A 72,089-nucleotide genomic window follows, 5' to 3' on the forward strand; every position below is an offset into this window, starting at 1 on the left:
TTTTCTTTTAACCAGAGACATAGTGGTTGTGCACTACTGTTCGCGCTTTCCGGAGGTAGGTTTGTTACAGTAATTGAATTCTACTGCTGTTATAATGCAGGTGATTTTTTTGCCAGGCATGGCATAGCGGAAACATTCGTGACTGATAATGGCAGCCAGTTTTCGGCGCAAGAGTTCAAGGAATTTCCAAAGGCATACGTGTTTAGACATGTCACGTCAAGCCCCAGATATCCGAATCAAATAGTGCAACAGAGCGCACTGTTCAAACCATCAAACCATAGAAAAGTAGGCTGATCCGTACTTGGCGCTGTTGGCATACAGGAACACCAAAGGTCCTTTGGCAAAAGCCCTGCCGAACTCCTCGTGAACAGAAGATTGCGTTCAACAATACCGCTGCATCCCAGCCGGCTGAGACCTTCGAAGTCGAGAATCCTAAGGGTCTCTGTCTGCAGAGACGAAGCTGTCAGCGAAAATGCAGCGGTGCAACTTTGACAGCCATCATGCGGATAGACAGCTTCAACGTAATCGGCTGTGGGTCAAAGACAGTTGGGTCAGTGCTACGGATTTAAGACGGGATTTTCTACCGCGTTCCTACGTCGTCAGGAGAGTAGCAGGCCTGGAACTGGAAATAAACCGGAGTGCACAGGTCAAAACCAGAAAACTACAACCCCTCTGGTGAAATCTCAAGGATTCCAGGACCACTGCAATCTGTAGAGCCTCCGGAACAAACCAGTATCGGCGAACACTTCCGGGACGGAAAATTCAGTCCCTAGTCCTTATCCCTCCCCTTCTACCGCTGGTCCAGCTGCACCAGAGCCAGACAATAGTACAAATTCCGGTGCTTATGTCACCCGTTATGGCCGCGAAGTAAAGAAGCCGCAACGTTATGGCTTCACTTAACCGGCGACCAAACCTGCTGTCTATCCATCGAACGTGGCAGCCTAGCTGCGATCTACTATAGTGCATTTTGGGATAGGGATTGCATTGTTTGTCTTTCAATTTTCACCTAGCTGTTAATTTATATTCGTTATTGTTCTTTGTCATTTATTTCAATTGTTGTTTTTCACCTCTTCTTGCTCATATGGTGTTTGTTCGTTTTTTCTTCAATTTTACTTTTCGTCTCTTCTTGTTCATGTTTGGTTTCGTGTTTTTTAGTTCGCTATTGCTTTTGGAAAAAAAGAACTGGAGATATGGTGTCATATAAACTTGTGCTCTGACGGTCATGCGCAAACATGATAAGCCGGCGCACGTCGGAGGCTTATCATTGTGCGCAACTATATAAGGAGCCTATAAATAATGACGGCGGTTCTTTTGCCCCTCAACTGATACTCCAATTATCAGGACAAGTTTACGATAATCAAAGATGCCTGAACTGACACAGCAATCAGAAACTTAAAGTTTGGACATATCTGGCCTCAGCTTAACAATAGCCTATTATCTCACGAACCCAAGAGCGAAGAGAGGAGGAGGAGGAGGAGGAGGAGGAGGAGGAGGAGGAGGAGGAGGAGGAGGAGGAGGAGGAGGAGGAGGAGGAGGAGGAGGAGGAGGAGGAGGAGGAGGAGGAGGAGGAGGAGGAGGAAACAACTTTATTCAACGCACTATTAAGCGTCGAGAATGTCCTGGGCCAGAGTCACCAAGGCCAACTGGTCCTTCAGCTGGTCAGAGGCTAACCAAGCCGCCAGGTTGGGGTAGGAGGGCGTGGAAAGTGAGGTGACTGTATTGCAACAGGGCAAGAAAACATGCAGTGTACTAAGTTTGCATAATATTCAGAACAATTTCGGCATGTGGGGGATTTTCTGATTCGGTATAGAAATGATCGCGCAGGAGTAAGGATTGTATTTAGTTCTATGCATCCAAGAATGCGTAGTGGTAGTGAGGGATTTATCAGAAAGAGGAAGTGTATAAATAGTTTCCTTAATGTTGTCATAGTAAGTGTTGATTTTTTTGAAGTGAAGAGTAGCATCCCACGTGGGTGGATAAGGCCAGGGAATCTCAGGGCGAAGCGATGGACTACGTCATTGCCTGGGATTCCAGCGTGGCGAGGAATCCACATCAGTGGGACAGTGTTGGCACGTAGTTTGGTGAGAGCTCTGTGTAGATTATCTTGCAGTTCTTCAGGAATGCGACCCGTGTGAGTGACGCGTATAGCCTGCATTGAATCAGTGTATATTGTATATCGTACTGGTTAGGGGTGCTTGTGCTAGGTTTGAATACTGCTGACTATAGGTAGGGTCTCGAGAGTCGGTGTAGGAGAAGGATCTATGTAACGACCGAGGGTATGCGTCACTACCTCGCTGAAGCTCTCAATTAAGTAAGCAGCTGCTCCGACGTCAGTTCGTGATACATCTATGTAGACGATCGTGGAATCAGTGGAATGAACATGATTGGAAACGCGAGTGGAACGTCTGCCTGGGTTAGTAGCGGGTGCAACGTTTTTTGGAATGGGTGTTACTCTTAAGTTATCTGGGAGCGGGGAAGGAGAGGTGATAATAATGAGGTCGATAGGTTTGAGTGCAACTTGTTGAAGTATCCAATGTCCTTGTTTGGTGCTTGAAAGACGTGTCATTTGGCTGTCTCTATGTTGCTGTATGAGGTCTCCCAAGGGCAAGAAAAGATCTGTTGAATATAGGCGCTCCGTGGACGTATGCAGGGACGCTAAGGGCAGCCATATACAATATATGAAGTGCAACCTCAATATGATGTCTTTGGCGACAAGTTAGAGTAAGTTATTTAACTGTATATAGAATTTTGCTCAGTGTTAATGCGTGAACAAGCTGCCTTACTTGACCTTCGCGTAGTCCAGCGTACTTATTGACAATGCGGCGAACTAGATGCGTAAGCTGATTGCAATTTTTAACGGTTGTAGAAACATTGGCCTGATTAGTTGACTCATGGATATGTAGTCCAAGCATCCGGCAGGACGATACGCGTGGGATGGGCTGACCTGCCATTGTGAGATTGATTAGATGGTTATGCTGTCGTTGACAGCGACTTTTTGCAATCAGCAGCAATTCGAATTTTTCAGGTGCGGGACGTATCCCTATTTTGTCTAGATATCTAGCGACTGCATCGATGCCTTGCTTTAAGGTCTCCTCTTACTGCTCCAGGAAACCCAGAAGTGGACCAAAGAGTAAGGTCGTCTGCATAGAATTCATATTTTAGGTTTGGGATAGACGCTAGAAAACGAGATAAGGGAGCCATTCCAAGGTTTAAAAATAGGCTGTGGATTAGCTTGGTTAAGCCTGGTGATTGCGAAGCAATACGTGGTACAACTATTGTACCGCTTGTGGTGATGCTTGGCTGTACTATATTCACCATGGTGATGCTCCGGTTATGTTTGCTGTTATGGCTATGGTGACGCTTGACTGTGCTATGTTTAGCTATGGTTTGAGTGTCCACGAGTAATTCCGCCTAGCTGCTTCTTGCGCTCGTCGCTCGGAAAGCCGTTCTTCTCGCTCTTCTGTCTCTTTGGCTCGCTTTTGCTTCCTCTTTGCAGCCTGCCTAAGCGCTTTGACTAGGCGGCATCTAATGGCTTGAAGAGAAGAGCGGCGTCAGGCCGTAACTGCCACCGCGCAAGGCGACGGTGAGCCCCCGCTCTTACACAGATGGTATGACGTCACACAGCGCGCAGCGCCACTGGTGAGAGGAGCAGAAGTCAGGCGGTAACTGCCACTGCGCAAGCCGACGGCGCGAGTTGAGCCCCGCTCTTACACAGATGGTATGACGTCACGCAGCGCGCAGCGCCACTAGTTAGAGGAACATCCCCCCCCCCACCAATTATCATAAGCCCGTCGTGTTTTTACACACGTTTCCTTCCTATTACTTTTTACTTTGGTTCCCCCTTGAATCATCTTTTTTCTGCTAATGTCCCGCTTGGCAGGTATGGGGTATTCTGATTTATTATTTTTCAAATTTTTATAATTGTCGTCATCTCACCTGTAGTTTATGCGATTTCTTAACCATTTTCGCACCTATTGCACTGAATCTGTGTTGCTTATCAGGTCCCTCTCGAATGCCTGCCCCTCTTCGGGAATCACCTGCCAGCATTCAACTTGCTTATCATACTGACAGATCTATCTCGGTAATGCTACCGCATTTTTATTTCCGTTTTCAGATGACGCGCTCACCGCTTCCAGGCTCAGATTCATACTCAAGGCAACATTTTCCTCATTACCCTGCTGCTGCTTTCCCTGCCCCGTTTTTCTTTTTCAGAGACAAAAGCGTTTATACACCCTGCCCAGACAAAGACAAGACCCCTTTCTGAAACTTTGGCTCGAGTTTAGAACTACGGCTCAAATCAACCCTTGTTTATTTATCGTTCATATAGCCTAATTCGACAAGGAATGTGAATTGTGACATTCTTCGTTTGCCTGTACGGCACAACTTTCCTTATTACTATTCATTCTGAACTTCTATGAGTAGAGGAGGCTAACATCATAACCTGGAGGATATATATATATATATATATATATATATATATATATATATATATATATATATATATATATATATATATATATATATATATATATATCGTCACATATCAATATAAATATACAGAAAACAGGAAAACTACATTGTAAGGGTAACTGCAGGAGGCCAGCTTCGTATGGAGAATGGATCCATCTGACAGAACAATGGTTCCAAGGCTTCATTCAACCAGAGCCAGTCAATGAAAGCCATGAAAACACCTAACAGATTCTTTAAAACACAAAATTTGCTTCCATACACAAAAAAAAATCATAAAAATTTGCAGTTAATATAATAGAAAGTACACCTCAAACATAAAAAAAAACTTTCTTATTTATCGGGCAGTGCTTTTTGTGAATGTTCTCTGAACATTTTCAAGATAAATGCTACACTTTTTCCTCAGAATCTACGGCTAAAAAAAGCTATCTAAAGGTCATCGCACAATTATGTACTGGCCTATTCATTCTCCTGTCGCGGTTGGGGGATATCGCCCTTCTTTGACCGACTTCCTTGTTCGCCGGCACGCCCTCTTGTCGTGAGACATGATCGTGCCTCAGACGCCATAGAGCGCCGAGATTGGACCGATGGGCTGCGAGTACCGAGACGCCCATGATGCTGGGGATCTTCCGAGGCGATTTTCTCATCTGGAGCTTTAGAAATGGGCTGGGCGTCCGCGGGCCGCTGCTGCTTGATAGATGGCGGAGGGCGTGATGTGGACCCTGCATCTTCCTTCTTGCTGGCCACTGCTCCCGGAAGCGGGGCTACCGTTGCGTCCTCTTTAGACTTTCTCTTCCTTACAGCCTGTGCACCGATAAAAAAGCACAGATTTGCTTCCAAATAAAATTTGTTACAAACTGGCATCACAGGGGTCACTATTACGCAGCATGTGGAGAAAAATGCTTCGTCAAGACCTAGCGTAATCTTTTATTGGTTCATATTAAGTTCTCACTGAGCAACAACCGGGTAGAAAAGGACCAATTGAACAATGATTTCACCTGTGAACGGTTAGTCAGTGCACCCTTTTGCCAGGGCTACAGGCTAAGCGTGGCGGCCGAGTCCGTTAGCGTGAGTTTAACGGTGCGTCATAATAGGGGCCGATGTTTGTGGTATGTGGCATATTTAATTGTTTCTGTCCTATAGTGTAACTACTCACACACACAGTACGTTGATATATATGAACTGCGGCGAAGCGTGTGCGTCTACCAGATGCATAAGCACAGAGATGCCAAAGCGAGTTATTAAATTTCTGAAAGTTGTATCACACATTCTTGAAGTATAAGGGACTGGCGTAATGCCCTCGGCTATATTACACGCAATTTCAGTTTTTTTGGACACCGGGTTTCACTGCGATGCAATTACGCAATATTGCAAGACACATTCGCACGCATGTATGCACTCACATACTCCAGATGTTTATCAAAATTTTGTTTCTATATTTCTCCTTGCACTTGCAGCCAGTAGTTAAAAGTCGCGTGGAAAAACATTGTTCACTGCTTTTAAAAAAACTGTGGCGAGACACCGAAATGTCGTAAGTACATTTAAAAACATATTGAGAGAAAATTTATTTATTTTACTGATTTCGTCTTACCCGTGCAGGTATTCCGCAGTCTCTCTTGCACTCACTACGAGCAAATAATGCCAAACCCGGCTCTTTTCATTTGCATCAAACGTGGTTTCTATAATGTATATATAAAAAACATGTGCAGACCAGCTATCATCATCAACAACCGAAATATACCCAATGAAGGCCGAAGGCCTCTCCCAGCTTTCTCTAATTAACCCGGTCCTGTGCTAGAGGCATCCACTTGATCCCTGCGAATTTCTTAATCGCATCCACAACATGCCATCATGTCACGTTTCCTAAATTAATGGTACAACCTCCAAGTCCTCAGAGCCATTACTTTCGAATATAGTGAGAATTTATATAGGGCAATTTGCCAATGTGCAATTTAAACAGGTTCAAAACCTCTTTTGTATGGTTTATTCATAATTTACTGGTATGAACGCAAATAAGGATGCGCAATATGTACATTCTTAAATACAGAGCTTAAACGAATGAGCATTCTGCAAGCTTTGCAGAAACATTCAGCTGACATTTTCATTGTACATGCTGAGTACGCCGAATTATGGCATGGCCTGCAAACACGTGTAGCAGACAGCTCCTTAAAAGTTAGATGTTAGTCGCGGAATCACTCGTTAACGGTAAATAGCAGACAAAGCTGAGAAAACAGAATTTTTCGGAGGTAGGTTTACAGGTGTTGCAATGTGAAAGTCATACTGGCTGTTGTTAAGCGGACTCATGTTGCCCACCTCACTACTACCTCGAGAATAGCATCCCAAGCTTGTACACTTTCTTGATAAACCTATAGTAACTGTACAATGAAATAACTTTTCTCGCTGTTAATAATTCCTTCGTACCCTATCATAGCAGGCATGCGTTTCCCTCTAATAGCCGTAGGCGAATGCGATTGCGTCAAAGAACAATGAGCGCCAGCTTTATTCTGAATGTTTACGCGGGAGCGTATACAGCTACTCCGCTCCAAAGCGCATCTCTGCACAACAGTTTCGGCTCGCGCTCTGTCGCATTTTTTGTGCGAAGAACAATTGAGGCCTATATATGCTGAGGCGGCGTCCCTTTGGTGTGGTCCAGGTGTTTACAGAGCACTGAAATAGTGCGCTATTCCTTTACGACAGAACAAACTGGTTTATGGGAAGAGGAAGGCGTAGTATTTTACACATGTCTCCTAGAACCCCAGAGCCGACATGTAGAGTTTTGTTATTTCAGTTCAGTTCAGTCGTTCAGTCGAGTCCGACTCTTCGTGACCCTATGGACCATATCACGCCACGCTTTCCGGTCTCTCACTATCTTCATAACATCACATAACTTCATCTGCAGTGCCTCGAGGATGCCATCTAACCATCGCGTTCGCTGCCTACCCCTTCTCCGGCGACCCTCAACCTTTCCCAACATCAAATCTTCCTCCAGCGACTCCTCTCTTCTCATCAGATGACCAAAGTAGCTGAGCTTTAACTTTAGAATTTGACCCTCCAATGAGCAGTCAGGGTTTATGGTCGACAATATCGACTGATTTGATCTGGCAGTCCAAGGAACTCTCAAGAGTCTTCGCCAGCACCACAATTCAAACGAGTCAATTCTTCAGTGGTCAGCCTTTTTCGCAGTCCAACTCTCGCATCCATACATCAGAACTGGAAAGACCATAGCACGAGTTATACGGATCTTGGTTGGCAGACTAATGTCTCGGCTCTTTACTAGGCGGTCAGGGCTAACCATTGCTCTTTCCCAGAAGCAGGCGTATCCTAATTTCATGGTTGCAGTCTCCTTCCGAGGTAATCTTGGAGCCCAAGAAGGGAAAATCTGTCACAGCTTCCACTTCTTGTCCATGGATGCTCCAGGACTTGATAGGGCAAGACGCCATGGTCTTTGTCTTTTCAATGTTCAGTTTAAGCCCAAACTTCTTACTCTCTTCTCGTACGCGCATCAGAAGTCTCTTGAGTTCCACTTCTCTTTCTGCCATTAAAGTGGTATCATCCGCATATCTAAGGTTGTTGGTTGGTTGGTTCATAGGAAGGGAAAGGCGCAGTATCTGTCACACTTGCTCTGTGGACACCTGAACCGCGCCGCAAGGGAAGGGATGAAGGTGGGAGTGAAAGTGGATAGAGAGAAAGGGGAACCGTAGTGGAGGGCTACGGAGTAATTTCGACCACCTGGGGATCTTTAACGTGCGCTGACATCGCACAGCACACGGACGCCACTTCGTTTCGCCTCCATCGAAACGCAGCCGCCGAGGCCGGGATTCGATCCCGGGAACTCCGGCACAGTAGTCGGGCGTCTTACCACTGCACCACCCCGGCGGGGCATATCTAAGGTTGTTGATACGTTTTCCAGCAATCTTCACTCCAGCTGAAGACTCGTCCAGACCGGCCTTCCTCATGATGCACTCTGCATATAGGTTAGATAGGCAGGGCGACAGTATGCAGCCTTGCCTCACTCTTTTCTCAATTGGAAACCAATCAGTAAGACCATGCCCAGTTCTGACTGTGGCCTCTTGTCCTTCATACAGGTTCCTGAGGAGACAGATGAGGTGAATTGGAACGCCCATCTCAGTTTGTTATTTAGGGTTCAACATTCCAAACAGTCTCAAACTATAAGAGACGCCGTCGTGGAGGACTCAGGAAATTATGACCCCACCTGGGGTTTGTTAACGTCCACTGGCATCACAGCACACGGAGACCACTCCGTTACGCCCCTACCATACGGCAGTCGCCGTTGTCGGGTTCGAACCCAGCAATTGTTTCGCGACTAAAAAAAGAAGGAAAAAAATGCACGGGCCTGCTAATGGCTCTGTAGCTAAGCCACCTCCGCTGCCTCGTGTGGACAGAAGAGGAGGTGGCGTAGCTACAGAGCCATTAGCAGGCCCGTGCATTTTCTTTTCCTTCTTCCTACAGCCACAACTGATTGATTTATAGGAAGGGAAAGGCGCGGTAACTGTCTCACTTATTTTCTGTGGACCCCTCAACCGCGCCGTAAGGGAAGGGAGGAAGGTGCGCCCTACCAGTACCAGCCCCCTAAGGCCAAGAGCAACCACCGTCCAATGCCACCACAGCAGTCGGATATCGTAAGCACTGAGCCACAAGGGAAGGATGAAACAGTTGTTTGGTTTTGGTGGTTTAACTTCCCAAAGCGATCAGTCTAAGGGAGACGCCAGTGCCGAGCTCCGATACTTTTCAACTCCTTGGGTTTTTTAACGTGCACTGGCATGAGTAGAGGTGGCTGCTTCTGGCCCTACGGATCTGGGAATGGTAGATCTACGCCATTTCCGGCGGCTAGCCTGCCACCTGTGGTTGTACCTGTTGTAGGCCAACATCGCACCCGCCACCGCATCGGTGGCGGACGACTATTGTTGCGGCGCGCCTCTTTATTTCCTTCTTCGTTTTCTTTCTTCTCTATTTTCTCTTCTGTCTGCACAAGACAGCGGAGGAGGCTCAGCTACAGAGCCAGTAGCAGGCCCGTGCATTTTCTTTTCCGTATTCCTACAGCCACAACAACAACAACAGAGAGCGAGACCTACACGAGCGTTCGTCGAGTGCCGTGCCGCTCGCAAGGCGAGGACGCGTCATAGCCGTAGTCCTCGGCCCACGTCCCGATTTGCTGTAAAAATGCCCTGTACATATTGTTACTTGCTTAGTACGCACAGGGGCTTTTATCTAAATAGGGATCAATCGAAGCAGGACCGCGACTACTAACTTCCTTTCGACCCTCGTTCTTCTTCCTCTCACGATCGACAGATAGTTTTGCTTCTTCTTCTGCCGATGTGTTATGGTGCGTGGCATTTCCCTCTTCGCAGACGAAGCCCGTCGGGCGGGTTATATAGATTGCTCGGGATATTCTTCACCACCTGAGACTGGCGTGATCGTCGTCCACTTGCGGTTAGGCGCGCTATAACGCACTTCAAGTCACTGATGCACTCTTAGATCTTTCGGGATGCGGTCCTTCACCACCTGAGACCGGCGTGATTGTCGTCCACTTACAGTTAGGCGCGCTATAACGCACTTCAAGTCACTGATGCACTCGTACATAGATCGTTCGGGATGCGGTCCTTCACCACCTGAGACCGGCGTGATTGTCGTCCACTTACAGTTAGGCGCGCTATAACGCACTTCAAGTCACTGATGCACTCGTACACAAACCGTTCGGGATGCGGTCCTTCACCACCTGAGACCGGCGTGATTGTCGTCCACTTACAGTTAGGCGCGCTATAACGCACTTCAAGTCACTGATGCACTCGTACATAGATCGTTCGGGATGCGGTCCTTCACCACCTGAGACCGGCGTGATTGTCGTCCACTTACAGTTAGGCGCGCTATAACGCACTTCAAGTCACTGATGCACTCGTACATAGATCGTTCGGGATGCGGTCCTTCACCACCTGAGACTGGCGTGATTGTCGTCCACTTACAGTTAGGCGCGCTATAACGCACTTCAAGTCACTGATGCACTCGTACATAGATCGTTCGGGATGCGGTCCTTCACCACCTGAGACCGGCGTGATTGTCGTCCACTTACAGTTAGGCGCGCTATAACGCACTTCAAGTCACTGATGCACTCTTAGATCTTTCGGGATGCGGTCCTTCACCACCTGAGACCGGCGTGATTGTCGTCCACTTACAGTTAGGCGCGCTATAACGCACTTCAAGTCACTGATGCACTCGTACATAGATCGTTCGGGATGCGGTCCTTCACCACCTGAGACCGGCGTGATTGTCGTCCACTTACAGTTAGGCGCGCTATAACGCACTTCAAGTCACTGATGCACTCGTACACAAACCGTTCGGGATGCGGTCCTTCACCACCTGAGACCGGCGTGATTGTCGTCCACTTACAGTTAGGCGCGCTATAACGCACTTCAAGTCACTGATGCACTCGTACATAGATCGTTCGGGATGCGGTCCTTCACCACCTGAGACCGGCGTGATTGTCGTCCACTTACAGTTAGGCGCGCTATAACGCACTTCAAGTCACTGATGCACTCGTACATAGATCGTTCGGGATGCGGTCCTTCACCACCTGAGACTGGCGTGATTGTCGTCCACTTACAGTTAGGCGCGCTATAACGCACTTCAAGTCACTGATGCACTCGTACATAGATCGTTCGGGATGCGCTCCTTCACCACCTGAGACCGGCGTGATTGTCGTCCACTTACAGTTAGGCGCGCTATAACGCACTTCAAGTCACTGATGCACTCGTACATAGATCGTTCGGGATGCGGTCCTTCACCACCTGAGACCGGCGTGATCGTCGTCCACCTGCAGTTAGGCGCGCTATAACGCACTTCAAGTCACCGATGCACTCACACTTCACTAGTGCATCAGTGACTTGAAGTGCGTTATAGCGCGCATAACTGCAAGTGGACGACGCTAACGCCAGTCTCAGCTGGTGAAGGACCGCATCCCGAAAGCTCCTCACCACCTGCGACTGGCGTAATCGTCGTCCACTTGCAGTTAGGCGCGCAATAACGCACTTCAATTGACTGATGCACTCACACAACACAGTCCAGTGTAGTATGGCAGCAGTGCTTCTTCAGCTCTATTGCCAGCAAGAGAAGGTTCATGAGGAGAGTGAGCATAGAGAAGGTAGATGAGGTAGTAGCCTGTTGCATCATGTTACGCCGCTTTATGCATGAGTAATGAACAGACGAAGCCCGTCGGGCAAGTTACATATATCGTTCTGGATGCGGTTCTGCACCACCTGAGACTGGCGTATTCGTCGTACACTTGCAGTTAGGTGGGCTATAACGCACTTCATGTCACTGGTGCACTCACACAACATAGTCCAGTGTAGTGTGGCAGCAGTGCTTTTTCAGCTCTGCAGAGCTTGCCAGCAAGACAAGGTTCATGAGAGCGAGCATAAAGAAGGTAGATGGGGTAGTAGCCTGTTTTATTATGTTGCGCTATTTTATGCATGAGTAATGAACGGTAGACCGCCATCCCAATCCTTATGATCTACCGTGACGCACATCGCCAACATGGCGGTAAGCCTCCGATTAGTGAGTTCTACTACACCCTTCGTTTGGGGATGATATGGTGTGGAGTGGTGACAACTGCAGGCGCTGAGGAGAAGTTCTTCGGTAATGTCCGCTGTGAATTGACGTCGACGTCACTAATGAAGACTGCAGGAGGGCCGTGCCGAAGATGACGACTTGAAGTAAGAAATCAGATACTACAGTCGCTGTAGCGGATAGTATCGCGGCTGTCTCTTAATAGCGGGTTAAATAATCTACAAACACAAGAATCTATCGGTTTCTTTTAGAGGACCATGGGAAAGGTCCAAGAAGGTCAGTGCCGCCTTCCTCACCAGGTGGTCGAAATTACTCCGAAGCCCTCCACTACGGCTCCTCTTTCTCTCCGCTTTCACTGTCACCTTGCTTCCTTCCCTTGCGGCGCGGTTGAGGTGTCCACACGAAAAACGTGAGACAGTTACCGCGCCTTACCCTTCCTATAAATCAATCAACAGCAACATGCGCCACCCCTGCGGGGCAAGTTCTTGTTGAGACTGTCCGAAGAAGGAAAAGAAACCGACCTCGCCGGTTGCGTTTCGATGGAGGCGAAACGAAGAGGCGTCCGTGTGCTGTGCGACGTAAGCGCACAGTAAAGATCCCCAGATGGTCGAAATTACTCCGTAGCCCTCCACTACGGCTCCTCTTTCTCTCTTTCCACTTTCACTCTCACATTCCTCCCTTCCTTACGGCGCGGTTGACGTGTCCACAGAAAACCAGTGTGTGTGTGTGTGTGTGTGTGTGTGTGTGTGTGTGTGTGTGTGTGTGTGTGTGTGTGTGTGTGTGTGTGTGTGTGTGTGTGTGTGTGTGTGTGTGTGTGTGTGTGTGTGTGTGTGTGTGTGTGTGTGTGTGTGTGTGTGTGTGTGTGTGTGTGTGTGTGTGTGTGTGTGTGTGTGTGTGTGTGTGTGTGTGTGTGTGTGAGAGAGAGAGAGAGAGAGAGACTTACCAAGCCTTTCCCTTCCTACAAATGAATCAACAGTCCCATGCTGACTGAGTATTGGTTTAATGGAAAGGAAAGGCACAAATATCATGTCACATTTTATGGCGAAAGCCTTTCTTGCTCAGCTCTTCAAAAGCTTGGTCAAAATATTGCGTGCGCGAATTCTCTTCGCGAGATTTCGCGAGACGTGTTGTCCTTGCCGAGCGTTCGTGCCATCTGCAATGCCACACTTGAAAGCCGCCACACGATCGGAGCGACGGTGTACCGTACAAGAACACTTGCCAAAGAGTGTCACTGATAATGCGCATTTCCTTGTGTACAGAAATTATAATTATATATATCACTGCAACGAACTGGTGGCAAGGAAAGGGTAATAATAATAATAATAATAATTATAATAATTGGTTGACAGGAAGGGAACGGCGCAGTATCTGTCACACTTGCTCTGTGGACACCTGAACCGCGCCGTAAGGGAAGGGAAGAAGGTGGGAGTTGAAGTGGATAGAAAGGTGAGCCGTAGGGGACGGCTACGGAGCAATTTCGACCCCCAGGAGATCTTTAACGTGCGCTGACATCGCTCAGTACACGGACGCCACTTCGTTTCGCCTCCATCAAAACGCAGCCTCCGTGGTCGGGTTCAAACCCGGGAACACCGGCACAGTAGTCATGCCCCGCCGGGGTGGTGCAGTGGTAAGACGCCTGACTACTGTGCCGGAGTACCCGGGTTCGATCCCGACCTCGGCGGCTGCGTTTCGATGGAGGCGAAACGAAGAGGCGTCCGTGTGCTGTGCGATGTCAGCGCACGTTAAAGATCCCCAGGTGGTCGAAATTACTCCGTAGCCCTCCACTACGGCTCCTCTTTCTCTCTATCCACTTTCTCTCCCACCTTCCTCCCTTCCCTTACGGCGCGGTTCATGTGTCCACAGCTACAAGTGTGACAGATACTGCGCCTTTCCTTTCCTGTGAACCAATCAACCAATCAACCGGCACAGTAGTCGAGAGTTTTACCACTGCACCACCCCGGCGGGGCTCAAGGAACGGTTCAGCCCAAATGGCCATCACGTTAAAGAAAAGTTCCACTCTGCGGTATGAGCCCCGGTCTTGCTAGAAAACGCTTGACAGGGACGCGTGACGTATCATGTGCAGCCGTAGTACTCAGGGGTTAGAATGTTTCCAGTGGAGATTCTGCAGTGCTGTCTGAACGTTTTTAAGGCGAGATCAATACTACGCCACCTGTAACCGTTCGTCGCTGCGTGCCATATTCGTGTACGTGTTCCCTGAACGGGCGTGGCGCCTAACAGGCGGTGTGACGTCAGCTCTCTCTGTTGCTATGACGACGTGTGACGTGAGCTTGCTCCCCGCCGTAACTCAAAGGAAGCCGCTCATCGTTGTGGGCCGTGTCTGTGTCGTTTGCGCTCGTTCCGTGGCGGCTTTACTGAGACATTGTTGTGCCCTACGCGTTGCTTGATCAGTCTCATCAAGAAGTTACCGACGAAGAGTTATGTCTGAATCTAGTTGCTCTATTGCTTCGGAACAGTTAAATTCTAAGGCGAAAGTTTTCGCAAGCCCTTGCTTTAACCAGAATTAAATCATGGACTATTCTGTATCTTCTTTGTGGTGTTAGCTGCCATTGAATTTTCTTAACTCGATCTGCGGAAAGACATTTCAGCCTTGAATTTCATTACATTACATATTAGCATAAGAATAGATTGGTTAAAATTCATCTACACTGTAAACAATCTCTTCAGAAATTATGTTGTGGGGTCCGAATCTGCCCCACATATGACTGAAACATGCTTTATTGTCAACGGCAGGGAAAAGTGTTTAGGCTTTTTTAAAATCACTGTATGGGCGCACACAACAAAGCTCTTTAATGAGCTCAAGCTAGCTTTCTCTCCGATACCTTCTCTGCTTTGAGCATCAGGATCCCTTCGATGGAAAGGTTGGCCGTCTCCGGGAGAAATGCGAAGATCAGCGCGCCTCCAGTGATGGTCATGCCGCTGTACACCAGAAGGGACTCGACCAGAACCATCGTCGTGCCGGTGGAGGCGAAAATGTTGGCCGTCACGAAGGAGCCAGCCCAGTTCGCGGCGCATACAGTGCCGAACTCGAGTCCAGAGCCCCGAAGCGGAGTGAGCTCAGCTGCCAATATCCACGGTACTGGACCCAAACCAGCCGAGAAGCCGGCCACAAAGATGGCCTGCGCAATTCAGCCATGCAGAGCAGCTAATAATGGCCTTTGTGAAAACTCTGGAAAATAGTTCGTTTTTGGCACATGGACGTTACTGTTTGCACGCTGAACGCTACAAATCTACTTAATAAGATAGACACTAAGTGTTTAGAAATGCAAGATTGTCCAGATATAAGGCTTGGGCCTGAAACTTTTCGGCTGAAAACGTTTGAAAACGCTGTCATGAACAATTGAAAACGTTAGCGGAAATATCTCAAAAATGTCATGTTGCGATAGATGATAACGGCTTTCTGGAATCATTCTCTTAGAGGTTTAAAAGCAAAGAAACTACATGTCACACAACACACAAGGAACATGCATTAAAGTACAGGTAACTATTACTCGGCAAATATACTTCTATGAGGCGTCTTTAATGCCCCGAACACACTATGAGGTTATCCGCAAACCTTTCGTGCCGGCCACCTACTCCACTCCATAGCCTAGCAAGCTCACCTCACTCCCCTCGACACCCCCGGAGCACCTACTAGGGCGGGCACATACTCCCAGTGCCAAACAACCCCTGATGTCACTTAATGTTCTGGTCCTTTATCACCTCAGTCGTCAGCCACCGTCGATACCCTTCTTGGTGCCCACTATATTATTTTCATCTCCGTCCCTCTTCGGATACCCACCCGCACGCAGCGCATTCGACATACTGGCTGGCAGTCTTTTCGCTGTCTCTTCTCTGCCTCCTTCACGTCCTAGGAGGAGTGTACTAATGCCCTTCTCCAAGCGGCTTCATTTTCTACTCGCAAGGAAACAGCTGCATATCCCACTTCTGACCCCGACCCCCATCACATCAGGCTATGGAAGCGTCGCAATTAGCTTCTCCGAACAGTCAGACTGCAACCCCGCAACCTACAACTGGAGAGACGATATCGTGACATATGGACACATGCCATTCATAGACGACGAAGATTTGAACGGGCGATTCGGAAAAGACGACGAAGCAATACGGTGCTCCGCTTTTGTGCTGCCTTGACTGGCTGTTGGTGTTCTTCGGTGCCAGAGTGCCAGAGCGCCTTCTCTGTAACGTTACGTTACAAATCTGGTGGAGGAATAGCCAGGTATCGATCCAGTCCTGCATAATTAACCTGTCAATACGGAGCTTACCCCTGTACATCAACGCCTCGGCCGCCGCCTATGTGGAGAGCCCCCTGAATTCGGACCTCTTCCGGCCGCTACCAGGACGACGCACCCTCAGACGGCCGTAGAACCTGCTGCAATGACATCTGAGAGCAGGCTTCCCACCCACATTCTGTGTCATCAGCCGCGAACACCCCCCTCTTTTCATGGCGACGTGTTCGAGGACGCCGAAGACTGGCTTGAGAACTACGAGCGAGTTGCTCGTTACAACGGGTGGACTGATGAGCGTAAGCTCCATAACGTGTACTTCGCTCTTGAAGAGTCTGCACGGACATGGTTTGAAAACCATGAGGCTTCCTTCCCATCCTGGGCAGCCTTCTGTCGTGATTTTAAAGCCACTTTTCCTAGCGCCGACCGCCGGGAGCGAGCAGAAGCTGCGCTACACTCGGGCAATCAGCGCCCGAACGAGAGCGTACGTATGTTCTTTGAGGACATGACACGCCTTTTCAAGCGTGCAGACCCACAAATGCCAGAAGATAAGAAGCTGCGTCACCTGATGAGGGGCGTTAAACAAGACCTTTTCGCGGGACTGGTGCGCAGTACACCGCGCACTGCGGTGGAGTTTCTTGGCGAGGCAGCGACCATGGAGACAACGCTGCAACACCGAGCCCGTCAGGATAACCGTGATGTGAACATCATTGGGTCCGACGCACCCCCTGTGCAGGTCGGCAGCGACATGGACGCATTACGAAATCTCATCCGTTCTGTCGTGCGGGATGAACTGCAAGCGCCCCGGATGCCTTGCAACACAACAGCTTTTCCTTCACTGGCTGAAGTCATCCGGGACGAGGCGCGTATGGCAGCTGAGCAAGTTGCTGACGTTCCCCAGCAGCGCGTTTCCCACCAGACGTTCGACATGGGGCCAACCTACGTGTCCGTCCTACGTACGGCTCCCCCGCCGGACCATAGTATCAACGCCGCAGCTCCAGCAATGGAGCCGCAGGCTCCTCGCATAGAGCACCTCGCATGGAGTCGCATGGAGCCTCGCTACTCCCCTCCGCCAATCTACCAGCGACTCCGTAAAAGTCAAGTATGGCAGCCCCGGGATCGTCGGCCCCTGCGCTATCATTGCGGTAAAGCCAGTCACCTTTACCGGGAGTGCCCGTAGCTCTCCCAGCCCTGGCCGGGAAAACTAATACCAGCGGCCTTCGGAGGCAGGGTCGCTGATGTCGGGAAATGTGAAGATCCTCCGTCATCGTCAGGCCGACCCGACGAGATTTCACTTGTGTCAGGTAGCGACAGCAGCCAGCATACTACCTCTGATTTGTGTGTAACGATTGATGGAGTGGATGTCACCGCGTTACTCGACACTGGTGCCGATTATTCTGTAATGAGCCGTGGTCTCGCCCGAGAATTGAAGAAAGTTTTGACAGATTGGTCCGGCCCGAAAATTCGTACGGCGGGAAGTCACTTGATTGAACCTGCAGGCAAGTGCACAGCGCGGGTCGGCATCTGTGGTTGTGTGTATGTCGGAGAATATCGTGCTTCCTGAGTGTTCGAAAGACTTGATCCTTGGTCTAGACTTCCTGCAGACCAACGGCGCTGTCAATGACCTGAAAGAAGCGCGTGTTTCCTTTTCGACGAAACGAGCCGTGGCGCGCATTGAAAACGAAGATCCGGGTCTGAACGTTTTGCGTATAGTCGACGATGGCGTTAGGGTTACGGCACGTTCTATGTGCTGGTTCTTGTAAAACATGATTTGTTCCCCGATTACGAGGGCATCGCGGATGGACACCTTCCGCTACCACTCGAGAAGGAATTAGCCGTTGCTCGAGGACTCGTACAACTCCAGAACAGTTGTGCTACTGTCCACCTGACAAATTTTGCTAAGGAGATGCGGCATCTCGCCAAAGACACGGCTGTTGCCGTCCTTCACGATGTTACTGCCTTACCTCATTTATGCACCACCGGAGCGAACCCTAAAGAAGAGGCCGCACCTTGTCATGCTCTGCAAACCATTAAAATTATCCCCGACTTGAGGCCCGATCAAAGGAATCTTCTCTCGGCTCTTCTGAGCGATTTCGCAGACTGCTTCGCCACAGGCTCGAAGGTCGGTCGTACTCCTGTCGCCAAGCACCGCATCATCACCGATGAAACCACGTTACCGGTATGCCAGCGCCCATACCGGGTTTCTCCTAAGGAACGTGACGCCATTAAAACGCACGTGGATGAAATGCTTGCGGACGACGTGATCCAGCCTTCGACGAGCCCATGGGCGTCGCCAGTGGTCCTTGTCAAAAAGAAAGATTGCACCTTGAGATTCTGTGTCGATTACCGAAAGTTAAATAACGTGACTAAAAAGGACGTCTATCCGTTGCGCAGGATTGATGATGCCCTCGACCGACTACGCGATGCCAGGTACTTCTCCTCATTAGACCTCAAAAGCGGATACTGGCAAATCGAAGTGGATCAGAGAGACAGAGAGAAGACTGCATTTGTGACGCCCGACGGCCTATACGAGTTTAAGGTGCTTCCGTTTGGTCTTTGCTCTGCACCGGCCACGTTCCAACGTATTATGGACACGGTTTTATCAGGTCTCAAGTGGCAGTCGTGCTTGGTGTACTTAGATGATGTTATTTTCTCGCCTACTCTCGAGCAACACTTGGACAGGCTGCGCATAGTGCTTCAAGCACTCAAAGGCGCGCAACTAACGATCAAGCCTGAGAAATGCCACTTTGCTTTCAAAGAACTACGCTACCTCGGCCATGTTGTCAGTGTACAGGGCGTTCTCTCTGATCCCGAAAAGACTACCGCAGTGTCAAATTTTCCACGTCCCACCGACAAAAAGGCAGTTCGACGATTTCTAGGTCTTTGTTCGTACTATCGACGCTTCGTCCAAGATTTTTCTAAGATAGCTGAACCACTGACAGCACTAACCCGAGATGACAAACCCTCCCTGTGGGGAGACTATCAAGAGCAAGTCTTCCAGGCGCTTAGAAGCCGCCTACACAAGCCCCCAATACTCGCCCATTTCGATGAAGACACCGCAACAGACGTACATACTGCTGCCAGCAACGTTGGCCTCGGCGCGGTACTCATTCAGTAGCAAGGCGGAGTAGAACGGGCTATCGCCTACGCGAGCCGAACACTCTCACGATCAGAGGCGAACTATTCGACAACGGAGAAGGAGTGCCTTGCGGTAATCTGGGCAATCAGCAAGTTTCGACCATATTTGTACGGACGACCCTTCCGTATTGTCAGCGACCATCATTCCTTGTGCTGGCTGGCAAGCCTTAAAGACCCGTCTGGACGCTTAGCTCGTTGGAGCCTCCATCTTCAAGAGTATGACGTTACTGTTGTCTATAAGTCGGGACATAAACACCAAGATGCGGATTGCTTGTCACGCGCGCCATTGGACTCCAGTGCAGTAGAAAACGCTGACGAGTTTCCCTTTATTGTGGCCATTACTCAATCCCATATGGCTGACCTTCAACGCAAGGACCCGGAGTTGGCGCCGCTCATCGATTATCTGGAAGGACGCGGTAAGTGCCGCTTGTTTTTTGTCGTGGCTTGCAGCCATACGCTTTACGAAGTGGAGTTCTCTACAAGCGCAATTTTGAAAGATCAAGACAGACATCTCTACTCGTAGTACCAACGCACCTACGGCCTGACATCTTGAGCGCTTGTCACGACGAACCGTCCGCCGGCCACTTGGGAGTTAGTCGTACGCTTGCAAGAATTCGGGAGAAATACTATTGGCCGAAATTATTACCTTCAGTACGATCCTACGTTATAACCTGCCGTGACTGTCAACGCCGAAAGACTCCACCCGTGAAACCAGCTGTATTTCTTCAGCCGATCGCTCCACCACAAACTCCATTCCAACAAGTGGGAATGGATCTTCTTGGTCCTTTCCCGAAGTCAACTAAAACCTTACACATACTAGCCATAGACGGGCCACGGCATACCACCCGCAAACTAACGGCTTGGTGGAACGGCTAAACAGAACTCTGGCCGACATGCTGTCTATGTACGTGGATATAGAGCATAAGACCTTGGATCAAATCCTCCCATATGCCACGTTCGCATATAATACGGCACTTCAGGAGACGACACGGCTCACACCCTTCGAGCTTGTCTTCGGCCGTCGAGTGACCACTCCACTGGATACAATGCTGCCCGTATACACCGACGACGAACATGAGCTTGACCTGGACATTGCTAGTTTTACTCAGCGTGCGGAAGAAGCGCGGCAGCTGGCAAGACAGCGCATATACCTACAACAGCAACTAGACGCTGACAATTACAACAAGGGACGGCGCTTCGCTGCCTACGAGCCTGGAGACTATGTCTGGATTTGGACGCCCGTTCGTCATCGTGGGCTCTCTGAAAAATTGCTGCGTCGGTACTTCGGCTCATACCGTGTCCTCCGCCGCCTCAGCGACGTTACTTATGAAGTTGAATCCGCGACCCAAGATCCCTTAAGCCGCAGACGACGCAAGTTCACTGATGTTGTGCGCGTCGTCCGGATGAAACCCTACCACGATCGCCCCGCTGACTAATCTTGAGACTGATGGCGCCCCGTTTTGTGCTGTGGTATCCCGTACCAACCTAGCATACTATCTGTCAGCTCATCGCATCAAGCAGCATTTGCAGCATCGAGGCGATGCTGCCCAGAAGGGGGGCAATGACACATGCCATTTATAGACGACGAAGATTTGAACGGGCGATTCGGAAAAGACGACGAAGCAATACGGTGCTCCGCTTTTGTGCTGCCTTGACTGGCTGTTGGTGTTCTTCGGTGCCAGAGTGCCAGAGCGCCTTCTCTGTAACGTTACGTTACAATATTGTGCTACGCTTGAGGACTCTCGTTGGAATACCCTATGCAACAATCTTGACACGGCGCTCCATAAAAAATTAACCTGGACTATTTTTCGAACCCTCCTTGGCGCCACCCCTGCCCTTGCCCCGACTCTTGCTAAAGGCCTAGCCAAAAAAGTATCCCGATGAGGTTTTCGCAACCCTTGCAGATCTGTATCTCCCACCCCCTTTGTCTCCCTTTTACTTTGAATGCATAGGCTGTGCAAGCAATGACCTCAATGCCCCTTTTATACTGCGCGATCTTGAAGCTGCACTTCTTGCTAACGCCACTCGGTCGGCTCCCGGTGAAAATGGAATTACTTATATCCGCTCTTCGCAATCGTCCCGAAAATGCAAAAAGCACCTTCTCAAACAATATAACACCGCCTGGGACGAAATATCTCTGCCATTGTCCTTAACTTCCTCACTTAATTTTCTCATTCCTAAACCTGGTAAGCCTCCAGCCCATTAAAATCTTCGGACCATTTCTCTGACCTCCTGTGTCGGCAAAACGATGGAAGGAATGGCGCTCACTAGGTTTAGCAGGCATTTGGAGGTTTCGAACTCGTTCTCGCATACCCTCATTGGTTTTCGTTCTCGCGTATCTGCACAGGACCGTTTCCTCATACTTCAGCACGCTTTCTTCACCTGTGGTAACTCTCAGCTTCATGCCATGGTTACAGTCGATGTCGGCAAAGCATTCTATTGCGTCTCCCATGACCATATTCTTCCCTGCTTTTCCAGCCCCGATTGCGGCTCCTATGTGTATAACGACATTCGAGCTTTTCTTTCTAATCGCGAGGCCCGTTTCCGAGCTTTAAACTTCTCTTCTACACCCCACCGTCGCACCCGCGGAACCCCGCAAGGTACCATCCTTTCACCCACCCTTTCTAATATCACCATGGCTCCTCTCGTGGTTCAGTTATCGTCTATTTCCGATCTTCAACACTTTTGAACGCCGACGACTTACTGTTTTTTTAAGTTTTCGCGCGGATCTCCTGGTCACGTTCAAGACACCATTCAGCAGGGTTGGATATCATTTCTTGCTTTCTTGACCATGCAGGCCTGTCTCCCGCGCCCGAGGAGTCAGAACTCCTACTTTTGACTCACTCTGCTTATCAACGAGCTCAAAACTCACTGATCTCCCTTACCTTAGGCGGCTCCCCAATCGCCAACGTTTCTCAATGTCGCGTTCTTGGCATGCCTCTGCATGCTGCCAACAATGTCCACGCTCTCCATGCGGCTGTTGCTACCTGTCAGCTTGTCACAAATTTACTTCGCCGAGTTGTAAAACGGTCTTCTGGCCTGATGGAAGCTCAACGCCTGTCGACTGGCTCACAAGCTGGCTCTTAACAAATTCCTTTACATTATACCATATGTTTCATTCACCCAGGCCCAGCTAGACACACTTGCAAAAGCTCTTCACAGCCTTTATAAAGCTGCTCTTTGTCTTCTCATAACCACTTCCACCGATAAGCTTTATGCCACCGGGCGTTCTCATCCTTTTCGCAGTCTCCTCTCCCTTACCATAAACGACAGATAGCTCGCCTCTCAGGCACAACTCATGGACGCTGGCTTCTCAACCAGGCTAACATTTCCCATCCAGTCACTCCCTATGCAAACTCCTTGCCCTCCAGAGGCCACTAACCTCCGTATACTTGCTCTTCCAGCCAATATGTCGCCGGTCCTGCATGCGGGCCGCCGACATGCTGCTGCCTCTCATCATAGTCCGCCCTTCAATAACCATGGAGTCGCTTACACGGATGCCTCTTATGTGGCTCCTCGCGGGTCCGCAAGCCAGGTCCTCTTTCATCCTCGTCTAACCCTGTCACACACACTAACGGCCCCTTTCTCCACTCTCCGGATATTATCTCGCTTGAGATCCTCTCCATCATTCATGCCATTCAAAGTTTCCATCCTCTGCCACCTGTGCCTCAGTATATTACATACACTGAATCCCAGGCTGCTACGGGCCATTCAATCTAAAATTGCAACGCATCAACTGTCCACGGAGCTTGAGGCTGTACTTGTTGCGCTGCAGCTATGCCCTGTCTTCCTTCGATGGATCCCTGGACACTCGGGGATTCACGGCAATGAGCTGGTGAACCAGCTCGGCCGTGAAACTCGTAACCGGGCACCGTTCATCCCCTCGCCAAGATCCTTGGAGGGCGGGTCGAAACTGTCTCTTCGCGCCACCATAAGCGAATATTACAATGCTGCTCGCTTAGACCGCCAGCTCTAACCCGACCCTCATCTTAATCTTTCCGTTCGGGAGGCTCATATCCTTCGGCAAATACAGTTGAATACACTCATAACCCCTGCACGGCTATATCTCTACGAATTCCATCGGGATTCATCATCCCCAACTGCCCTTCCCCTTATGCCAACATTTCACACTGCCTATTTCCATGTCCGGTTGCCTTGCAATCGGGACTCTTTCCCACCTCCTATCATACTACCTGGACCTGGTGGACTGGCTTGGTGCTGAGGGTGAAGAGGAACAGCGTCTGCTCCTCCAGCAGGACATTGATGTGCTAGGCGCCTAAGTGTTTCGCCTCAATAAAGTTTTTTTACTACTACTACTAGCTTTCACTCAGCAGAAGCAGGTACCTCTTCATTAGAAACTGGTGTCACTGCACCCTCCCCTTCCTAACTTACATGCGGTCGAGCATATGATTATATCCATCTACGGCGAACACGAAGGAAGGTGTGCTAATACGCATCTCGGCTGTCTTCTGACTGAAATGTTTATCAATATATTTTTGTGTTTTATGTCGCTGTCATGTGCATCATAAACGTAGCGTTATATACTGGAAACATTCTTTTCAACTCTGGCAATGCTTTAGCAATTCCACTCCATTGGTTAGTGATTTGTTTGTTTTGAGCGATGGTTCCCGCACCTTCCAATATTGTCGATATATATTTGATACAGGAAGTTGTAATAGAATTGGACTGAAACTCCCGCTCTGGATGCCACAAACCTATTTTGGCGCTATTTGATGTAGCATGACTTTTGCGTTTCCTTGACAGTGAAGTTTACCCCCAACCCCTGACAAGCTGCTACGGCTATGTATGGCAGTGAAGAAAGAAAGCATACAAGGTAACTCCTTATGTGTAATTGTCTCCCCGCATATTTACTTTCCTATGCTGCCTCTAAATTATATCTAAATGACACACCAAGCGAAAGACAAAACACCCTTTCACAGTTAAAGGACTGGTGGACTAAACTACTTTCAGTCTGCGAGTAAAAGGGACGTAAATGTTTTCTTAATTGCTTCACAGCCTTTCACATAAATGCAGTACGCCTGAAGGCAATAGAGTTTCTTTCAAGCAATAAAATTATCAATTCCTAATGTGATAGCACTCGACAAGATTACTAAAAAATTGTCTAAAATATCTGTGCTCAGCATCAGTACATATCAATTCACAATGAAATCTCTACTAGTCTTGTTTTTATCAGAGAGCGCATCAGGATCAAATGAACATGCAGCAGGCAAGAACTAGGGAATAGCACGCGCGACTTGAAACCAATAAACCACAAAATATGCCAACAATTTCTCATACCTTCAAAACTACAGTGAACGGGTTATCGAGCTGTCGCGACCTGTCTCTTGCTACGGGCTCGGCCTCGTCCATGGGCACCATCCATGCCGTCTTGCCTTCGCTCGCTGGTGGCTCCTCAGCGAGGTAATAGTATGTGGCGGCCAGCAAAGCGAGACTGACTGAGCAGACAACAACGGACAGGCCTAATAAGCGGCGGCGGCCTGCGATATCCAGGAACGGCGCTGCTCCGGCTGTCGCGAGACACTGTGTCAAGGCAGAGCAGAAACATGTCAGTCAAGAACCGCACCATTTTATAGCGACGGGCCCCAAACTACCTCTGCAACACAAGGCAAATCAAGGCTCATGCTTCGCCTTTCTGAGAGGCCTCATTTTAATTACAGCTATTCCAAGGTAAGCTGCATATTCTCAACAAGCAAAACTTCTCGCTAGGACAAAGTGGCACATATATGAAAGAATGGAAATAGTCATATACAAATTGAGCATAGGGGAAAACGTTAGCTCTTTTAAAGTTTATGGTACCTAATGCATTAGTTTTCAGGCCCCACTCTTGCATTTGATTTGCATAATTTCCTAAAGACAGTTTCTAAAATGGCCGCATTGACAGGGACAAGCAAACGCAAAGAGGCGCCACTTTTGACAAATTAATATATATATAATCGATAATTAAATAGAACAAGGCATGTGTTCAAAATGACTATCCATATTTAGTATGTTAGGAGCTGTTACGTTACCGCTTTCAAGGAAGTGTGGGTTAAAGGACCTTTCTCTTGTGTATATTGGCCGATGTATTTTCGTTAAGCATTCCGAGATGCAATTTACGAACAAAGCACTCAAATCGTAGGTGACACTTTCAAATTATTGCTAGTTACCTATGGTTTCATGTGTCATATATGTTGTGCATAGCGCGAACAGCTATATCCCTCTTCCGCCAATGGTACTAGCACATGTCACGAAAACATAAGAGCGGTTGTATGGTGACTTTGAGTAGAGTCGCATTCACAAGTGTTGGTGGTTTTGTAAGATTGAATTACAGGCTTCACCCCTACAAAAATATCTCGTTTATCATAACATTCACTCATTAGCTCTAAGGAAGAGATTTCACTAGACCAGAAGTGAAAATAAAAATTTCGATGCACCTCCAGTCGTTGCGTGTTGCCTCCTCTTGGCATCTTTCAGAAAACATTTAACTTGCAGCGAAGGTATCCTTAAGAGGCTGTATTGTTCTATAGTCAAATAGGTGTAGTTATTCACAAGCGGAATCGTGGAAGAGTGGCAGGCTTCGCTTCGAGAATATAAACAGCTTTTAGTGTTACTACGTCGATAATTAACAGAAAGCAATTAGGTGTTCTATCAATATACTGTGCTATCATCTAGAATGGAAGATGAACAGTCGAGGCATAATGTTAGAATCATGGAAACAAGCTCGCGAAATCATTGTACACTTTTATATCCCGCTTATATTGGTTTCTAAGTGGCTTAGGCTTTCAGTAAAAAAAGATCATTCGAATGTTGTGATAAAAGTATGGTAATGGCAGCGAATGTGAACTGCTAGCATCTATGCTCTTGATATAAATAACTGTGTCATCTACAACAAGAGCAAAAAGGCTGAATTTAAAAACTTGAATCGGCACTAGAATCCCCTTCCCCCCCCCCCCCCCCCCCCCAAACGAACACAACCTCGGCCGCATAGATTATGGCAGCAAGGTTGCGGAGTGAGCATGACGTTGTGCTCTACATTGAAACATACCCCCAAATATTGTGCTTCAATGCAGATCACAACGTCATGCTCACCTCGCAACCTTGCTGCTATTAATCTACGCGGCCGGTAACAATATGATCAGAAGGAATATAACATTGATTTTGCCCCTGAGTTGGAAAAACAGAATTTTCATGAAATATATATAACTTATAAAATTGAATGTTGAACACAAATACTAACGGAATTGCGCTCGGGTCAGGTTCTCCGGTCATGGTGTCGCTGTGAGCGAAAAACCTCGGAAGTGGTAATTGTTAGGCAACGAGTACTGATATTCAGGACCGTGTGTGACCTAATAAGAATACATGACATGGCAGGAGCTGCCGATCCAAGCTGCTCGTTTCAGAAGCGAGGTTGAGATTGGAACCGGTCCTTCCAGTACTCTTACGCCATGTAGGCACGTACGTAGGGCTGTCAAAAAGCACGAGTTTTAAATATGTATGCCAGGTGGTCTCTTAAAAGATTGAGTACCTTACAGTATTTTGCTGATGAGTATGTGGAGATTTTAGAGGCGTAAATTAAGGAATTTACAATGAAAATTGTGACAAAGGGCGCGTATGAGAACGCGTACGGTCTTAAAGAGGGGTAGTAGACTGCAGCCATTAATGCAAACTTTTTATAGTATTAAAGCGAGGCTTACGTGTCCTCCAACATGTACCGTCTGACCACGACCCACCCATATGCAGCAAGTCGTTCAACGTTTCGCCGCAAAAGGGGAGCTAGGCTAAACACTAATACAGTATTTTGTCTCCTAGAAACTCATATTGGTTGCAGTTTTTAATTATTGATTGGTCATTGCGAGAGCGACGGGCTTAATCTCAGGCACTCTTTATTTCGTACGCAGTAAGCATCAATATGCTGCAGCCGCGTAGCAATGCGTAATCAGCATTCTGTGTGTTATACAGCGCTTCTTCCTTCAAGTTGCTCGTAAATGGAAAAAGAGTTGCAGAGCAGTACCATCCTCTCTGCGTAAAGATCCGCATGAAGAGAACCATCAGGAGAGAGAAATGAAAACAAATGAAGAGCAAGCAGCAAAATTAGCGTTCACCCAGTTACCGCTCAGTTAATGAATAAAAGCATGGTTTTCAGCACAGTGCCCGATAGATATCTTTAGTTGGGCGTAAGCAGCGACGATGTGGGTAACGAATATGCATACGCAGATCCGTACGCATCTCGACCTGTCCTCTGAGTGCATACGCGCAATACATCCCGGAGTAAGGCCGTTGATGGGAGCGTTGTGGAATGCGTTGACAACATGGCGGCGCTCTGGTCGCCCGCTTCAGAACGAATACAACTCCCCGCAACTTTCTAGCTTTTATTACACTGTGACAGCTCGATATTTATTACACTCACTCTCGCCAGCGCACCAAGGTATAAGCTACACACCTCTCTTGTTTTCTAGATAACTTTACAAATTTCAAGCTTGTAGGCCTATCTGTAGCCTAAGTTGTATATGTGGTCGTCAAAGAAATGACATGCAATCTCAAACTTCTGGTAGGCGTCTTCATTTTCCTCAGTTTATGTACCTTTTATCCTGGCAATGAAAAAGGCTGATACGGCGACTATACTTTTTTGCAGTAATTACAGATACATATGTTGTCAAACCACAGTAGATGTGCAATGGCGTACTTTTACTAGATGGCGCCACTGTGCACAAAGAATGTGGCGAACGCTGCGACACGGCTACCGTGCACGGCCAGTTAAACATGTCTATCATGATGATGAGTTAAATGAGTCGTTCCACCGCGATGCATACTTGCAGCAGGGCGAGGACGGCAACGCTTCCCATGGGCGCTACGCTGAAGTCTGGTCCGGGATCTATGCTGGTGGTCGAAATAATGATACTGTTAACGCCGCTCATCTGCTGGGTGCACATCACGAGAAGTGCCACCATGTAATGCGCCAAGGGTGTCCGGTACTTCGGGAACACGGCTTGGATGCCTTCGAACTCCAAATCAGCCTGTACAAACACGTAAATTTGCCCGGAAGAGCGCGTGATTTTTCTGCGTTGTTTTTAAGACTATATTTTAACAATTTCCCAGCCAGCACTGGCCATTCGCAGTTATTGCACTGCGTGGCACGAAACAAGCAACGATGAGATACAATGCACAGCACGTAGTGGGTACCACGAACAAGGTCATTCTTTTTGCGATCAGGTTAATTTAAAAAAAAAACAACGATCGTCATATGGCATCCGAGAAAGCATTAGTTGCTCGCTTGTTAAATTTTATAGTTGCTAGTTTGACTAAAATCTGTGCCACATCGATGATCGTACCTTATATTTCTTATTTAGATGAAAATGCAAGCCCACAAAAAAAACATCCAATATATGAGTTCAGGCGCCCTTCGGAAAGCGTGGTAACGGTTCGAAAAGCTCCTACCGCTACTTAGGCAAAACGAATTCTTAACTAGTGGAGTCCCATGCCCGTCTGTTCAAAATATCGCTTTTCTCCTTGGCGCTTCAACTTCGTAAACTCTGCTATATTCCACAGGGTGGAAATAAATTCCACCGTTATTGAAAGCGGAAATTGCATCCTACTCAGTCGCACAAAATGGGCTATGATGTGGGGCCCGCGAAGAGCCCATGATGGTAGCCTATACGGGCCCCATAGGGGAATTTCAACTCGTGCGCAGAAGAGCCCTCGTGGCGGCTCATATTGTGCTATAATCGGTATCAATTTGTACCCTTTCGGGAAACTTTTCCCGTATTCTGTCTAGATATATCAAAATGCGGTTAGAATACTAAATCACTAATTGTCTCTACCTTTGGGTAGGCGGGAGCCGCCCCGATGATCAACGATTTTATTTTTATATCTGGTAATCCCTCCAATACTCGAATTGCACCTGCCAACATGTTCCCCTCATGAGTTGAATATGGCATTTTTGGGGCCGCCCAAGTTCCATGAACCATAAAATGTGAAACAGCGCACTATTTCTTTAGATTGTGTTCTATACTCAGCAACACTGCACGAATTTATTTCCAACACTATAATATTATGGACTGCATACATTGCCTACTAAATTTTGGTCTGAAAATTTATTTTCGTGCTATGTGTCAAATAGTAACGGTGCAGGGAATACTCGGGGGGTAGTTCACTACATACTCGTAAAACGGAACAGTTGCTGCTGTATATTTTCTGGCAATATTGATTAATGAACATAGTTGCCAGAGTAAAAAGATAGTCTTTAGTAATGACACGAATGTGCTTAGAACAGTTATGTGAAACCTCCAAAGGAGGCAATTAGCGGCGTGTATAATATTGTCACGCCACTGACGACGACGAAGGGTTGTGATGGTCTGGGAGAAGAAGAGGAGAAAGCGTTGGTGCTTGGGGCTAGTAGGCTTCACCTTATCCCACTGCCATATCACTGTAAATAAACATCCCTTTGCTATTTCATCGTAACAACTTGGTGGAAGGTGCTCCGTTCGATCCCTAAGTACGGCGCAGCAAGACCAACTGGAGTTTCGACGTAGTCGCCGCCTTGCTGGACTGCCACCGCTTCAAACCATCATGGACCACACCGATTATAACTGTGCCAGCCGCGACGCTGCAAGCCAGGCTGGTGACAGGCCTGACCCTTCCAGCTCTATTCCCTGCCAGCCTTACCGGGAACCACGATCGTTTGCAGGAGAAGGTGAGGATGTTGAGAAGTGGCTGCTTCATTATGAAAGAGTTAGTCGGTACAACCGGTGGGACCCTATCACCATGCTCACAAATGTTTTCTTTCTAACTCACTCGGCTATGACAAGGTTCGAGAATAACGAGGACAATTTGACAACTTGGGAACGGTTTGCCACCGAGATCAAACAGCGTTTTGGTGACTCTGTACCGAGCAAAAAGCGGGCTGAGCAGACCCTTGCCCAAAGAGCTCAATTGCCGGATGAAACTTGTACCACTTATACAGAAGAGATCCTCAGATTGTGCAAATGTGTGAATTCCAACATGCCCGAAGAAGACAGAGTCGGCCACATTTTGAAGGGCATCGCGGCTGACGTGTACAACTTTTTAATCGCCAAAGACAGCCTTGAAACCGTCTCCGATGTTATTAAACACATCCGCGCTTTTCAAGCTCTCAAAACGCGTCGTATTATGCCAAAATTTGGGCGGCTGGCTGGCCAACGTTCCTGCCATGGCCAGCCTTGATGACCACGCCCAACTAGATCTTCCGTCGACGATCCGGCAAATCGTGCGGGAAGACCTCCTGCGGCTCAACCCACTTCCCCTGCACGAATCTGCTCAGGTCTCTGTCGAGAGGGTATCTAGACGGCCGGCTTCACCACCACAAACGATTACAGTTCAGCCTTTCCCGCAAGCTCCTGAAGTTGCAGCTTCCATTGACTATCCTCCTATGCATTTCGCCAACCGTAATGCGTCGGAGCCTGACGCCCCAAGGTATGACGTCGCCTCAAGTGCACATAGATCTTCCATTCGATCTACCAGGATTCCTGAGCAGTATGAACATTCCGCCAGACCTACGACGCACCCAGCTGTTCCCTGCTCTTATTCGCAACAGCATTTTCTACCTTCCCCGTCGATATGCTACCGCTGCGGCGTCGAAGGTCACATCGCCAGATACTGCCGCAGTAGGTTCCCACCTCACTATAACCGTCCGGCGCTTCCAACAGTACCCAACAATCGGCAATACAATCCCTTTTTTCAACAATCAAATACTCAGCGTGGGTATGACCGCAACATCCATAACCAGAATCTCCGCGACCACTCCCCCGCATCTGATAGAAGTGTTACTCCACCACCCGCCTTCCGTGCGCGTCGTTCTCCATCACCACTACGGCGCTCCATGTCGCCTCAGCATCCTCAGCAGGAAAACTAACCAGCGCTACCAATGGGGGTGAGGCCGCTGGAAATGTGCTGTGTGCCAACATTCCTCCAACTATAATGCTCAAAAACAAAATTCGTATGTTCATTGATGGTGTGTATACATTAGCTTTGGTGGATACGGGTGCGACTGTGTCAGTGATGAGTAATCAGTTTAGGCGCTTGCTGGGACGCAAAGTGATGTTTGAATATGACCGTGCTTCAACGTTTTGTGGTGTGAGTGGAGAGGCGTTGTGACCACTGAGTGTGCGCAGTGCGCACGTGTCTGTGAGTGGTGCAATTTTTCAAGCCGAATTCGTAGTCTTACCCCACTCTACGCATGACATCATTTTAGGAATGGACTTCTTGAAGATTTGTGGCGCTACCGTGGACTGCCGAAGTAAAGAGGTTCATTTTGACGGCTCGAATCTGCCGACTCTTTTTGAAAGTGGCCGCGATGAAGAAACAGTTTTTAGTATTACCGAAGACACAGTAGTTCCACCTTTGTCTGCCATGTTCGTCCCCGTGTCCGCTCCACTTCTTGACCAGGTTTCATTTCAGGCCGTGGTGCACCCTGTTCACTCAGCATGCCTGAAGAAAAATGTTATTATCCCTCACTGTATGATCTCCGTGCATCACGGAAGTGCCTCGTTATGGACAATCAATCCATCGTCCGAACCCGCAGTTTTGCCAACGTGATTGAAGCTTGCCTCTTGTAGACCCGACGCGCCCCCCATCGTTGCTTTGGTCACAGATGCTACGAGTGCCACCGCACCTCTGCCTACTAATGAAACTTCGATCTTCCGCATGATCAGCGCCGATCTCAGCTCACCTCAACGCCGTACTCTTGTGGATATTCTTCTACTCTTTTCGCCTATGTTTGACTTTTCTCAAACAAATGGACCGACCTCTCGCCCTGCACATCGGACCCATCATACTATCGACACTGGTTCGGCTCGTCCCATTCGTCAAAAGCCATATCGCGTGTCCCCATCTGAGCGCAAAGTCATTCATGGGCAAGTGGAGAACATGCTACAGACGAAGGTGATACAGGAGTCATCTAGCCCCTGGGCTGCCCCTGTTATTCTTGTACGCAAGAAAGACGGTTCTTGGCGATTCTGCGTCGATTATCGGCGTCTAAATTCTGTTACGAAAAAGGACGTCTATCCTCTTCCTCGCATAGACGATGCCCTCGACTGCCTCTCTGGTGCGTCCTATTTTTCTTGTCTTGATCTCAGATCTGGCTACTGGCAAATTCCAATGGACCTTGCGAATAAGAAAAAAACAGCCTTCGTAGCGCCAGATGGCCTTTATGAGTTTAATGTTATGCCATTCGGGCTGTGTAATGCGCCAGCCACATTTGAACGCTTTATGGACACAGTTTTGCGCGGCTTAAAATGGGACATTTGTCTTTGCTATCTGGACGATGTCGTCATATGTGGGAAATCCTTCCAAGAACACAATGACCGTCTAGTACGCGTCTTGAATTGTCTACACAACGCCGCCCTAGTTATAAACTCGAAAAAGTGCCGCTTTGGAGAGCGTCAAGCGCTGGTGCTAGGACACCTTGTCAATGGTGATGGTGTAATGCCGGATCCTCAGAAAACTGCCGCTGTTGAGTCTTTTAAACCCCCGCAGACAGTGAAGGAGTTGCGCAGTTTTCTAGGGTTGTGTTCGTATTTTAGACGCTTTATACATCGCTTTGCTGACGTTGCTTACCCATTGACGTGCCTTCTCAACAAAAACTACACTTTTGACTGGACACCAGACTGCGACGCGTCATTTCGTCAGCTGAAGTTTATTTAATATCGAAACCCATCCTACGTCACTTTGATCCTGCTGCAGTGAGAGAAGTTCACACGGACGCTAGTGGAATCGGTCTCGGGGCAGTCCTTGTCCAACGGCACGATGAACGAGAGCATGTTATCGCGTACGCAAGTCGTACCCTGAGCAAGCCGGAGCGAAACTACACAGTCACCGAACAGGAATGCCTGGCTGTAGGTTTCGCTGTGCAGCGCTTCCGTTCATATTTGTGCGGAAGGTCGTTTACTATCGTAACTGACCATCATTCACTCTGTTGGCTGCGGAACCTTCGAGACCCATGTGGTCGCCTCGCACGCTGGGCCCTCCGGTTACAGGAATATGACTTTGCCGTGGTGTACAAAAGCGGGAGGCATCATGCAGACGCAGATTGTCTTTCTAGGATGCCAATGGCCACGACTGGACCTGACAGTGACGATTTCGACAATTATATATCGACCCTCGAGCCAGCGTTCCCCGACACGAATGTTTTCAAAACGGAACAGCAAAATGATAGCAGTCTGCAGCCTCTCTTGGCCGCCGCCGAAGCCAGCGTACCTTACAAGCCGTTTTTGTGTGCATGATGGCCTCCTATGGAAAAAGAGTTATTCGCCTGTCGGCCAGCGATACCTACTCGTAGTTCCCAAGACGTCGTGCACGAACCTATTGCGTGTTATGCATTATGATCCAACTTCTGGACATTTGGGATCGGTTCGAACACTCCACCGTGCTCAAGAAAGATTTTACTGGCCCAGAATGCGCTCGACGATTGAACAATACGTTGCCAGTTGCGAACAATGTCAACGCCACAAACGTCTAACTGCAGCTCCATCTGGCTTGCTGCACCCTGTGAAGACCCCGACAGCTCCGTTTGATCAAGTAGGCATTAACCTCGTAGGTCCGTTTCCGAAGTCCGTGGATGGAAATCGCTGGATTGTAATCTGCGTGGACTATCTCACACGTTACTGTGAAACCGCCGCTCTTACATCTGCTACGGCGCATCAGGTGCCGCTTTTCTTGCTGCACTCAGTCATCTTACGACACGGGCCGCCACGTATTGTCATCACTGATCGGGGCCGACAATTCACTGCTGATGTTATTGAAGCGCTCATGCGTTTATGCTCCGTAACTTTCCGACACTCGACGCCATACCATCCCCAGACAAATGGCTTGACTGAGCGCGTCAACAGAACGCTTATCAACATGCTAGCCATGTATGTGGACGCAGGACATAAGACCTGGGACACCATACTACCCTTCATCACGTATGCGTTCAATACCACCACGCATGAGACGACTGGGTACAGTCCATTTTTCCTTCTCTATGCCAGACCGCCACGCTACCCTCTGGATACTATCCTGCCCTTCACAAGCCGTGAAGACCCCTGCCTGGCTGAGACCCTCTGTCGCGCCGAAGAAGCCCGGAGAATGGCCCGATTACGGTCTGGTGCTTCACAAGAACGTTCTAAAGTGCGATACGATGCCAGTCACCGGCGGGTCACGTACTCTGTAGGTGATCTAGTCTGGCTGTGGCGCCCAATTCGGCGCCGTGGCCTACATCAAAAACTCTTGGCCCACTATAATGGACCATATATGGTTGTCAAACGCATCAGTGACATGACTTATGCAGTAGCCCGCCTGACAGCATCGGGTCGTCGGTCTGCCAAAACCGAACTATGTCATGTTGCCCGCTTGAAGCCGTGTCAGCCTCGCACGACTCACGAACACGCCCAGAGGGCTTAGGCTGAGTAGGGGGGAAATGTCACGCCACTGACGACGACGAAGGGTTGTGATGGTCTGGGAGAAGAAGAGGAGAAAGCGTTGGTGCTTGGGGCTAGTAGGCTTCACCTTATCCCACTGCCATATTGCTGTAAATAAACACCCCTTTGCTATTTCATCGTAACAATATGAATAGCATAAATCAGATGGCACCCTTCGAGATAGGATGGAGAAGTTTCGGTGTGGTAAGCCCGCCTACAGCCAATTTTGGCCCACTGCGAACTTCCATGGGCAGCCGAAATTGGGCTCATCTGATTTTTATCGCATGGAATGCGAAAATATGCTGCATTTGCCCGCACGTATTCGTAAAACATCTAGTGTGGGGAGCGTGGGAGAATTCCGCTTATCAACCCAGCTGCGACCCATGCGGGACCTTTTCGGTTTTGAGTGGGCAGCCACATTTGGTCTAGCCAAACTTCTATTTGCATTAGGCCCACATTTGCATCACTGACCCTAGACTGCAAGAGACCGATAGGGGCGGAAGTGGGTATAAACACTTTCCAACCCTACCACAGGCCTTTCGGTTACTATCGAGGTTTTTGATAGGGAGCCCCATTTGGGGCAGCCCAAGAGTCTTCTGCATGAAGCCCAAAGGTCCGTCTGACCTCTCGAATGTTTCTCAAGAGACCCATTTAGGAAATCTGCGGGCATGACCGTTATTAGCCCCGCCGTGGCCATGAGGTGCCTATTATAGGCTTTTCAGTAAGCAGTTTCATTTAGGTTAACTCAGAAGTTTTCTGCATGAAGCCCAAATTTGCTTTCAGCGGCCCTAAAATTCTGAAATAAAGACCCTTGAGGGCTAGATGTCGGAATATGTACTCAGTTAGCCTTTGCCAAGCCTATATGATGCCCATATGGGGCAACCAGGGGAAAGCCCAATTAAGGCTTGCCCGCTTGATCCCTAAAAGGAGCCCTCATGGGTATTACTGTGGTTGCCCCAGCCCAGCTTGCTCGTACGAGCCCCAAGGGGGCTTTGTTGTGTGCTACTTGGGCCCGATCAATGTTGACGTTTGTACCACAAGAGGAGATGCATATATGTTTCATAAAACAGAATTCAAAACCTCTCGCAACGCAGATTTCATTCTTCAACTCAAAAACAGTGAGGAGGACTTAAAGGTCCCCAGAAAGGGGTCACAAAGAAGGGTAAACAACGCCATAACACTGATAGTTATTGAACCACCCATCATTCTCCCGCAAAAATTCTCGATCTAGCTTCTGCAACACCAAAGATATCGGCGATTAAAAACGACCCTTCCAATTTTCCCTCTCAACTCGTACGCCGAAGGGAGCCATAAAAAACAAAGAATACAAGCAAGCTCAAAGCTCCGCCCAGACATACGTCACTTCGACGAACTTCCGGTTGCTGCGCGCTCGCTCGCTGGCGTACTCGCGCCAACCCGTCCTCGCTCGCACACGCCTGAGGAGTTCGCCAGTTCGCGCAGCGACGGTTAGTGTAACCGCGAACCCGTGGTTATCCTATGTTACATGGCGGACCAAACCATGGTTGCACCACTAACCGCGGTTACCGCAAACCGAGCTTGACGACCTCGGTTTGCGGCGTTAACCGAGGTTATGACGGCGTCTGTTGACGGAAGCTACTCGTCGGCGCCCGAGTGCGCGAAACGTACGAGCGGGTCTGCTTCACAAAGTTATTCATTTGCCCTATGTATCACGTTTAAAGATCGATGTATCGACTATGGTGCCGCCCGACGTCTTCGATTACGGCCGACAGCGCAGCGACTGCGTACTGAAGCCTTGTCTTGCCTACAGTATCGTTTGAACGGCTTGTTGCTGAGCAGAACGTCAAAAAATACGCGGCCTTAGCTATGAATGTACACGAGTTTGCAACGCTTGCAGCAAGGGATGCCGCGAGCAGGCTGAGGTACGTTACACAATTACCGCGGGGGTGGAACGTGCGAGCGCGGCGAACGCCGGCGCCGTGCGTGACCGTCCCTAGTCGTCGCTAGGCCTACATTGTTTCGCTTCGAAGCCGCGGCAGTCGACGCTTTCGAACATGATCAACGCTGTCGTAAATCGTCTACTTATGAAACTGCCTTATAGTCGTTCCTATCCTGCCATAGTAAAATAATTATAGGATTAATTTTGGCGACGCATTAATCGCAGAGCTAGTGCGAGCAGATCGGATCAGCCGAAATGCACCAGCGGCAGCTGGCTTGAGCAGAAACTAGCTTGTATCACGGCTATCGCTCTTACCAGCAATTTGCTGCTGGTCAGCGATCCTCACGAGGGCTTCATACTTGATATTCGGCTCAGTATTCCAGACGCCAACAAATTTTAGCGCGCTTTATTTCGGACACGGTGCTAACGATCCTCAGTGTCGTTCGCGAACGGTATGCGGGAGGAGGGGCCACAACGGCGGTGTTTACGGCGGTCGAGGAGGTGCTGCCATCGTGCGGTGCTTGACCGTGCTGTTGACGCCTCGTCGGACGACACTCCGATACTCCTGAAACCACGTTATATAAATAAGATATTTGTAAATGCAGCTTCGTTCTGCCGATCCCTGCGTCGCTTCGGTTGTTGCGCTTAATGGGCAATGGCCACCTAACCAATAAGGGCGGCGAGCTGTGTAACAGCCCACACAGAGTTCGAGCAGCGCACGAGCAGACGACTTTCGCAGCTACCGGAAGTGTGTTCGTGACGTCATGGTTGCAGATGGTTGCAGTGACCGCAGCGAATGGCAGCTTCTAGCAAGCCTTGCCAGTCAACCGACCCGTGACGTCACGGGACTAGGAAATAGTTCCATGCGACACCGCCAAGCGACATTCTCTCTGCCCGCGAATTTCAAAAAACGCTGTTTTTAAAAATTAATATTAAATCGCTGGCTTTGTTCCGAGGAGTTATACTTTGCGTTAATGCTCAAAAGGATGTGTTCTACACACTGAACACGTTTATCAGTGGCTTCTTGGTGGCCGTTTCCGTGGACCTTTAAGGCCACCGTTTGGAACTTAACGTTTGTCTAACGTAGACCCCAGCATTTTCACGCCATAACTAGTCTCAGTTACTATATTATGGTCTCATAAAATACTGCGGGTAGGGAAATCCGCATTTTGTTCCCTGCTCTTTTCTACCCTGGAAAAGCACCGTTCTGGACGGGAGTGTTCGCTTCTGAATAAACCATGGTTTCGTATTAATAGACTGGAACTTTAATTTCTCTCTCTTCTCTTTTATTAACCAGTTGCTAATATCCAAGCAAAAATTTATCATCAAAAGTATCTACCATTAAGTAATTATTCTTTAGGGTTTTCTGCATGCAAAATTATAAACAATATCCTTACATACGAAAACATAATAGCGTATTAAAATCTTAGCAACTTGCGACAATTTTTGAGAACCTAAGAATGACATTGCTCGAAAGAATCAGTGAGCTATATGAAAAAATACATAGATAGACACAAGGCAGTCATTGCCCACAGTGAAGCTGTATATTTTAGGCTGATTGTTTATCCCGTTAGGTATCGGGGGGTTAGAGAGTTTTATGCAGACAATCTTCCTGCATTCGCATCAGATTTTATATGCTTCTAAATCAATTTCTGTCTTCCTACAAGGAACTAATACCATTTTGCAAGCAGATATGAAAACAGCTGGTACTTCCATAGTGTGTACCGTGTGATAAACGCGGCTATGTGCAAGGTTACTATGAAGGAGGTGGCCTTTCAGCTAGTGCCAGCACCTGAGTCTTGGCGGCGCGGACGCTTGTGACCGCTGCAAGTGCCTGCTTTTTGTCTTCCATCTGGAGCAGCCATCGTGGAGACTCCACCAGAAGCCACCCGGCGGGCAGCAGCAGTACTGCAGGGAGTGCACAGCACAGAGCCAGCCATGTCCAGTCCAGGAAGCAGCCAAACACGTACGCGTACAGAATCCCAAGGGTGATGGCCAACTGATGCACGGCGCCCTGGGCATGAAGGAAGTTCTCTAATCGGCATCCGAACTCAATCAATGCAACAATGGTACATAGGTCTATCAAGTACCTTGAGGTTACTAAGGCTGCAGAACAATATGCGAACCGCGCGGAAGAAATGCCGTTGTAAATGCCAAGTTCGTTTTCTTTGTCTGTGTGCACCTACTGTATTTATTTAACAACAGTAAACAGGCTATACTTCCGCATTACAAGACATCAGAAGATATTTTACTACGGTGAAGAGGACTACGAGGGGGAAGGTTCACATAATGAGAGTTGCGCATTTCCAGACAGCCAGTACTCACACCATAGTGCCCCATCGCCCTCTCTTGCCACAAGCCCGATTTCCAAGTGATCATTATTGCTTGCTTCTGGAAAACGCCATAAGCTTTTTACTCCACTGTTTGTCCTTGCTGTAAAACGACATTGTCAGATTACGGGTTTTCCGTTAATGAGAATGAGCTTCTGAAACATATTTACAATCCCTGACGGCAAGGAAATAATCTCATTTCTGCTGAGGCCTGTTTTCCGTTCGAACGAAGAGAGTCAAAAGATTTGACAGGGCGTACTTTCACAAGCGTAGGTTATAAATGACACATCCTTGAGTTCTCGGGCATCCGTGTTGAGGACCTGAGAACTAATGCTTCCTGAGAAGCAATACTCTGTCCGATTAATCGCAAGCGCACGACTAATCGCGATGCATTCCGCCGGAGCGCATTCCTTGAGTTTAGTATTTAGCAAAGGAAATAGGCTGCAGGAATGGTTTAGTTAGCATTCTAGCAAACGCCGCGTAGTATTTAATAATGGTCAGCGCTTTTCGTCCTGAACCTATTGATAGTCATTTTTTCATTTTCTTGCTTTGCGACATGTGTGACAGCGTCCTCCATCTTATTTATTCAGTGAGTGGTGAGTACTACTCGTGTGGTTGAACCTATATAACGAGGCGTACTAATATATCATTATTCAGAATAATTGCTAGGCCAGCATAGCGTACTATCCCTCCAGGATTCTCACATCGGTTCCGCGCTCGCTGACCACGGCCATCTCAGCGATGTGCGCTGGTACGACGAGCGATACTAAGCCGGTGAAGAGGCCATTGACGAAGCGCGCCGTGACCAACTCGGACAAGTGGCGCGCCCACATAACACCCATCCACGAGGCGAGCAGACCCAGTGCGGCGATTACCAGGCTCCAGCGGCGGCCGCAGCGCTGCGTCAGCAGGGCACCTCCCAGCGATCCGAACACGGCGCCCAGAGTCATCAGCGAACCAAACCTGGAGGAGCCGAACGTCAAGGATTTGAACTTCCTGCCAACTACTCCTTTTCTTCTGGTACAGTCAACAAAGAGAAGTAAAGGCTATTAAGGCTCAAACTTTCGTTTCCAGCTCAAGGAGCGAAAATTTGAGCGCGGGATCTGTTCTTCGCATCTGTGCGCTGATGTGTCACTCGCAAAAGGTGGAGATTAGGTGGGAGATCAAGAATGAAAACGATTGATGGTGATAGGTAATGAATAAAAGTTATCATTTAATGTCGACCGAATTAATGTATAACGCTAGTGGCTAATAATATTCATTATTAACGACTAAGATTCCTAGTAATCACTAGTATGCCACACTAGGTCTTGTATTGACCGCTACGGATTGGAAACGAGTACAAATGATTAGCGATGAGCGGTAATGACTACAATTACTAGGAATGACTCATCAGAACTACGAAACTAATCTTTTCTGCCTTTTTCATTTTAAGAGATCTTGATCTGGGACCCAGTGAACTTTATTTTTGATTGAGGTACCATGAACAGCTTCCCCCAAAGTTATAATTATTTACTTGCGGACAGCAAAATAGCCGGCGCGTTTCCTATCACAACCTTACCGGCGCCTACCAATTACACACGAAACGCATTCGACGAAAAAAAAACAACATATGTTTTTGATTTGATAACAGAGGCGGACACAGGGATGAAAGGATCCTCTCCGTCTTGAACCAGACTTTAGTAATAATTCAAGCTGATCATACACATAAATAAACCAGAGTGCTAAAGCATCGCTATTTGGCTCCAGCGTCAAGGCTACTAGTACCTTGTAGAAGAAAAGTTAGATGAAAGGGGAGGGGGGCATTAGCAACGCCTTTCAGGTTGTGACTAGAAGGCGTTAACCTCCCGTTCACGTCAGCCAGATCCACTTTCGCCTACAACGCAGTACCAGTCTCCTAATCCCTAACACATTAAAACGTGCCTCCATTACGTCACATATACTCTTTAGTGTAAAGTCGCATTCAAATGATGTGACAGACCATCCAACATCGATATGAACCCAGCTCAATCGAGCCGTACCTAAGCGCCAACGCGGCCTAAGGACGCCTTTTAAAGAAATATGCGTGCTGCGCTATACTTAGACAAGCGAGAAAGCAGGAAAACACGTACACAGTGTACCTGCTTATGTATGTGTATATATGTCCTGTGTACGTGTCTTGCTGCTTTCTTGTGTGTCCGATTATAGCGTAGAACGCAAATTTCTTGAAATGTTCAACCAACTAACCCCCATTGCTGCTTCGCTAATGACAACCTTTCTGATGGTCCCCAGAATGCTTGGATCCTGACATACTCCCACTTGAGCTCCAAGGGTCTTGTTAGCACATACTCCCACTTGCTTTGCAAGGGCCTTCTTAGCAGCTCCGGTTAAATTGGACGTGTCACGTGGTCGCGTAACGTAGTCCAATCCTACGACCCCGCAGCCATTATTCAGCCAGGTCTTTTGCCAGCTACCGTATGCCGGAGCCACGGCCGTGATTTTTATTGCGCAAACAATACTACGCCAGGTTTCAGCCCGTCGCGTAACCCGGCCGGTAGCCACGCTTGACCTTTAGAGTGACCGCAGATTGGGCCCCTCTTCAAGCCATCTGGTAAACCCGGTCGGTAGCCACATCGCGCCGACGAAGACGAAAGTGAAGCTACGTCGGCTTTGCTTACCCATCGTGCCGGGTTTACCTGAAGCTAAACCCCGTGTAATTTTTTGCCAACGATGCCGATGCCTATTACGGCGACGCTAGATTTTCTTGTTAATGAAGCGTTCAGCTCAATTGTCCTAAAAGAAAAAGGCGGCGGAGCGATTTTCTGTTGCATAGTACTGCACATAGACATGACCCTACGCGGTGAGGAAGAAATGGTGTACATCCAGCGGCTTCATAGGTTACACTCAAAAATCAGGAACCTTGCTCACCAGAATATCTGCCTGTGGGTGATTTCCATGGTGCCTTGGTCTCTCGCTAAGCTCAGGCTGCGACCAGCAGGGAGCGAGTAACCGAGGGCGGTGCCCATGCACAGCGAACCGGCCCAGCACGGAGCCAGGGACATGAGCCGCATGCGATAGATGACAGAGCCGAACTTTTCCTCCTGGGCCTGAATCGATAGCTGCGCCTCCAAGACACGCCCCATGTCGATCTTGGTGCCCCGTGGTAGCCTCTCAGCAAGCATGGACAGTCTGGATCTGTTGTCGACGCCGTGGCTAGACGCAGCTGTTCCGCCGGTAGATTGGGCGTGGTTTTGCATGCTTTCTTTCCGGCCTTGCATTACGCTCCGCTGCGAGGGCGGATTTGCTAAGCAAAGCTCTCAAACGTCCTTGTGTTGGCGTCGAACAATCTGCAATGCAAGCTCGAAGAAACTCCCGGTAACAGTACAGTAGTTACGACGTTATGCACTAGTGACCAATGAACCGCATTCTTCTTCTTCGTCGGTAAATGGCACACACCCACAAAGGGGATTGGCCAGGGCTCTCTGTGGACAGCCGCATGCATTGCAGATGCTGGATTACTCTAATAAATCAATTATACACTGAACAAGAAACAGTGTTTAGGATCGTAGAAATATCTAGAAGCAAAAAAAATGACGATTAAAATTTTTTGAAATCTGGAATCATGGAATCTAATTAGCAAGGGCATCTATCCTATTGACAAATTTGAGGCAACGTCAATTTTAAACTCGTGCTGGAAGAGAGAAGAAGCCGGACCGACCAAGTAAATTTCATTTGTGTTATGAGATTTTAAATGACCCTTCTCTAAAACCTCCAGCAAGCAAGAGGAAAACTCTAAAGCCTATGGTGTTGATTTTGTTTTCCAAATGCTTCGTATTCATCAGCTGGGGCGCTGCTGCTCTCTTCGGATAGACAGACACGCGCAGGCGATTGCCCATGAGTACAGCGGCGATATACAAACTCTCTGGAAATTTTTTAGAAGCAGTAATTACAAGCAAAAGGGGAACTTTCTTCGATTACAGATGCAAAACATATTTGAAACAAAGGGAAATTAAGGCCTTTTAGGGTGACAAATGGAATGTTTAAATTACAATCACTGAAGTGCGCAAAGTGGGAAGCATACGTTAAACACTTAACGATAGAGGCCTCGATTTTTCATTATTTCTTACAGCGATGCTGGTTAAGCCGGAGGTTGTTTCGTGTACCGTGTGCAGCTGGCTGCGTTCGAAGTACTGGCGTCACCGTAACCAGATGTGACGTCTTGATCAATGTGTCGTGATCATGACGTCACATCCAGTCATGCCTAATAACCGGTAATTTGGCCACCTCTGGAACTTTAACGTGTGCGTACATCCCACAATCTAAGGATGCGTCTCCATTGTAATAGAGGGTTTACAAAAGTACGTCTGGCCACCGTGAGCGGTACGCTGATCCCGCGCTGGCCGCCATATTTTGTTCGCTCCATCCGTTCGCTTCGTGTCCGTTCGTCAGCGCTCGCCGTTTTGTTCGCGCTTTTCACGTTTTAACCTAGTGTGCTGTGCTTGGACCTTTCTTCGGTCCCTGGCGGTTTCTGTTAGCGACGCCTAGAAGGGTATTTTGACAGCCGAGACGTGGCGGGGCCCACCGGCCGCGCTGCCTAGCGCAGTTACAAATTGCTTTACGAGTCATACATGGCCCCTCGGCAATCCGCAGCGTTATCCCTATCCAGGAACAGTATCCAGAGTTCTGTAATGTGGATTTTTTTTGTCTGTGCGCCTTCGCTGTTTACTTAAACGCCTATGAGAGATCATCGCGAGTTTGTTTGGTTGGTTTGCGCAATCACCGTCGCTCATCCTACTGGAAGATACTTGGTTGGTGAAATGAGCGTGGATGCATTTTATTTTATGATAAAAGGATCGTGCGTAATTAGACGTAAGTTGGACTGGCGCTTAGCACTTTCCTTCCCATGCCGTTGGCGCTGTAGTTGGCATTAGTCTCGGAAATAATCGGGGGCTGCGTAAAAAAAAAACGTGCCATGGTAATTTGTGCTTCCAGCGATTGAATATTGATTTGTGTGGGATAGACGAGGACAATAAAATATATGTAATTAATTGATAAATTGATGAAATAAAGAATCAAAAAAGGGAAAAATTGGAAATTAAGGGTTTAAAGGTGTCAAAATGAAAAACCAGTGCTTGGTGATGCTAAGGAAGAAAACTTAGAATGTGTAATTTATTAATTGAAATAATTGAAGAATGTGTTCAAATGTGTCAAATTGCTCAGAATGGAAAGCCGATTGTTGCTGACGCATGCGTATTGGTGTATAAAAATATAAAGCATCAAATAAAATAAAAATAAATAAAAAAATGATAGAAATATAACATAACATACATAACATAGAAATATAACATACATAACAACATATAACATACTACACTTGTGTGTAGTAGGTTACTTTTGATAAATTCATATTTCACTGCATTGAATTCTTTTCGCCCCTCCGGATAGGGCCCAGTTAGGGCCTGCGGTATTTGGTAAATAAAATAAATAAATAAAATAGCTAAAATATAACACGTGAAAAAAGAAAACATCGTGTGTGTGTGTGTGTGTGTGTGTGTGTGTGTGTGTGTGTGTGTGTGTGTGTGTGTGTGTGTGTGTGTGTGTGTGTGTGTGTGTGTGTGTGTGTGTGTGTGTGTGTGTGTGTGTGTGTGTGTGTGTGTGTGTGTGTGTGTGTGTGTGTGTGTGTGTGTGTGTGTGTGTGTGTGTGTGTGTGTGTGTGTGTGTGTGTGTGTGTGTGTGTGTGTGTGTGTGTGTGTGTGTGTGTGTGTGTGTGTGTGTGTGTGTGTGTGTGTGTGTGTGTGTGTGTGTGTGTGTGTGTGTGTGTGTGTGTGTGTGTGTGTGTGTGTGTGTGTGTGTGTGTGTGTGTGTGTGTGTGTGTGTGTGTGTGTGTGTGTGTGTGAGAGACACTATCGCGTTATACCTTTAACGGCGGAGCTTAAGTGACCCCCTAATTTTTCTATAACGATATGATATAATATAAATCTGACTTTATGAACACAGCCAGTTGCACAAAGCACAAACACTTCGCAGTAATGTGAGTTGACTTTTCAAATTTCTTTTCTTTTCAGTCGAGTTCTTCCTCCTCCGAGTTCCTCGAAGCTTCCAAAATCAGCGCTGTCATATGAGATTACGGTTTCAAATGTTTACTTTCTGACAAAACGAATAAACAAGAAATCGATATATTTAAAAATTACACTGAATTCTAGGTAGCTGTGAATTAGCGAACCATCGGGTGACTCGAAAAAACACAAAAGTGAAGCGCACGCTTCTCTATTTTATCAACCGCGCTGGCAGGTATAAAACTTGAGCTGCGCGCTCTGGACGTGGACCGGTCGAAACGGGCTGCACGTGAGCATGTTACAACACACTAGTGGGATGTCATCTTTTCCTGCTTTTCTAGACGCCGCGGGTTTGGCAGCCGCTTGCTTTTGCAGCGTGAAACGCACATCGGGCGCACTAGACAACCGTTTTGCTCTCTGCACCAATTGCACTACCATTTCGTACGACTGTGAAAAGTAGTTTCGGTAATCATGCCCGTGTCTTGTCCAATACACAATGGTAAATGCAACCTACGTACAAAATGTTTCAAAGAGCGTATTTGCACTACAGCGTTCGTTATACATGCATTGCTCCTTCTCCCGTGTCCTCCATCGCAGCATAAGCTAATCCTTCAAGTTCACAATGCTCCATAGCACGCAAAACAACATTGCTGTTTTAGGTGATAGCACATTCTGTGAGCTAGCTCCCAGTCAGAGGGGCGTGCAGTAATGCTTTACATGATGCAAGTGACCCTTGTAAAGCCGGTTAGGACTGCAAACGAACGGTCGCCTACACGCGTATACATTGATTCCGTGCGCTGGCTGCAGAAAAGACGCAACAACATGCTGGCATCATTCCGAATAGAGCTTGGAGCTAACAGCGACTGCTGTGATGTTAAAAAAATGAAACAATCGCTTGTGAGCATTCCAATGCACCTTTCGGTGCATGCACGGGTTCTACGAAGGCGCACGTTGACAGCGTACTCGATGGGAGGCGCGGGCGGACTGAAAAAAACATGGCCGCCGCACACAGTTTCTGTTTCTTTCATTAGATGGCGCTAACTTTTGTAAAGCCTCTATTGGTTCAGAGAAAAGGAAAGGTGCTGTATCTGTCACACATTGTTTCTCTGGACGCCTGACTCATGCCGTAAGGAAAGGGAGGATTGATTGAAAAACTATTTTCCACCAGAAGAAGGCGATCACCCACGCCCCCGCACGTAGGCCTGGAAGACAGGGGCCGCAGAGTTAAAGGCTGGCTGGCAGGCCTTGGTCTATGGCAGCCTTCTCCGCCAGGTGGACGATTTTTCGCTGGAGCTCAGGGTCCGACCTTGGAAGCAGGGTCTCCCAGTTCTCTCTATTAAGTATATTCTTCCCACCCCGGGAAAGTGCGTGCATTCCCATAGTATGTGGTCGAGGGTCCCTCTCGCCCCACAATCACTACATCTTTCTTGGTCACTCGTCTCGGAGTACACATGCTACGCCAATACCGGATTCATGAACGTATTAGTTTGCAAGCGCCTCCATGCGGAATCTTCTTTGTTATTCAATTTTCGGTCTGCTGGGGACACCAGCCTACGTGCCAATCCATAATAGTTGATGTTTTCGCCACAATTTAGCAGCTGCTCCTCGTTACCCCAGTCGTCGGGGGGTCCCATGGCTGCCCGGAAGTAGAGCGCTCCAGATAGCTCATGGGCCGCCGCGTTGCTAAGGGCGCCACCGTGCGCGGGAGTCTAGATCATCTAGATCATCAGCAAACAGTTTCGCGCGACAGCAGTGCTCGAACCCCGAGCTGAAGGGCCTAGAGGATTACTGAGAAGGCAAGATCGCTTCCCCTGCTACTGTGTTCAGACGTTAGTTGTCTTTGGCGTTGCACAACGACGTTCTCTTCAAGAACTTCGCATACTGCAGGACCACATACTTCCTTGTCGTGCTTAAGGCGCTCCGAAAATAACTTTTGCGGGCTTTCCTGATGAGCTGAATCGCCGCGGCCCATTGTGGATCATCGTGGAAATCGTTTATCTTACCCGCTAAGCTGAAACAAACGACCTGCCTAATGGTACCACAATTGAAGTTTCCAAGTTTTTTGTCTAACCAATTACTGCGATACGGCACCCCATAACTGCTGATTGCGGACAGGGGAACAGCATTTGCGGTGTACCTGACGCAAGCTATCTTGACCTATAAACATACAAACCACCACCGCAAAAAGTGTGCCATCCTCAGACGAACTCATTTACAGCGCCTCGACGTAACACTCGCGGCCATGATTTTCATGTACATTGACGCCGAACACAATAAATTGAGCGCCATTCTACGTATATGTAGTTTTGGCAAATTATTACCGCTTTCCAGGAGACCTCCAGGTCGAGCCCGTTTCTACTCGTGTATGGCAGGGAGCACACAACAATGCTCAACGCAATGCTGCCACATGTCCAAAACTGAAAACTTCGATGTCGCTGCCTGACTTGAACGGGGAGTGAAAGCCCGAAAAGTTACCTGATTACGCACAAAGACAAGCAGCGCATCGGCACCCTACGTTACAACTTACGAAAACGTAACGCAGTCCACAATCCAGGACATGAAGTATGGGCAAGCACCCAGATTCGTCATTGTTGTCTGAGTGAAAGGCTCTTATGCGCACTGGCCCGCTGGACTAGCAAGTGATTCCCGACGGCGAGACGGTATCCCAGAGGCACCGGACGCGCCCAGAGATCATACATGTTAGTCGTCTTAAGCCGTAATAAACGCGCTAAAGGCCCTTTACTTTTCATTTTTAATGTTTATGTTCACCCTTGTATGCTTATTTTGGAATATCGAGGCGACGTTTTTAATGGAGAGAGAAGGGCATCTGCTGTCGTGTTATAATGTGACGCAATATTATAGAAGGCATCGTCTGAAACTAACCCCTCCAGACAACACTCTAGATGGACAACAGATGGCGCCATGGAGGCATCTGCTAGCAGATGTTTATCCAAATCCGGTCTTAAACAAATATATATTTCCAGATTTTGAAGTTGAGAGGTGCAGGGTTTGCAGGCAGAGGGTTACCCTGAACCGCATAATATAGGAGGGTTTGTATTCCTAAGGCATGGCAAACAACATTGATAGTAGAGAAGCCTGGGAGGCTTTGCTGGAACAGCTGCTAGCGATTTGACTGGCTGAAAAGGCAAGAGATCCAAAGAATTTTGGCCGGCATCTGAAGCGGATTCCCACGTACCTTAAGGCGCCTCTCCTCTAGAGGGGACAGTATGGGGTAGGCAAGAGCCCTTTTCTGTCGGACAATAAAGTTGATTCATTCACTCATTGAAGTAATGCCGCGAACCATTGAAAGCTTCATTTGTTGTTTACTACAGCCGCCTGCATACGGCCTTATCACTGTGATTGTAGCTCAAGGAAAGATCATGTACCGGCTCATTGTCACGAGACGGGGCTTGATCATTTGCTTTGTAGCGCGAGATGAGCAGATTTGATCCGTATGTTGTTGTTGCCAGTGTAGAGAGAAGGAAATGAAAATGAGCGAGCCTTCTACTGGCTCTGTAGTTAAGCCGCTGCCTTTTGTGGCAGTGGCGAAAATAGAGAAGAAAGAAAGAAAGGAAGAAAATAAGAAGAAGAGAGAATGACGGGCGTCGCCACAGCCGTCATCCGCCACCAAAACGGTGGCGGGTGCATTCCGACGCACAACATCTACTTCCACCAGTGGCAGGCTAGCCCCTGCCGCAAACGGCGGGGACTTACCGTCCCAGCCCCATAGGGCCAGTAGTAGCCACCCTCTTCCCTTCTCCTCTGTGATCGCAGCGAAGCACGAATTTTCCGTCTCGTTCCAGATGTTCCGAGGCTTCTTTGGCTGATTGTCTAGATCATTCGCTGTCTTTAAATTGAGTACTGCTGAATTCTGCGGGCTTTCGTAATGCGACGTTCGCCATAAACTCTTCTTATCGCCACCGCCGAAATGCTTCGTTCTTTCTCAAGAGCTGGTCAGCCCATTAAAGAGACTTCCATTGACCTCCCAGTCTGTTCTATTGTATCCACGCCCTTGGCATTATCACCTGACGATATAGGAAATTTTGAGGGAGCAGGGGCCACATTTTGGAGGTGGCCCACCCTGATTTGAATGTCATCGCTGAATTCAAACTCAAATCAGGTTAGTCGATCCAGAGCGAGCCGGATCTTCAGAGCCGCTCCTTTAAAAGAGCAGGTGAGCCATTAGGCTACGCAAAGTCGAAGCCGGATCAGCCGGAGCCGTCGAATCCGGAGCGGTCGAGCCATCGAAGCGGTGGGAGCCGTCGGATCCTTCGGAGAGCTGGTTGCTGGTTCTCTCGTGCAGTGAACCTTTCTTGCTCAGGCGGGCGTGACTTCTGCGCCATCTATTAGAGAAGCGAGAAAGTAACCTCCTGCCCTTTCTCGCAAGATTCGCATTTCCAGTGCATGGAATATTTTGACGGTAATATTTCTGTCCTACACCCCCTTCCCGTAAAATGGACCTCCCCAAATGCTAAATCAGTTCCACTAGTCGTCTGAGAAGCAGACCCCCTGGGCTCTACATTTTTAACAATGGCTGCACAAATACACAAGTGCGCTCTTCTCGTGCGCGAGTGTCCAAATACAGCCCGTCTGAACACTGCGCATCAGCGGCCAGTGCAATATATGCAGATGAACTTTATATATACGTAGTACATTCTTTCCAGAGTTATTATGAGTTTGGAGCTCAAAACAGAATAACGGGTCAGCGATGGAGAGAGCGAAACTTTTTACACCTCGCTGGTACCCGCTTTTTTAACACATACACGTGCTAAACGGAACGAATTAGCACAAGGCTCTTATTTTGGCTGATTTCTGCATTTTATTGAGAATCTTCTGCGAAATCTTACCATGCCTTCTTAAAAGAGAATTTCGTGCAGGCAATCACCCGCCGCCTGTCACTTCACGTGTTTTTCCACGGAAAATATTAAAAACGGTTATTAGAACGCTAATACCCGTGTGTAAGGGCATTTCATAATGACACAAATAAAAACTTAAGGCAGCGCTATGGCTTTTCGGAATTATGAATGTGGTGCAGTCGCGTGGAGAGAGAGAGGGAATCAGAGCGAAAGATGGGAACGTAGAATTCCGCGTAAATAAGGGTGCATGATATACACTACGTTAACCAAGACGTGAGGCGATTTCCCTGGACAGGCTATCGTCCGATGGCCTACAGTAGGGAGAAAGCGAAGCATTACTACGAGCAATAATATGAAAGAGAGGATGGTATCGTCAGTGCTGTGGTGGTGGAGGCAAACTATTATATACAGATACAAATACAGGAGGTTACGAACGAGCTGACCCTGAGAGGGCCTGCCTTCCCAACCACTGGGTGGAGGTCCTTAATTCGGCACCCCAGTGGCGCCTGAAGCCACTCGGGCTCACCCGACTAAGGCTCGTTAGGCCTGCAGGTCAGAGCAGCCGAGCAGGGTCTCCAGTGAGAAGGGATAGTCGGAAAAAAGGGGCAGGCCCACATCATGTGGAAGATGTGCGTAGACGCCGCCCCACAGTGCGCGCAGCTACCACAAAAAGCAGGGTCAAAACGTTTAAGAGCCGCCGGACACAGCAGTGTGTTGATATATAAATGGATTAAAGGCCGCTCATCCGCTTTTCATTGGATTTAATATGGGCGGGGGTAAAGGCTGTGGCTAGATTGGTAGGAATTTACGATATCTTTTAATGTATAAACCGGATTCGGAGCAGCGTCTTGGTCGGAGTTGGGGGAAACTCGCCTCGTGTCCAGCCAGCCCATGGTGAGCAGGAGCGCAAATATTTCAGTGAGCGGGGTCGCCCCCAATGTAGAACATATTTTGAACTATATCGGCTAGATAACGGTTCTAGCCCTGTTAAATGTTCGGACTGGTCCATGGCGAGTCGGAAATTATATATCGCGAAACGGAGTGAGAAGTAGCGAATGCTATGGTGGCCTCCTCTGCATGAGCTATGTTCAGGTCCCTGAAGCTAAGATCGTTGGCTGTTTTCACCTCATGAACGACTAAGTACGTGAAACATCCCTCACGGTGTGGGCCAGAGGCGTCCTCAGTATAAAACGCCGAGATTAGAATCAAAATGGTGTACCTGCTTGAAAGCTTGAAATAAACGCAGGGTGCCTTGTTCAAGCATACCCTTGTTGTTGGTAGTGACCCTGGCTATCGTGGTAGACTTCAAGAGTGGGTCTGCGTTGGCGAGAGCTGTCTAGTACCAGCACCTCCGACTTTTCAGGGGAGCAATAGAGGCCGCCGTTAGCGGCGTAGGCTTGCACAATGGTTACGGCCTCTTGAAGAAGGCCCGCGATTTCCGCGGTGGAATGAACCGTGGTACAAATAGTGATGTCATCTGCGTAGAAGGCGTACTGTAGATGTCATGCATGGTTTAGCTGGGCTGGGAGACTGATTAAAGCAATATTAAAAGTAAGTGGAACAGCACCCTGTGGCGTACCGCGTGTTCCTAGCTGTATTTGGCTGGGCTGTGCCAGATCAAGATCGGCTAGACGGTGCGACCATGAAGGAAATCTTTTACATATGATTAGGTTCTTGTACCGCAATTGATCTGGCTGATATTTTCCAGGATATAGTGGTACTTTGCATTGTCAAATGCCCCCTTGAGGTCGAGAGCGAGAATTGTGCTGAAGAAACGGTTGTTAGTTCGAGGAGTATATCTTTGGTGGGTAAGCCGAGCCGGAATTCAAACTGGGTGTGTGTATACAATCCCTTTTCTTCGGGATATTGTAACGAGTACAAGGCAGCGGGCACTGATCGGATCCGTTCCACACACTACACTCAGTTTCGTTCTCTTCTTTCTCAGTTCCGAGAGACAGGCGGCATTACCCACCTCTTTGATAGCGGCGACTCGACGCTGGGAGTGTCCTCAAACTATATGCACTCAGGAGAAGCAGGGAACACAAAGTTGCCCACGCGCAAAAGGTCACTGCCTCTGATAATACGGTTTCATCCGCACTATATTAACAGTTTCAGCACTTGCGCGCCGCCGTATTTTGTGTCGTTGATCCCGAGGAACAATTTCGTAGGTCACGTTACTAAGACGTCGAATGACCTCGTATGGCTCAAAGGAACGGCGAAGCAGCTTCTCGGAGAGTCCTCGACGGCGCACTGGTGTCCACACCCATACAAGATCGCCAGGTTGGTAGTGAACGTATCGGTGTCGGAGGTTGTACCGACTGGCACTGCGGTGTTGTTGACGTCGAATACGGAATCGTTCGAGCTGGCGCACTTCTTCGGCCCGCTGCAGAAATATGTCAACGTCCGCATAGGCGTTGGTAGCATCGTCGCCGTGACTTATAGGTAGCATAGCATCCAACATTGTGGTGACAGGACTACCGTAGACTAGCTGGAATGGCGCAAGACGGGTCGTCTCCTGTTCAGCCGTATTGTATGCAAAAGTTTCATACGGAAGGACTTCATCGATGTTAAACGTCGACGTACGTGACATCATGTCTGCAAGTGTTCTATTGAGGCGTTCAGTCAGTCTGTTTGTTTGCGGTTGGTAAGCAGTAGTCCTACGATTATTTATGCGGGTAAAACAGAATAGAGCCTGCATTAGTTCGGCCGTAATGGCTGTACCGCGGTAAGTAATAATAACCGGTGTAGCCCCATGGCGCAATACGATGGTCTTGAGGGAACACTGGGATGCTTCAGCAGCAGTTGCACGGGAAAGTGCTCGTGTCTCGGCATATCGCGCTAAGTAGTCCGTCGCCAATACTATCTATCTGTGTCCTGATGCGGACGTTGGGAAAGGGCCCAGAATATCCATACCTACTTACTGGAAAGGCGCTGATGGCGGAGGTATCGGCTGAAGGAGCCCTGCAGGCATTAGCGGAGCAATTTCACCGGTGGCAATGTCGACATATTCTCACTAGTGCTGGACTAAAGGCAGCAACTTAGGCCAACAGCACTTTTGTCGAATGCGTGCTAATGTTCGCGTGACTCCTAAATGACCAGCCGAAGGGTCATCGTGGAATGCGAGCAAGATTTCTGGCCGGAGGTCGGACGGCACAACGACGAGAAAGATTTCCTTCTTGTGCTGAAAGTTTCTCTTATATCGGACGCGATTGCGAATGCTGTAGGAGGATAAACTCCGTGCGAAAGCACGTGGGGCAGCTACATCAAGGTCTTCAAGATGCTCAATAAGCGGGCGTAAACCAGGGTCAGCCCGTTGACGCTGGGGCATGTCGGTGGTCGTGACAACATCAAGAAACGAGAAGTCGTCGTCTTCGCTGTCGGGAGGGGCAGCATCAACAGGTGCACGCGGCAAGCAATCGGTGTCGTTGTGTTTACGGCCGCACTTTTATACAACCGCAATGTACTACTCTTGGAGATGCAGGCTCCACTTTGCAAGTAGTCCAGAGGGGTTGTTGAGATCGCCAGGCAGGGACGACCGCGGCCACATTTATTTGAGGAGAAACTGAAGAGGTGACGACGGCAGCGTCCGGCCGAGGCGAAGGTCGCGAGCGTTCCTCAGCTCTCGTGTCGGCGCTGCTTCCTTCTCTTCGGCACATGCCGGACGCATGCCACGCGAGTCGCTACAGGGCCTTTGAGGTTGACTAGCCAGCATAACGAATGGTGCTCGCTCACAGCCCTAAAAGGGTGGCAGTAAAGATAGAGTCCGAACTTAGCTATCGCCCAAACTACCGCGAGACATTACCTTTCCGTGGTTGAGTAGTTTGCCTCTGCATTTGAACGAGAGCACGCCTTGTGTATGCGATAACTTTGTCAGTGCCATTTTGCCACAGAATCAGAACGGCACCGAGTCCAAAATTACTAGCATCGATACGAATATCCGTAGCAGTGATTTCGTCAAAATGGGAAAGTATCGGGGCGGCCTGCAGTCGCCGGCGCAACTGGTTGAAGGCATCCTCTTGATCATCTTACCACGCGAAAGGAACATTTTCTCGGGTAAGACGCGTAAGAGGCTCGGCAATTGCGGAACAATTGTCGACGAAACGCCTGCAATAGGCACAAAGCCCCAAAAACCTTCTAACGGACTTTGGTCGGTTGGGCGCAGGACATTTTTCAACAGCAGTGTTGTCGGGATCTGGTTTCACGCCCTCAGCACTAATAACATGGTCAAGAAAGCGGAGCTCCTGAAATACGAAATGACATTTCTGTGGTTTTATCGTCAGTTGGGCTGAACGCAGCACCTGTAGTACCATTCGCAGCCGGTCGAGGTGCTCCTCAAAACTAGCCGCGAAAATCACGACAGCGTCGAGATACACTAGGCACGCTTGCCACTTCCGTCCAGAGAGAACGGCGTCATCATTCGCTGGAAGGTTGCTGGCGCAGAACAAAGACCGAAAGGAAGCACTTTAAATTCATGAAGGTCGTCGGGGGTGACGAACGCTGTTTTCTCTCTCTCCCTTTCGTCCAGTTCTATCTGCCAGTAGCCATTCTTGAGGTCAAGCGACGAGAAATATTTGGCATATTGTAACCGGTCCAATGCGTTATCGATGCGTGGGAGCGGGTATACCTCCCGTTTCGTTACCTGATTTACCTTACGATAATCGACGACGCAGAAACGTAAGGTGTTTTCGTTCTTCTTCACCAACACTACAGTCGAAGCCCAGGGGCTGACAGACGACTGAACCACATCGTCGGTAATAATTTTCTGCATCTGGCTTCGATTAGCCTCCCGTTCCGTTGACGACAATCGGTATGGGTGTTGGGAAATCGAATAGGTCTTCATGTCAACTATAATGCGGTGTTTGGCTACTGGAGTGCGCCCAACGTTCGTAGACGTTGCAAAGTATTCAGCAAAATCTTGAAGGAGCTCTAGGAGTCGCCGCCGTTCAACCACCGACAGATTGGGGTTAATGTCCACAGTTGACAGAATGTCGGGTGCATCACAACTGGTTGTCGACGGCGGCGTCAGTGTACAGATGTTCGCTGGCTCAGTAAAGTCGGCAATATACGTGATGGTCGTTTCTTTCACAATGTGATGAAACTGTGCCCCGAAATTTGTAATCCAGAGCTTCGCACAACCGTCCCGCAAGCGAGCAAGTCCTCTTCCAGCGCAGACCCCTTTTTCAAGAAGCAGGCCCACGTTCATCTCTGCCAGTACGTCGCGGTCGCATGGTGAGTCGCTTCCTACGAATACCATAATGCTGCACCGTGGCGGGACCATAACGTCAGCAGCTCTAATACTTAAGGCGGGCGTTGATGAACCGTCGACGCTAGATCTCGCAATGGCTTGGCTCGGCGAAAACGTCACTCGTGATTCTTGCCAATTATTTATTGCACCATTAACCTGTAAGAAGTCCAAGCAGAGTATGCTGTCTAGCGAACTGTGGGTAAGAACAACGAAGTCGCCAACATAAATAAAAGGGTCAACTGCAACGCTCGCAGCGCATCTTCCAGCCGGGGTAATAAGGTGTCCCCCTGCAGTGCGAGTATGAGGCCCAGTCAATTCGGTTAAAACTTTTTTCACTTCCCTGGCTAACCCACTGCTCATAACTGAATAGTGCGCCCCCGTATCAACTAACGCTGTAATTAGACTATCGTCGATTGAAACCGGTATGTCCGAAGCTGGGCACTCAGGTTCGTCTTTACATGACGCCGTGTGATAGCCGTTATGTTGTACTAAACTTGCTGGAGGATGTTCGGCACTTAGCTCGTCAGCGGCCTCACCTCCGCAGGTCGCTGTTTCTAGTTTTCCCGACGGCTCGGGGGGCGAGGGCTCGACGAGCGGCCAGTGCTGTATAAAGAGGGACGTAGACCTGGAGAACTATAACGGGAAGAAGTAATGACGCGGGGCCCGTAGTGTGGGACATCTGGAGGATCCGTATGCGCCGACAGGTACTCCTCGATTTCGGGTGGTCGTTCACCACTCCGAGCACATCGTGCACACGGATGGAAGCCACTAAGTCCAGCGCGGCGGTACGGAGAGAACCTCAACATGTGACCGGCCCTAACCACCGGGGTAACAAACGGGCCGATTGTCAGGGGCACGCCAGACGTCAGTCCTCCGAATCCGTGCCTCGGCTAGAAGAGGAGGAAGGAGCGGGAGTGGATCAAGAGTAGGGGTGTCCACTCTGGCTCTGGCAGAGTCATACCCAGTATGGTGCTAGTTTGGATGCGGCACAGCGGGGTTCGCTCTTGGAGAATCGCAGAGGGGATGCTGCTGAAGCAAGGACGCGTACGTTAGCACACTCGATGGCGGTTGCTGCACACCAGGCACAGACGGTTCCGGGATGACTAGCCTAATGTCCTCACGAACAACCTCCACGAGTGATGGAAGCCTCTACGACGACGTTAGACCCTGTAGCTGAATGTGTCTCAGCTCTTCTCTGACCACAGATCGAATAAGCTCCCTTAAGGCATCATCAGAACCGTTGAAGCCGGAGCCATACACGACGGGTAACATAACGGACACGTTACGGTTATAGTGCTCAGCCCTGCGTAGAAATGTTCTATCGCGGTGGCCTAAGATAGAAAATCTGATGACATACCAGGTGAATTGCCTTCAAGCCCAGCAAATAGTTCTTGTTTCACCCCGCACATTAGGTGGCACACTTTTTTCTCCTCTTACATATTTGGATCAGCACGCCTAAAAAGGCGGATCATGTCCTCGTAGTACATTTCAATACATTCGCAAGGGGCTTGGCAGAGAGATTGCAGCGCCGACTGCACACGCTATCTTCGGTCGTTAATGTAGGTCGCCAACTGCTGGCGACGAAACAGGTCCCATGATGGTAGTGTCGTTTCGTGGTTCACGAACCACGCCCACGCAGATTCTTCGAGAGCAAAGTACACATTATGAAGCTTCCTTTGCTCATCTCAGCCGTTTTAAAAGGCGATCCGTTCGAATTGGCCCAGTCATTCTTCAGCGTCCTCATAAAGCTCGTCATGGAAGGACGGTGGCGTTCGAGACTGGAGGACGGCGAAGTGGGGTGAACACTCTCCGTTAGCCACTATGTTAGTGTTGGATCTATGCTTGTTGGCGACAGGCGTGCAGGAAAGAGGCCCGAACTTTGGCGACTGACCTCGAAGGCGGCGGTCGCAACTGCGATGGACCGGTGTCAAATCCGTGGTGGCTCTCGGTTGCCCTTGAGGGGTGTACCTCAGCTAAAAGGGAAATTGTACGCGGCTGCTCCACCAGAAAATGTAACGAGTACAAGGCAGTGAACACTGATCGGATCCGTTCCACACACTACACTCAGTTTCGTTCTCTTCTTTCTCGGTTGCGAGAGGCACACGGCAATATTAAGCCTGATGTATACCGCCTTCTCCATGACTTTCCCTAAGCAGGAGTGGATAGAGTTGGGCCTTAGATTGTTATTATTTATGGGTTAGTCTGTTTTGGGGAAGAAGAGCACCTTGGGAGTCTCCCACTCATCTGGCAGCCGGCCAGTGCGCCAACAGTTAATGTAACTTTGGAGCTACGTGAGGGCTGCATCATAAAGATGGGCGAGGAGTACCACAGTTATCTTCTCTTTACCAAGAACTGTGCTTCTGCGCATGGCTAGGATGACGGTCTGTAATTCTTGGATGGTGCAGTCCGAATCTAGTTCCTCGTTGGGCTGCCCAGTATAGGGAGAGAGGGGGTCCACGTCGACTGTGGTGCAGAAGTTGTCTTTGGACTACATCTTACCTTATATGGTTCAGATATGGGCGGCAAATTCGATCTGGTGACCTGCACGTGGTTCCCCCCTGCACGCTAAGTGGGCCAAGGTGGTTTCGGCTGCCTGGCTTTGCTCAATGACTGAAAGCCAGCGGTCGGCATGGATTTAGCCGAGGCCCATACTGAGGGGTTGCAAATTTCCAGGGAGGCCTCCGCGTTCTCCCTCGGCATTGCGCACGTCATGCACGCTAGCCCATTGGCGGAAACGGCCGCAGGTTCAGAGTGGGTCTGGGTGGGGCGCGTGTAATCCTGAAAATTGAGTCCAGTATTCGAGTCGGTCGGCAAGCCAAGAAACTCCCTGCCCACTGCCATGCGAACGACGGCGTAGCTGCAGAGTACGCAAGGAAACGCCTCCAGCTGTCTTCTGATGCTGGGCTCTGTTTCAGTATCCAGGTTCGTTGGGAGGCCGAGGGAATGAACGAATGAAAAACTTAATTTAGACACAAGGAATTCCCCCGGCGTGGGTGGGGCCCTCAGTCCAGGTCCCCAGTGGCCTTTGCCATCTTGCGCGCTGTGTCGATCAGCTTGAACTGGTCATCAAATGTCGAGCAGGGCAACGCAGGTTCCAACTGCTCCGATGTTGGTGTGGTGTTTATTGGCGCTCCCTGTGTTTTTTTACACGCCCATGTAACATGGTAGAGAATAGGGGGTCCCCGCATAGTGCGCAGTTATTCTCATATGTTGTGGCATGGATTTTACTGAGTAGACTCAGGTTGGGGTATGTATTAGTAAGTAGCTGTCCCCAGGCAACCGACTGCTCTCTATTAAGGTGTTCGTGGGGAGGTGGGTAGATCCTCCTTAAGCCTCTTCGATGTTCAAGGATGGCTCCATAGCGTCTAGTGACTGCGTGCAGTTACCCGCCGTTGTACGCCTCTCGGTTGGCATATGCTGGGGCATTAGCGTCGGCACGTTGGTTTTCTTTGACAGTCTCATTGACTGGTGTCCACGCTATGAAGCATCTCGAAAAGGTGATTTTCTTGCCTTGAGTATGCGTATGGCCACAGTGGATATGCGTCCATTGCATACTTTCTGCATGCTACTTGCGGGCCGTAATTATTTGAATAGTAGCCTCCTCGCCTTGGAGGGTGATAGCGGGAGCGACTGCTGCTGCCTCGGCCTCGAGAATGATATTGCTCTTGGTCGAGGCGCAGTTGATTTCCCTAAGCTCGTGATAAACAATTGCGCAAACATCGGAGGCACAACGGCATCGTCGCACATGCAAAAGACGTCATCGCCAACAAAAGGTTTCTCGAAGAACTCAGGCGGAAGGCAGCCTTCCACACTGATCTCACCCGCGTGGCAGCCTACGCTTGCGCCACACATGCGCTGAATACCGATACCAAGAATTACATCATGTGTAGTGGGGCAGCACGACGACTTCCGCTCAAACACGGTTCCTCCAAGACACACCTTGGTGCTACACACTCCAACAGGGTACAACAAATCGCCACTAACGCAGTACCTAAAGTAGAGCCGGGGTGGATGAACCGGGCTTGGGAAACGGGGAACCTCAAAAGCGGCTTGAAGGGAGCCTGTCTCAGACACCTGAAACCCGGCAAACGCCTTGTGGTGGTGGAATAACCTTGAGGTTGAGGGCCACAAATTCGGCTAACAGCGAGCTCTCTCCCTCTACGGAGGCCTGAAAGGTAGCTCAGCTTACATTTTCAGTCAAAATCCTATGCTGCCCTAATTCCTCACACAATTCCCATAGCCCTATCCTAATTAAAATTCCCCTATAACCTATCCCGTCCGCTACTTCCCAGCGGAGATGTGTGGTGTTTCCCCGGGCTCACTCCTCGGCTGTGGGTCGCTGAGTAGCATTCCCCAGATCATTTATTAACTTATAATTAAAAACCGTTTTCCAAAAGAGCTATTCATCTATCTCGCCAATTGAAACATCTTCTTCTACCCGCGATACATTAGTGGTGCAGGAGGAGTATGACTTTGGACTCCGTCTTACCTTATGTGGTGCAGAAGTACTTTTTTTTCATGGCTTCATGGTTTGTATTAGATCTCTATTGGGGCCGCGGTAACCGTGTAGAGCCCTAGCAAGGCTCTTGCGTCGTTCGCTTTTGAGGTTTGTGAGCTCAATGAGACATCTGAGTAAGCTCAAGGTTTGTTTCGAGCTAAGGTTGTCTCACAGGAAATCACATCTTGTCAGCCAATAATATTGAGCGAGGTTCCATGCATAGTCATCCGCAGCTTGCATTAGGGTTGCGATGCGGCGTTTGAGCACTCTGTTGCGGTCCTGGTGGCGCCAAGGCACCAGGCATCTGCGGGCATCCCACAGGTGCAGGAGATGGGAGTCAATAGCAGGGCGGTGGAAAGATATTTTAAGAGTTCGGATGCTCAGAGGACACGTGCCAAAGGTGCTATGCCCAGGAAGCGTAATCAGTTATATCTGGGTGATCAAAGCAGGCTTGCTCTTTTCTGAATGCGTCCAATCAGTGATTTTGGCAGTAGCGCGTATGTGTCAATGCATTTCGCTTGCAAGATGGATGATCAGAATGAAGTGGTCACTGCCTAAAGATTCCAGTGTGTTTTCTCATAGACATGCTTTACCGCCGTGGGTTAGAGATCGGGGCTGGTGTCACGCGTGACACAGTGGCCAAGTCGAGTTGGTTGGCGCGGGTAATTCAGCATGGTAAGCATGATGTTTGATATAGTGTCTGCTAGGATGCGGCCTTTCTTGTCTGCTTTCGGGTAGTCTCGGTATAGGTGGTGCGCATTGAAATCATCCAAAATAAGGAGCGGAGCTCCTCGGACGAAGGTGAGTGCCTTTGTGAACACCCTGATGCAAGGGAGGATACTTTGGATGGGTTTTATGTAAACGTTGATAATATAGGTGCCCGTACCGTTGCGATGTCTAGGTAGGATTTGTACAACGTCGTACACTACATCATCTTCCTCTTCTAGATCTAAAGCAAGTGCAGTATATTTCATGTGACCATAATGCTGGTTGTTTGAGTGCATTTGTGTGTGGAGTAATTAATGAGTTTTGCGGAGTTGTTAACCTCCTCTAAAGCGATGACATCTTGTTGGTTTGGGAGAAAATCAATGTATTGTTGGAGTGAAACCACTGAGCCGCCGATGTTGCAACTATAGGAATAAAGAAAAGAAATTGCACGGGTCTGCTACTGGCTTTCTAGCTGAGCTACCTCTGCCGCCTCGTGTGGGCAGAGGAGAAATAGAAGCAAAAGAAAGAAAAAGAAGAAGGAGATCAACAGACGCGCGTCGCAACAGCTCGATCTAATTGATTACCCACGCTACAGCTCAGACCGACTTGACAACGTATGGCAATAAGTTATTTCTCCAAACGTCGACTTGCTTGGCTCAATCTTTATAACGCTTATCACACATCTGGCCCTTTGTCTTCAAATTAAAGAATTTTTGCAAGGTTCTTTCAACTGCGACCTATATATATGGCTATTTGTAACTCAAGGAGATAATAATTATGACTCTAAGTGAAAATGAATGACATATTGTGAACGATGAGTTGATGCGTGCCAATAAAACTTCTTTATGGAAGTTTTGCTCCATAAATGTAAGCTGTAAACGTATATCGTATACCACACTCAGAGAGACGAAACCAATAGTAGCACGTCTGTTGTGTGTCGTCACCTTGTCTGTCTGTGGTTGTCTTTCTTGGCGCTATAGGGTATTAGTTTAGCCAGCTTTTGGTTCATTACACCGTGCGGTAACAAGGCGGGTCACTAAGTATGCAAAGCAAAGAAATAGTCTGCTTCAAAACTTTAGACGCAAACATATTAGGCAAACAAACACGCACATATCGACAAGGGAGTTATTTTCCCTGTGTCCAGGTATACGTTTCCAAGCAGCATTTGGTTGTCCAGATAGTAGTGCAAATAGCCCTAAAATTTGTTCATTCCATATATTAATACAGAATCCGTTCACATTTAGCCTATTTCGGATCTTCATTATGCATATACTGAACCTATACAAACATTCAGTGCTATTACAGAGCAGTGAGAGAACACATTTGGATGGCAGATTTTTCTATGCCTGGACGCAGCGGGTTCGAAAGGTCATCTTTAGTTCGAGCGCATAAGCTACAGATCTTATGATCGACGCACATCCAGCTCAACATTGTCGCGAAAGGCGCTCGTTGATGATTTGAACCTAAAATCATCCAGAAAACAACACAAATAAAACGCTATGCTCCGCGTCTCTTCTCTGGCTGTAATTGCTATTTCGAGTTACAGCTGGAAGGCTCTAAGATTCCATGATGACTTCGGACGTGTCCGGCTTCTTGTTCAGCTTGAAGAACATTCTGAAATAAATGAAGCCGTAGAGGAGCAATTAGCTCTTGTTAAGGTAAAAATATATATTTTTGTTTATGTTTTCTCCTTCGAGCAACACACAGGTAGTGCCCACGAGGCAAGACAAAAGGAGATGCTGAACCTCCTGACTGGGTCTTGACCTCACCTAAGTACAGCAGCAGGAGCAGTATTGCATTTACAACAAGAAAACGGAATATTTTTCGTTAGTCGACCTTCCCTGCAATCAGTCGTATTGATGCCAGTTACGGCGTTGGATGCCGTAGCTCAGACATAGCGAATCTATTTGCAGGCCAGTAAAAATGCTACTCGTGGGTTCTCGAAGGCTCAGTGCGTGTATAAACTTTCTCCGCGTATTCAGTTATTCTTTCGCTTCGGAGACACTGTTGCTGCTGTGTCGTATAGAGGGCATTGTATCCCCGACATGTATGCGTCGTATGGTATGCCAGGCCGAAGTATGCTTGGCCATGTTGTGATATGGTGTGCTTTGGTGTGGTTTAGCGTGGTGTAGTGTAGAGTAGTGTGGTGTGGTGTTGTGTGGTGTGGTGTGGTGTGGTGTGGGGCTATTCGGCCTGGGATGGTGCAGTGTTCAAGGGTGTGTTATAGCATGTCAGGCACCACAACATGCGAGTCACCGGGGTGTCGAGTGTGTTCATAACTGCGGAGACATTTATGTCATCCAGAAATGGACTACCGTGGTATCTCGTCCTTGGTATGGTGAATGCAAACAGATTCATTAAGGGGGCAGTGTAGGCCCTATTCCTCCCATATATTTTAACCTATATTTGCGACCCTTTTTCCCATGATATGTTCGGGTTAGAGCATTCGTCTTGGTATCATTGTAAGCAGCAATCTAAGGTTACAAGAAACTGACGACTTGACCGTACAAAAAAAAAACGCAAAAAACGTCCCCACCGGTGCTGCGCACATTACCAACTGGTGGTGTATTTCTTTTACTAATACAATAAAATCACTTTAGGACCTAAGTTTTAAATGTTGGATATTTGCTTTTTACCAAGGCTGCCAAATTTTAAAGCCATAATCTTCAATAAATTGCCTTTAAATCGAAATTCTCTTGAATGCTCATAATTCAGGTTCAGTAGATTCTCTTCGATGTTTATGCAATATCTCTCAATTTGTATGCCCCTAGCTCCAGCAGTTTTAAAAACAAGGTCGATTGCTGCAATATTTTGTTTTGAGATAATTCCTTTCACATATTGAAGAGCTTCATTAAAATATTGCACGCTATAAATACATACGGATGATTTTTTTTAATATTCACCAGCCTTCTAGTCACATCCGTTCTCTATACTTCTTTTCTGTGCTACCTGCTCTGCCCTCCAGACCTCCTTAACGTCCTGTAATACAACTTTGTGCATGAAATATAGTCACTGTCAGTCAGCTTCCGATAACCGGTGGACTGTGTACCGCCTGCAGAAGATAATAATAATCGCAAACGTCAGTGCGAGCCATATTGCTAAGCAAATGGAAGGCCACCGCTGAACCCAGTTGGAGAGACTATCATCTACCCTCACCGGCCGCAACATCCTTGCTCGCATCCATCCCTCACCTCCCGGTCAATGCTCTACACACCGTGTACTTCTCCTGCGATACACTGCGTTCTTACGGTGCATCCCCTGCCTAGGAATATGTGCCAAGAACCCCATATTGCTCGCCAGAGGTCACCCACAGAAGTTCTTCACAAACGCTACAACTTCCAGCCAGAGACCGTTTACGTAGACGCTGCTTCATACCCCTCCCGCTCTGTGTCCTCTCTAAGCGCTGTCTTTAACTCCCTGCAACTGGTCGCGGCCGGCACTACTCTTGCTTCTAGTTCCCTGGAGGAGGAGGAGGCGGTGGTTGCCCTCGCCATATCTAATACCCCTGTCACCACCATCTTTAGAGACTCTAAATCCGCTGTGCGGAACTTGGCCCGTAGTCGGATGTCTGACCCAGCCTTCTAGTTCCTCGCCTCCCTCCCCCAACCCGATCACCCTATTGAATTAATATGGGTGCCCGCTCATACGGGTCACCCAGGCAACGAAGCAGCTCACTCTTTTGCTCGAGGATACGTCAGCCGAGTAGGGACTGCCACCGCCTGGGGAGAAGCTCGCGAGTACATGGTATCGTATCACGAAATCTCTCTCCATTATCGTGATCAACGAACCATCTACGTTCCTCCTCGCAAATCTCTTGCTAAACTACAACAGGTGACGTGGCGCTAGCTTCAGTCCCGTACATTCTCATCCCCTGCTTTCTTAGCTTTGCTCTACCCAGGACTGTTGTCGACACAGTGAAACCTGTGTGGGGCACCTAAAGCTGATTTTGAACACATTATGATCAAATGCTCGGAATTCCACCCTCCAGCCCATTGGCAACTCTCCGATCTCGAGCGATGGGAGGCTGCGGTGTCCAGTCCTGACACGACCGTTCAAAAGCGGCTGGCGGACTGCGCTTTTTTATTTTCTGGGAAGCATACCTTCCGGCCACAATACGTAGACAAGAACCCACCTGTCAGAAGGATGTACTCACTTAAGGCTCCCAACCTGACATAAAATTTTTCACCACCACCACCATGTTGGTCGATGTTTACATTTTGGGTGTCTCGAACCGATGCGCTAAGAACAACTTTGCACATTCATTGCTGGGAAAACGTGCAAGCACCTCCTTGTCGTGCGGCATCTTCAACCAGATTGATATCCTCTTCGCATGTTTTACACGAACAGCCCTGGCGGCGGCATACGACAGAAGGTCATTGCCATAGTCACTAACATTTCCCTTATGGTTTTTATGCGTCCCGACGAGCGTGAAAGCTTTGATACAGACGCGCGCTAACAGTGGCGTCCGCCGCTGGATTGTATTGTGGAGGTTTGGTGTCATTGCTAATCGAGGTATGCTGGTTCCCATGGAAGCGTTGTCTTCTAAACCACTTCTTTTTCTTCAAGTTATGAGCGCTAAATGTCCAGCTTCAAAGCAAAAAAGGTCCGTTTATAACGTAAATACGTCAAAGCACCAGCAAAATATCGCGAGTCGTGAGTAATCCGGCTGCATCTCAATATTTACTTGGCTAAACTGATTATGCTACCTAGCTTTTCACTGTTGCCAAATCAATGGCTACTAGCCCATTAAACATGAACAAAACTTGCAATGAAAAAAAAAACTTTCAGATCTTAGACGGGTGTGAAACGGGGGTGGGGCTGGTTGCCGCCTAGGTTTCGAAAGATGCATATTTCTGAGTAAATAATTCACGTGTGCCTATATGAAAGATAGGACTACGCAACGGATAGAATAACATTGGTTTCAAATTGCAGTATAGAAAATCAATTTTTTTTTAAATTGCGCACGCCTACCCTTACTCCTAAAAGCTATGAAACGCCATTTTTTGTTTCCATCGAAAAGGAATACTGTCTGCCTAATGGGCATGGTCGAGCCTTATAACACCTAATTCTTTACTTTCAAGTGAAAAAAATAATGGTTAGTTTTCCGCAGTGAATTGCAAAATATTCTGTGTCATAGTTGAAATAAGAGCATTACAATGCCGCGACCCTAATTAACAGCACTTAAATGAGCGTGGAAATATTCTGTTTTGAAGTGCCCACAGTATGCTTGAAACCCGGAAGAAAAAGGTAATTTTATTACTAGCGGCACGAATTGTATGCCCCATAATAGTGGATGCTTTTTTTAATACTCAATGTTAGGCAAAACATCATTTGCTTCGTTCGCTACCTGGGATAAAAAGAAACACTGTATTTACATTATGAGGAATGTTGAGTTGACCTTTCAATTGAATAAATGATCTTGAGGTCACATCCCAAAACGAGGTTGGTAAGAGGTGATAACTCCTGGCGCTGCATAGTCCATCACATACACAAGAGAGAAGACAAACGTTCATATCGATGGTAAGCACACTACCAACTGGTGGTGTTTTCTGGCATGAAGAAAAAGAAGAAATTGCTCAAGGATCAAAGAAAAGGAGGGAAACCAATGTTTTGGACTTATGTAAAAACAGACCTTCATTCTTATGGTTTTTTTCACACCTCCCAGAATTTCTGATTTCCTTTTTTCTTAATAATGGAACGTTCTACTTTTCTTCATGACAGACTCAAACCACCAGTGGGGACGTATTCTGCATTCTCTCTTGTGTGCGGTCCGCACTACACAGCGTCAGAAGTCAGTTTCTTGTAACCAACTTGCCTGCAAGAATGTAAGAGCTGCTACTTGCTGCAGCTTTACGAGATGAGAAGGCGAGGAAACCGAGCCCAGTAAGACCTCTGCAGCTCAGTCAAGCACGCTACCCTTCTGCCACGCGAGCAGATACGTATTGGGGTAATTTACAATTGTATAATAATATGTAGGTTTTTATCAAGGGCCCTGGATAATTTGGTATCCCTCACCCTTTCACGTAGATTCAGAACCCTAAGTTGACAGCTCCTTTAAAATCGCCCACCTCAGGTTATCGCGTGACGCCGCACAAAAGTAAAAGAAAGAGCGCATGCGTGTAAGCGAGAATACGCAAGAATACAAACTGACGGCCGCCGTTAATGCTCTCTCCACAGATCCTTAAAACCGGAGCATATGTATCCCCCATACTTTAAGGCATTCCAAGCCAACTCCTCAAAAAAATGTGGAGTTGAGTTTGTAGGCGCTCTGAAAGAGAAATCCTCGGCGCTCGTCTGGCAAGTGACACCCAGGCAGCACAAACCATGAGCCCAATATCGGCACTGTGTTGCGCGTTCCTGATCCTATGTTGGGCCGCGCATTGTCAACGCAAGTGGCAATAATAAGCCCATGGTTTATGTTATTTGGGCAGCTGGGAGCTTAAACAGTCAAGCACTCAATTTGCCAACACTGTTGCGATTTCACGTGACTACATGGCCTATTGGCATCAAATGGCAACTCGGACTTCTCATTTCAGGTGGAAGGACATTGAGAAACAAACCTTCCAGTACCCTTGCATCAAGAGTCAGACATACTACACCTGAGCCCCGTGGGCACATTCGTGCGTCTTTGATCAGCAGGCCTCTATATCTATGCAGGGTGGAATATGAAATGACGTTGTTATGTACGACACTATGCTTAGGATATGTCTGAAATATAAAGGCAACAAATTAATAGATAAGAGAGTTGCAAACTGTATGCATGTGAGCAGTATCCACCACGGCAGCTTCGGGCGAGGAACTAATTGCGTTTTTGGTTAATACAATTAAACAAGGAGCTTAGGCTTTCCCCCTCACAATTTTTCATATCATGGTGTAATCGAAAATGGCTTCCCGAAAAGCAATATTTTCTGATTATTTTTGGACATTTTTTTTCCTGTAGTAGTTCTGCAAACATCTGAAACTCTGCATACGGCGATTTAGAGTATTTATTATTCATTGTTTCGTAGGAATATACACAGATCGAAGTGCAGGAAATTTCAAACCATTGATCATTGAGCATGTTTTTTTAATTGCTTCTTGTGTTTTGCCTCTACCCTGCTCTGTGTCCTTCGATGGCCTGAAGATGGCGCGCCGTGTAAGTAATAATGCGGGAAGCAACAGCGGAGAGTAAAATAAAGCTGCCAAAATTTCTATAATGTGATTCTCATTACTACATAGGCAGAATAAAAATGGGCATGCTTTCATAATTGTTCTACATCACTCCAACCGATGGCCTCTTTAGATGCAGTTTTCAAGTAGATGGAGAGATGATAATAGTGGCAGTGTGGGGTGGGAAGCCATCTAGCTAAGGAAATGAGGGGGGGGGAAGTGACGTAGGTAGTTTTTCTGGAAAACAAAATACTTTTCTCGAAGGTGACAGTAGATGTGCTGGAGGTCGCAGTGGGGAAGTGTGTGGTAGACGGTGGTTCTCGCGGGAGACACCTTTTCTCATTCCAATCAAGTACAAAGGCCAGCGCTTTTGTTTCGTGACATTACAAATGTTTTCATGTAAAATACTACAAGCATCGTTTTGGTCCTTTAACAGGCTTCCCATACGGAAAAGTTTAGACTCATCTCAGACCTCTAGATTAGTAGTTTGGTCAACGTCAAACATATTGCCATCTTCATCTACGCTAGGCAGCGAGTAAAGGGCTCCAGAAGGTGGCGGAGAGGCATTGTCTAAGGTAGTTTTAAATTTCTTCATGTAAGACACTGAGATTGTTAGACTCAATCAGGAAGCTCACACGAAACACCCGATGGGCAAGGCCAACCACACGAGCGTCACCAGGCACAGGAACACGCTGGCATAGAACAGCAGCACTGTCGGCACGGACTTGCGCAGCTCGAAGGCGCCGAGCCAGGCCAGCGGCAGCGTAAGCGCCACGTTCAGCGTGAAGATGGCGCCATAGACAAGCAGTCGTCGAGGTGCGTGCCGTGGAGTAGCCTGTTAAGCATTAACAGCGAAACAACGATCAGCACGGCTTTTCCACGCACCCCCTAATGAATCTCAAGACGAATAAAACAGAAGCGGTCACCTTCTTCATCAGCATAATACACATCCCAAATCCAGTGCAGTCCAAATGTCTCTGCTTGCGATCAGCCGTTGGTCATGCCTTGCTCCCCAACTCATGATCTGTACAAGTGGAGCTAAATCTTATATCTGCATGTCGCAGCTGTCTACTCCCGCTAGTGTGCAGTAATCACATCCTCAAGAACGCCTAATGGGACGGTTATGGTCTAAAAATAGCGCCACACGGAGACATTAATGTGGTTAACGAGCATTGATTTGTACTTCGGGCGGCAGAGTCGTTGAGCCTCATGTACGCATCCTGATGCAGTTTTACTAAGGGCCCTGTTAGGGTCCGTGTTAACATATGAACACAGAGTGAAGTTTGCACGCAAACTAATATTTTAAGAGATTGCATGACACTGGCATGACCTTTGGTGCCTGCCTGCATGAGCTTGAATTGGCGGTTCAAGATAGCTATGTCTACTAGTTTCGGTCATGAGCAAAACATGAGCAAAGCTACATGAGCAAAACATGGCCAAGAGAAGGTGTTAAACACTGCCAATTAGCTGGAAAGTGACCATCCATTGCCGAAGCTTCAAGTGTTTACTATTGCGATGGTCCATACACTGTTTCGGTGAATTCCAGATGGACATGTACAGTTTCCGGTGCTTAGGGAAAATGCGCAGTCTGCGTCACGCATAGGTATGCGCCATCTATATAGAAGCGAAATTTATGATAGCAGCCTACGATGCTCAGGAATAATACTCGCCCTAACTTGGCTTATGAATATGTTAGTGCTCCTGCTGAGACATCGCCAACAGATGGTAAAAAGCAGCGTAAAGTGTCGCTTGATCACTAGGCTTCAGCGCCATCCGAACGCATTATGACCGAAATGCTACACCGATTGCAGTATACCTGCGAGACAAACACCTTTGTCATTTTTCACTTAACAGGAAATAGCGTCCAAAGTGAGCTGAAGGTTCCCCTGGACCTTCAGTCAACACTAACCACAGTGTATTTTCTCATCCATGTCCTCTAAGAATATCGGTTTCTTACTGCTAGCGTTCATTTATAGCTTTGAGATGTGGCCAGCCCCAAAATGTTTTGAGTACCACCTTCGACATTTGTGTCTTAAAGACTCACCCGTCAGTGTACATTCAGTGCGTAGTCCTCCTGGCTGTGACAAGATAAACCGGATAATTGCTGATTGCTACCTTATTCCTGCGCGTGCTCTCTGTCCTCGATGTTAATGAAGTTTTCACTAAAGATGACAATATTGCACGTGGCAATGAACTCGCTTTAAATTCTGCACGCGTGGTCCGTGACTCATTCACATGCTCTTTATTCAAACATGATTGGCGACAGATTTTGATCTGATGAGCGGCTTTGCCAATCGAGTTTAGAGAGCGAAATATCGTATGACAAAGCCACATTGCTGACCATCCGATGAAGAGCAATATTTAGGTTTTGTATGTGGAACTTAAAACGGTCCTCTAAAAGCCGTTTCTTTAAAATTAGGGACCGAGTGCAGCTCTAATTTACCTCTACTTTCAGCGCTGCAGCAGTGATTAGTGCGAAAACGGTTTAGCGCAAGGAGTTTAGCGGCCCAGTTTCCTGAACAGCAGAGATTCTACAGAATCTGTAGCTTACAATCGGAACCATATCGCTGAAGAAACGGTAAGCAGTGGTTCCTGGGTAAAAGTGGTTTATTCTAGCGAAGTTACGATATTATGAGATTAAAACAGGTTGCGCAGTATGAACATTGCTACTTCATTATGAAACCATTGTAATTTATCGTGTGGTCGCTTTCTTTTTATCACGTTGTTTATCCTGTGTTGGCGAGAAGCGGGTTGATAACAAAAGGTTGAGGACGCGGCAATAAATGAACAAACAAACGTTGGCCCATCTAATGAAGCCCAGGAGGGAGAGACGATATCGCCTCATCGTCAGAGAGCAATATTGTCACGGTGTGAGGTCTGATCAGAAGTCACAGCGGGACACAGGAGTTACAGAAGTCACAGTGCGGCAGGAAACTAGCAGGCCCGCTTCAACAGAAGAACTTCAGTTTCTTCGCCTCGAGGAGACGAACGTCGGTTTCTTCACCTCGAGGAGGCACACGCTCGCGATCAACGCAGAGGGAAGATAAAGAATGCAGTGTGTCATTGCCCCCCCGGGTACAAGAAGCATCGCCCCGATGCTGGAAGTGTGGGTAGAGATAAAAAAAAAACCATTGCACGAAGGGCAGTTGCTCGCGCACAGAAAGAGACAACTCTGTCGGTCGTAATACGGTTTCAGGCAGACCACGTGGACCACGTCCGGGAGCGTGGAGCGTCGGGACTTTCTAAATCCATCAGGAACAACCTCATAGTTTAGTTCCCCAACTTTGCTTACCACTTTGTACGGGCCAAAGTAACGACACAGCAGTTTCTCGCTGAGGCCTCGTCGACGTACAGTAACCCAACCCCAGACACGGTCTCCAGCTGTGTACCGGGCGTCACGGTGTCGGAGGTTGTATCGTTGGGCATCGCGGCGTTGCTGATTCTGAATTCGCAGCCTGGCCAGCTGAAGAGGCCCATCTGTTTGTTGGTTGCCGTCGTCTAGATGTGGTAACATGGCATCTAGCATTGTGGTCACTTCACGGCCATGGACCTGACGGAAAGGTGTCATGTTCGTTGTTTCCTGGACTGCTGTATTGTATGCAGAGGTAACGTACGGTAGCACTTCATCCCACGTTTTGTGCTCTACGTCGACGTACATTGAGAGAATGTCAGCGAGTGTTTTGTTCAAGCGTTCGGTCAAGCCGTTCGTTTGAGGATGGTAAGGTGTCGCCTTCTTGTGTTCAGTATGACTGTGAATTAAAATCTGCTGCAGCAATTCGGCTGTAAATGCGGCTCCTCTGCCAGTAATAAAAATATCCGGTGCGCCATGGCGCAGGACAACGCAATTCATGAAAAACTGCAACCTCTAAGGCAGTACCGTTGGGTAGAGCGGAGGTTTTCGCGTATCGTGTAAGGTAATCCGTATCAATAATGACCCACTGGTTACCGGACTGTGAAAGGGGAAATGGTCCCAGCATGTCCATGCCAATCTGCTGGAAAGCCCTCGATGGTGGGTCTAGTGGCTTCAATTGTCCGGTGGGCTTAGTCGGTGGCACCTTACGACGCGGACAGTTGCGACACGTTTTCACATAGTGTGAAACGTCTGAGTGAAATCGAGGCCAGTAGTACTTTTCCTTGAGCCTTGCAAGCGTGCGGGTGACTCCCACATGTCCAGAGGTTAGTTCATCGTGGCAAGCTTGTAAGATTTCATCACGTAGACACATAGGTAAAACAATCAGGTACGACGTTTGGCTGGCGGAAAAGTTTTTCTTCGTGAGGACACCATTGCGCACACATAACGATGACAGAGCACGCTTGAAAGCTCTCGGAACGGTTGTACATGCACCGTTTAGATAGTCCATGATGTGACGAAGTTCGGGATCTCCAGAATGTCTTTCAACGAGGCACTCTGTGCTGATGGCATTTAACAGTATGGCCTCATCAGGAATTTCATCTGTGGGGGGATCTACAGGGGCCCGTGAGAGGCAGTCGG

General features: G+C 48.3%; 1 protein-coding gene across 1 annotated transcript; it reads right to left on the reverse strand.

Annotated features, from left to right (window-relative positions):
* Positions 1–14,864: 14,864 nt before the first annotated feature.
* LOC146194989 (solute carrier family 2, facilitated glucose transporter member 8-like) lies at positions 14,865–42,267 on the reverse strand. Its single transcript, XM_084596691.1, has 6 exons — positions 42,014–42,267; positions 39,811–40,069; positions 38,569–38,790; positions 28,238–28,441; positions 24,726–24,968; positions 14,865–15,185 (listed from the first exon to the last, which is right to left on the reverse strand). The coding sequence occupies exons 1-6, from the start codon at positions 42,265–42,267 to the stop codon at positions 14,865–14,867; spliced, it is 1,503 nt and encodes a 500-aa protein (XP_084452817.1).
* Positions 42,268–72,089: the final 29,822 nt, after the last annotated feature.

Source organism: Amblyomma maculatum, chromosome 3, assembly GCF_055883805.1.
Source record: "Amblyomma maculatum isolate TAMU_Amacu chromosome 3, ASM5588380v1, whole genome shotgun sequence".
Lineage (NCBI taxonomy): Eukaryota > Metazoa > Arthropoda > Arachnida > Ixodida > Ixodidae > Amblyomma > Amblyomma maculatum.

Coding starts and splice junctions, on each gene's coding strand:
- LOC146194989 (XM_084596691.1), bottom strand. CDS start 42,267: ATGCTTGCTGAGAGGCTACCACGGGGCACCAAGATCGACATGGGGCGT. Junction 40,070..42,013: donor ACCCACAGGCAGATATTCTG/GTGAGCAAGGTT, acceptor CGGCTCCTCCAG/GTTTGGTTCGCTGATGACTC. Junction 24,969..28,237: donor CCGTCCTCGCCCTGCTGCAA/GTATGCATCGCG, acceptor GCCTTGACACAG/TGTCTCGCGACAGCCGGAGC.